This window comes from Helianthus annuus, chromosome 3 (assembly GCF_002127325.2).
Source record: "Helianthus annuus cultivar XRQ/B chromosome 3, HanXRQr2.0-SUNRISE, whole genome shotgun sequence".
In the NCBI taxonomy this organism is placed as follows: Eukaryota; Viridiplantae; Streptophyta; class Magnoliopsida; order Asterales; family Asteraceae; genus Helianthus; species Helianthus annuus.
The window spans coordinates 173,511,799-173,583,737 of NC_035435.2; the positions used below are offsets into that span (position 1 = coordinate 173,511,799).

The 71,939-nt window shown below is 34.9% G+C and overlaps 6 protein-coding genes and 1 long non-coding RNA gene across 9 annotated transcripts in view; 4 read left to right on the top strand and 3 right to left on the bottom strand.

Annotated features, from left to right (window-relative positions):
• The first annotated feature begins 10,587 nt into the window (after positions 1-10,587).
• On the top strand, positions 10,588-18,350 carry LOC110930962 (TNF receptor-associated factor homolog 1a). The gene is made up of 9 exons (XM_022174348.2): positions 10,588-10,745; positions 13,809-13,891; positions 14,959-15,070; positions 15,236-15,393; positions 15,464-15,590; positions 15,672-15,830; positions 16,544-16,889; positions 17,843-17,937; positions 18,091-18,350. The coding sequence occupies exons 2-9, from the start codon at positions 13,828-13,830 to the stop codon at positions 18,233-18,235; spliced, it is 1,206 nt and encodes a 401-aa protein (XP_022030040.1). The 5' UTR covers positions 10,588-10,745; positions 13,809-13,827; the 3' UTR covers positions 18,236-18,350.
• A 2,518-nt stretch (positions 18,351-20,868) lies between these two features.
• Positions 20,869-22,539, top strand: LOC110932638 (TNF receptor-associated factor homolog 1a-like). The gene is made up of 4 exons (XM_035988282.1): positions 20,869-20,977; positions 21,487-21,598; positions 21,695-21,783; positions 22,412-22,539. The coding sequence occupies exons 1-4, from the start codon at positions 20,869-20,871 to the stop codon at positions 22,537-22,539; spliced, it is 438 nt and encodes a 145-aa protein (XP_035844175.1).
• LOC118479361 (TNF receptor-associated factor homolog 1a-like) lies at positions 22,227-24,955 on the top strand. Its single transcript, XM_035987790.1, has 5 exons — positions 22,227-22,480; positions 22,562-22,691; positions 24,005-24,275; positions 24,362-24,462; positions 24,568-24,955. The coding sequence occupies exons 2-5, from the start codon at positions 22,615-22,617 to the stop codon at positions 24,644-24,646; spliced, it is 528 nt and encodes a 175-aa protein (XP_035843683.1). The 5' UTR covers positions 22,227-22,480; positions 22,562-22,614; the 3' UTR covers positions 24,647-24,955.
• An 8,253-nt stretch (positions 24,956-33,208) lies between these two features.
• Positions 33,209-42,822, top strand: LOC110930963 (TNF receptor-associated factor homolog 1b). 2 transcript variants are annotated; one of them, XM_022174349.2, is made up of 13 exons: positions 33,209-33,363; positions 33,936-34,143; positions 34,693-34,804; positions 34,966-35,054; positions 35,605-35,673; positions 35,765-35,894; positions 36,312-36,470; positions 37,077-37,425; positions 39,197-39,309; positions 39,405-39,552; positions 40,178-40,605; positions 40,700-40,814; positions 41,448-42,822. In XM_022174349.2, the coding sequence occupies exons 2-13, from the start codon at positions 33,966-33,968 to the stop codon at positions 42,639-42,641; spliced, it is 3,084 nt and encodes a 1,027-aa protein (XP_022030041.1). In that variant the 5' UTR covers positions 33,209-33,363; positions 33,936-33,965; the 3' UTR covers positions 42,642-42,822. The 2 variants fall into 2 exon arrangements, with proteins under 2 accessions (XP_022030041.1, XP_022030042.1); XM_022174350.2 differs by having other exon boundaries at positions 39,408-39,552.
• Positions 42,823-54,448: 11,626 nt separating this feature from the next.
• Positions 54,449-58,457, bottom strand: LOC110930964 (syntaxin-related protein KNOLLE). Its single transcript, XM_022174352.2, has 3 exons — positions 58,085-58,457; positions 56,888-57,231; positions 54,449-55,087 (listed from the first exon to the last, which is right to left on the bottom strand). The coding sequence occupies exons 1-3, from the start codon at positions 58,356-58,358 to the stop codon at positions 54,758-54,760; spliced, it is 948 nt and encodes a 315-aa protein (XP_022030044.1). The 5' UTR covers positions 58,359-58,457; the 3' UTR covers positions 54,449-54,757.
• A 4,017-nt stretch (positions 58,458-62,474) lies between these two features.
• LOC110930965 overlaps positions 62,475-71,939 on the bottom strand; it is a 10,513-nt gene continuing 1,048 nt past the window's right edge. The window contains exons 2-5 of one of the 2 annotated variants that reach the window (XM_022174354.2): positions 63,875-64,534; positions 63,662-63,777; positions 62,863-62,981; positions 62,475-62,775 (exon numbers count right to left, since the gene is read on the bottom strand). In XM_022174354.2, the coding sequence (XP_022030046.1) occupies positions 62,671-62,775; positions 62,863-62,981; positions 63,662-63,777; positions 63,875-64,534 (1,000 nt within the window). In that variant the 3' untranslated portion in view covers positions 62,475-62,670. Of the gene's footprint in view, positions 62,776-62,862; positions 62,982-63,661; positions 63,778-63,874; positions 64,765-71,939 lie in introns of those variants that run through there. The other variant, XM_022174353.2, reaches the window with a different exon arrangement.
• Positions 67,075-71,939, bottom strand: part of LOC110930966 — a 5,815-nt gene continuing 950 nt past the window's right edge. The window contains exons 1-4 of the long non-coding RNA XR_004888970.1: positions 71,011-71,939; positions 68,833-68,903; positions 67,764-67,819; positions 67,075-67,167 (exon numbers count right to left, since the gene is read on the bottom strand). The exon at positions 71,011-71,939 is cut by the window's right edge and continues 950 nt beyond it. This is a non-coding gene — a long non-coding RNA (uncharacterized LOC110930966). The remainder of the gene's footprint in view (positions 67,168-67,763; positions 67,820-68,832; positions 68,904-71,010) is intronic.

The following is a 71,939-nucleotide window of genomic DNA, read 5'->3' on the forward strand; positions in this document are numbered from 1 at the left end:
CCCACCTGGTCTTCAGTCGATTTAAGTTTATATCACCGTGCACACTTTAAGATGATTGTGAGCCTACCGATACATCTTATATAGAGCTGCTTATCGTTTTTCATTTTAGGTTTAAAGAGGTTTGGACAGACCACTGATGTACTATCATATTCTCTTTTGCTCGCCAGGAAACTCATTTTTGTTTTTCTATTGTTTTTGTGTTCTTAAATTTTTCGATGTTTTTGTATTTTTCAAATTTTGGATTTACTCCCCCTAAAATCAACAAACTAAGATAAAATTTAAAAGACACAAAGATATTTACAAAAATGATTTTTCGATATTGGTTTTACTCTTGCTTGACCTTAATGTCGTTTACTAATAATAAAAAGTCAAATCTTGATTTGTCAAATGCTTTGGTAAAAAGGTCGGCACGTTGGTCATCGGTGTGGACCTTAACAACATCGATTAGCCTTTTATCAAAGCAATCACGTATGAAGTGATATTTGATTTCGATGTGTTTGGTCTTTGAATGCTGCACAGGATTTCTAGTGATCTGTAAGGCAGCAGAATTATCAACGTAAATAGGAGAAGTTAGGAATTCAAAACCGTAGTCGCGCAATTGTTGTTGGATCCACAGGACTTGGGAGCAACAACTTGAGGCAACAATGTATTCAGCTTCGCATGTTGATGTAGCGACACACGTCTGCTTCTTGCACTGCCATGTGACTAGGCGATTTCCCAAAAACTGACATCCAGCCGTTGTGGATTTGCCGTCGATTTTGCATCCGCCAAAATCAGAATCACTGAAAGCGATCAAATCAAAGTTATTATCCCTAGGGTACCATAGACCGGTGTCAGGGCAACCCTTCAAATAACGAAAAATCCTTTTTACAGCTGCAAGATGTGAGGCCTTCGGGTTGACTTGATATCTGGCAAGCAGGCACGCTGGGTACATTATATCTGGTCTTGATGTTGTGAGGTACATAAGAGATCTGATCATCGCGCGGTAGTATGAGGGGCTAACAACTTCACCCTTCAAGTCTGGATTAATTCCGTGATTTTGCTGCAATGGGGTACCGATGGGCGTTGCATCAGACATCTGGAATCGGCTCAAGATGTCACCAACATATTTAGTCTGATGGATGAATATCCCAGACTCAGTTTGTTGCACTTGTAGGCCCAAAAAGAAAGTCATTTCCCCCATAGCACTCATCTCGAATTTATCCTGCATAATACGCTCGAAATTCCTACACAAAACATCATTAGTAGAACCAAATATAATATCATCAACGTATACCTGTACCAGTAGAAGATCTCCATCTTGTTCTTTGATGAAAAGAGTACAATCGATAAGACCTTTGCGAAATCCATTCTCCAGCAGATAATTAGATAAGGTTGTGTACCAAGCTCGCGGTGCTTGATGTAGACCATAGAGAGCTTTGTTGAGCAACCAAACCCGATCAGGGTGAATAGGATCTTCAAAACCTGGAGGTTGTTCGACGTATACCTCTTCTTCAACCACACCATGTAAGAATGCACTTTTGACGTCCATCTGGTAAACCTTGAATCCTTTGAATGAGGCATAGGCCAGAAAGATCCGAATTGCTTCCAGACGTGCAACTGGTGCATAAACTTCGTTGTAGTCGATCCATTCTATCTGACGAAAACCTTGAACGACTAATCTTGCTTTGTTTCGGATAACTACTCCACAGTCATCCTTTTTGCATTTATACACCCAACGGGTACCAATCTTCTTGTAGTTCTCAGGTTTCTCAACTAGCTTCAAGACACCTAGCTTCTGGAATTGTTGCAGTTCTTCCTGCACTGCTTCAACCCAAGAATTATCTTTCAAAGCTTCTTTAATAGATTTGGTTCTTCTTGTGAAACATAACACGCAAAGGACCAATCATTTTGTTGACCAGATTCTCGAATCGCCGCATACAAGCCTGCATTGTTGTTGTTTCGCAACATGTTTCTTGTTTGAATGCCACTCTGTACATTTCCGATGATGTTTTGTTGAGGATGGGTATTGTGAATCCTTGTTTCTGGATCATCTTGAACTGGAATATTTTTACTTAGATTGTTGAGATTGAGATCAACAACCAATTCAATACCCGGAATTAACGAAGATGATGATGCAGTAGCTTCAGCTGTTCTAGGGGCGTCCACTGGAGGTGTAGCCTCTGAAGTATGATGAACGGCTGTTGTTGGAGCTTCTTGATCTGCATCGAGAAATTCCTCATCCTCTGAAGATTCGTTCAATTCGGTAGCATTGTGAAAATCCTCATTGTCGGCGTCCACTGGAGGTGTAGCCTCTGAAGTACCATGAACAGCTGTTGTTGGAGCTTCTTGATCTGCATCGAGAAATTCCTCATCCTCTGAAGATTCGTTCAATTCGGTAGCATCGTGAAAATCCTCATTGTCGAGAGCATTATTGTTCACTGAAGATGGTTCTTGATTGACAATAATTGGACGAACCAACGGTGAATCTGTTGCGTTGTCACTCTCGAAAAACATCCTTGCCGCAGCATTTTCTTCAACTGCTTCAACATTGATCGAATTGAAAAAGTCATCGTACTCAAACATCCAAGGCTGACCAGGACATTTGACTGGCAATGTGTGCCTTTGTACTCTGACCTCAGACCATTCCTCGACCCTTTTAGTCTCTAGATTCCAGACTCTTAAGTTCGGGGTGGCATACCCAACAAAGTATCCTTCAATTGCTTTTGCCCCAAACTTTCCATTAGGATCAATTATTGTGCACGGAGCTCCAAACGGTTCAAGATATGACAAATCTGGTTTCCGTTTGTGAAGAAGCTCAAAGCAGGTCTTGTTGTGCCTTTTGACTGTAAGGACTCGGTTCAACGTGTAACATGCAGAGGCCACAGCTTCAGTCCAGAAGGGAATCGGCAACTGTGACTCTACTAACATTATCCTAGCAGTCTCGATCAATGTACGGTTTTTACGTTCAGCGACGCCATTCTGTTGAGGAATGTAAGCCGCACTAAATTCGTGAAGAATACCTTTTGAAGTGCAAAACTCCGCCATGGCATGATTTTTAAACTCAGTACCATTGTCGCTACGTATCCGTCTAACCTTCAACTTATACAAATTCTTAATCTGAATGATTAAGTTTTTGATAATACCGAAAGTTTCGCTCTTGTGTGCCATGAAAGCCACCCAAGAAAATCTTGAATAATCATCAGTTATCACGAGACAATATTGATCATTCCGGATGCTTTTATGCTTGACAGGACCGAACAAATCCATGTGCAAACGTTCGAGCGGAACGGCCACTGTGTTGATCTTCTTAGTCGGGTGTCGCTTCTTCGTTTGTTTTCCTTTCTGGCACGAAACACAGACGTCTTGAAGATGGAAGTTTTTAAGAGGAACACCATTCACCAATTCATTTGCCACCAAATGATTCATTTTGCGTAAGTGAATGTGACCCATTCGTCTGTGCCAAGAGATTGAGTCTTTTTCTGTGGCTTTGGAAACGAAACAGGTTGCTTGTGCAGACGTTGTAATAGCTTGGCTCATATCAAGGACATACAAATCATTTATCCTTGGAGCAGATAAGAGAATCCATTCTTTTGGAATTTTGAAGCCGGGTTTCAGCACATAACATCCATTTGCATCAAAGTGTACTGAAAACTGTTTATCACAGATTTGTGAAACGCTGAGAAGATTGTGATCAAGTTGTTGTACAAAGTTGATCTTGTCAAAGCTTACAACCCCGTTAGATATCATTCCTTCACCAGTAATATATCCGCCTTTATCTCCAGCAAAAGCAACATAACCTCCTCTAATAGATTCGACGTCGTAGAGAAGCTTCATGTCGCCTGTCATGTGCCTGGATGCCCCACTATCAACAATCCAATGACTACTGATAGTTCCTCCTGGAACACCCTGCACATGAACTCACATGATTAGTTGGAGATGGGGACCCAAGCCATTGTGGTCTTGGGTCTTCCATTTTCATCGACAACAATTACTTCCACTTTTCGATGGTTAGGAAATTGTGATGGCCCCCCTGAATTTGTGGTCATTTTAGGTTTCCATGTCTGTTGAGTTTTACCAGTTTGATTGTTTGAAAATTTAACTTCGTGATTGTTTGAAGTTTTTGAAAACTTTGAACTTTCTGGTTTAACTGAAACAGATTGTTTTTGAACCACATCAGTTTTAAGTGCTTTCTCAATCACCTTGACTTGTTGGCGTCTCTGTTTCTTTTCCCTTTCTCTTACAAGGCGGGGATCTTGTTTTAAAGAAACAAATCGCTTTTGGTAATTTCGTTCACGGGGATCATCAACTTTGGCTTTTAATTTATGAAGATACGGACAATTTCGAATTATATGCCCAATTTCACCACATTCAAAACATGATCTTCGTTCAACAAACCCCGAAGCAACATGTGATTGTCTTGTCGATGATGAACTTTGTGATCCCGAGGTACTTGGTTTTGAACTGTTTGGTTCATTTCTTTTCAACACTTTTGCTTGTTTAACAAAATCTAAGTTTGATTTGTTTTCAAATGTTTCAATTTTGTCCGTTCCCTTTGATTTCACAAAGTTCACCTTCTTGTCCTTTTTCTGAGTCTGTTTCCTTTGACCTTGAGTAGGTAATTTACCTTTTGGTTTGGTATGATTTTGCTGCTTTTTCACTGTCGGTAATTTCTGATTGCCATATTGTTTTCGAACTTCGGCCTTTGGAATCGGAGGGCACTGTGTTACCACAACATGTGAACCCGACTTTCCCAAAAACTTACTTGTTGAATTTTTAAAAACTTTACTGATTAAAGATTGATTTACATTCTTAATCGGAAAATCTTTGTCAGAATAAATTTTATCATCACCAACAAGAGTGTACAGCAAATTCACACTCTCAGACTCTTTTGCAGACGTGGACTCGGTCGGAACAGTCTTAGCGGGTTTTGCGAGAGGATCACATAGAATATGATTCTCAAGAGGTATGTCCTCTTCTTTGATTACCGCATTAGACTTTGCTGAGTCAGTATCATCGGATTCATCATCAGAAGAATCAGCATCCTCAATAATGACTGGAGGATCCTGATTCTGTTCAGCAGAAGACACACTTGCGTCTGCTGATACATCCGAATCTGATGATACTTCCTTCTTGTATCCAAGTCCGGTCGCAAATTCCTCAATGTCTAAAGGAACAGATGGTTTAAAGTAAGTTCTATCCTCCTCATCAGGCATGGCATCATAATTGTGTCTAACATGTGGTGGACATTTCTTATATCCAATGCATGTGACATCCTTTTTCTCTTTCTGAACATCAATGATGTGATCCAACACATAGCTAGAGCTTAAATAACTGTCTAACTTTAGCTGGATCGCCTCACTTTCAGTTTTAACACAAGCCATCTCTTTTTGCATTATCTCAAGGCGATTGATATACAAATTTATGTCAGTTTGTTTTCTTGAAACCATTTTTGTCAGCTCAGTTTTATCTTTCTTTAACTTTTCAATCACTGATTTAAATTCCTTTTCATGGTTTTCATAAAACATGTTGGCTTCTGTGCATTTAGAAAGATCTACTGTCAACTTTTGGTTGTGGATGAATGTCACATCATACTTGTTTTGCAAAGCCTCATGTTTGCTTTGCAAATCACTCCACTTAGCATCCAAAGAAACATGTTTGTTTTGCAAGTCAAACAAATTAGCTTTTAAAGCATCATGTTTGCCTTGTAACTCAGACATATTTGCATCCAAATCAGCACATTTAATACTTAAGCTAGCACAATTATCACAATCAACAACAGTAGGTTCATCGACACATACCTGACTTGATGAACTGCCAACATTAGCCATAAAGGCTGAATGAAGAGAAGAAGAAGAAGAATAAGCAGCTTGATCCACCAATATAGATCTTCTATGATTTCCTGCTGCAGCTTCTCCCAATAGCTCATCAACATCTGCATCAACTGACACACTTGACGTGTCATCCAAATGATCATCGCCTGAAGTCGAGGATTCTTCATCTGAGCTTCTACTGTAACCAGAACTGTCTTCATCTTCAGAAGATTCATCACCATTGGTGGAAGATTCCCCACCACTGGCATGCTTTAGATCCTTGACAACCTCAGCAAAACAAGCTGTTCCATCCGGTACATCATTTCCCAACTGAATTGACCAATCACAACCTTCATCAACTTGTACCACAAGAGCCTGGTTGGCATTTGATGGTCCTGCCTGACTTGGGTTGTTAACAGGTATCAACGTACGCTCGTTATTCCTGTTCTGATTCTGTTGGTTGCCTTGATTGCCTTAATTCCTGAACGGATTCTGGTTCCCACGCTGAGTTGGCTTTGTACATTCTCTCTTGAAGTGACCCCGTTCACCACAATTGAAGCACTTAACAGACTGCTTATCGAACCCATACTTGGTGTTTTTCTTGCTTTCCAAGCTGGTTCTGCCAGTCCTTTCCATGAAATCCTTTGCCCGCCTTACAGCACTTGCGAAAGGCCATTTGATGTCCATCAAATCCATTTCCTCCTTATCGATCTGCCGATAATCTTCTTGTGTCAGATTGATGTTTCCGATCTGACCTTCTATTAACCCACAATACGCGCTCACCAAGGTGTTCAGTAGCTCCATATGTTCCTTTGCTACTTCAACAGTTACTTTCGAGAAGCTTGAAGTGTCAAGCCGTACTGTATTTGGCTTAAATGGCTGACCAGCAGATGATGTGCTCCCATAACAAGCTTGTTGTTGAACAGGAAGTGGATTCCCATATAAATCAGTTGCTACGGTAGATGGCCGATAGGCTTGCTGTTGTTGTTGCAGAAATCGGCCTAGGCGGCCGATTAATCGGCGCCTAGGCGCTAGGCGGTCACTTACTGCCTAATTTTGAGCTAGGCGGTCAATTAATCAGCCATGGTCAAAAATCGGTCAAAATCGGTCCTAGGCGGTCAAAATCGGTCCTAGGCGGTCAAAATCGGATTAATCGGACAATATTAGTCGGTCAAAATCGGTCCTAGGCGGTCCTAGACGGTCCTAGGCGGTCAAAATCGGTCAAAATCGAACCATACTATCTGAAACTTGAAGTATTTATGTGAATTTTGAAGTATTATTTTTATATTATTGGGTATATATATATAATTTTGAAAAAATACACACAAAAATCCCATTCCGATTAATCCCGATTAATCCCTAGGCTGTACCTCACCGCCCGACTAGCGCCTAGCGCCTAGCGCCTTCTACAACATTGGGAGCTGGTTGTAGAGGATTTCCATACAAGTCTGTTGTTGGAGCTGGCTTTACTAGAACTTGTATCGGATTGCCATACAAATCTGTGCTAGTAACAAACACCGTTTGAAGTGGAGCATGTGAAACTGGTCTTGCAGAAGAAGTGCTGGAAGTTCCATAATACATATCAGGATTCTGTGGCACTGGAACCCTTTTCGCCTTTAGGGTTTCTTCCTGATCTTTGTTTTCCAAGAGCTGAACGAAGTCATTGATGTTTGTCGTAGCCAAAACTCCATTGTATTTCAGAATTTCCAATAAACTATTCCATTGAGGTGGCAATGCATCTGCAAACTTTGTGACTACCTCTGCTGGAGTTGTTACTACCCCATAATTACCCAATTCAGTCAGCAAGTGATAAAACCGACTAGTTAAATCTTCCAAGGATTCCTTTTCCATACACGTGAAGCCATCAAACTCTTTCTTGAGTAAGTCGTGTTGCAATTGGCGTGTCGCTTCATTTCCTACACCTCTCGTTTTCAATGCATCCCATAATCGCTTTGTCGTTTTGAAGCTGACAAATTGATGATAGATATCCTTGCTTAACGCCTGAGTTAGAATAGCATATGCCTTCTTTTCTAAATCATATGCCTTTTTCTGATCTTCCGAAAGATCGGCAAATGTAGCAGCAGTTGAAGCGGCAACCTCGAGAGCTTGATCGAAATCTGTGGTAAAACGTAACCACAGTTCCGTATTTTGCCCAAGGACGTATGTATGGAATCTATCTACCCATCCAGGATATTCGTTTATGTGCATCAATTTCGGTGGGCGATTTAGACTTCCAGTCTCGCTTTCGCTTAAGAGAATTCTTTAAATACTTGGAGTTTGATTTGAAACAAACGTCCATTGACCTGTCGAAACTGGATTCACTTGCGAAGAAACGGGTGCGGGAGATTCGGCCCACGATGGCGACAAACCCGTACTTCTATACTTGCTTTCTGCCGTAGACGGATTACCCCACCAATCCGGATTCATTTTGAATACTTAAAACTGATTATCTGATAAAATCACTTGAAACAGGAAGTTAAAACACTTTTACAACTCCTCTGTTAAAAATTTACAACAATCACGACGAAACACATTCCACGAAACACACTCTTGTTTAAAATCGACGAAACTAGATTTGATTTGATAATCGACGAAAACAAATTGTGAACTTAGCGACGAAACTGATTCCCTTTTGCTGTTGACGAAACTGAATTGCTCCTTTGGGCTCCCAATCGACGAAACAGCCCAGTCCAATTTGAGGCCCACTGTATGACGAAACTGATAGACTTAAGGAACCGACGAAACATATCTTGCTTTCTTGGCGACGAAACAGATTGAAGACGAATCGGAACTGTTTCGTCGAGGATTGTTTTTGGCGAATCAAACCTGTTTCGTCGTTGATAGTTTGGCGAAACAAAAATTGTTTCGTCGAGATCTGACTCAGACACGTAGGTGATGGCAGGTAAACTTTTTCAACTCAACCTTATCTTTACTGACACAGCAGACACAACTTTCGGCTACACACCATGCTCAATTTACCAACCAAAGCATGGCTATCAATATTTTAATCAAATCACAATTTTCAAAACATAAACACTTTGACAATTACTTTCCAAAGGATCAAAAGGTTGAAAATATCAAGAACACTTTGAAGATGCTTATGAACATATGAAGAACAACCCAGAAATTTATGAATTTTCCGGTAAACTTATGAGTTTTCCGGTGAACCGTAAATTTCCGAACACAAGTTTTTGCTTGAAACTTCACTAAAAACCTTAATAAACAAGGTTTTCTATGAACTAACAACAAAAACACCAGAAATTTCGAAGTTATAAGCTGATTTTTCAAGAAAAATACAAACTTCAAAAACTCGGAAAACACCAGAAACCACTCGGTTTTAACAAGGAGAAGAGCCAAGGCTCTGATACCACTTGTAGGTCCGGCTAGGGGAGGATCTAGTCGCCTAATCCTTGTGTACAAACCAACCCGGTTGTGCGGAATCCAACCGAGATAGCAAACCGAGATAGAGATGGACAAGAACACGAGATACAAGACATGTATACCGTTTAACACAATCGTATATTCAAACCGACAGAGTTTTGTTACAGAAATATATCATAAGAACTACAACCAAACTCTCGGTTCTCTCTGTTCTCTCACACTTGTGTCCACTCTATGTTGTTTCAGTCTTCAGTCTATTTATAGCCACAGCAACACAGCATTGACGAAACAGACTCGGCGAAACGCTCATCTCGGCGAAACACATACAAAGTCGACGAAATGCATGAGCAGACGACGAAACTCGATCAAGGTCGACGAAACAGACATGTTTCGTCGACATTAACGTTGTTTCGTCGACTTGGGCTTTGGCCCAAAACAGTTGAGGCCCAAGTCTTCTGTTTCGTCTACTTGGTTCAGCCCAAGGACAAAGGTCAAGGTCCTTTGTTGTTTCGGCCCACATTTGTTGTTGTGCACGACGGAGGAATGTCGTGACTTAAACCGAATCACGTCGAGTCGAGTTGCGTCCACAAATCATGTATCAACAAAAACATAATACAAAAAAAAAAAAAAAAAAAAAACTTTCAAAGGTCTACATAAAATTCGGTACCGGTACCCTTTTTTACCTGTACCCGTACCCGTACTAATACCGAGAGTACTGAATACCAAAATCAATATAACTGGGTACCGATACATGTAACAAATACCTAAAATCGATACGGATACGGTACGTGTATTTGGGAAAAAAGCCTATCCCTATATCACCATGTTGACCTTTAACTCATAACATCAGTATTGTCATATCATAAAACGGCTTAAGACACATAGAAGATATACGTAACTACATATATAACTACAGAACTAATTCACTCAAGACAATGTCTATCGATCAGCCGACGGCCTTAGTACTAGATGAATAATGTTTTCATTTTGATATCAAATGAGAACGTGAGATTCATGGTTACCCTGAACATGGTCCAACGGGTCGGGAACAGTAATTTCTCGACCCTTAAGAGTCGTTTCGTCTTTGGTAGGATCAGTTTTGCAACTCAAAAAGAGGTTGCGGCGCAACTTGTTGCCCGTCTACCTGCCATTTGTTTGTAATTTGTTGGTTTGGTACTTTTTATGTGTAATGAAATGAATAGTTGTTTAAAAAATTTAATAATTGATTATTATAAAATTACAATCCAAGTTAACGGTATATAGAATAAAATATTTTCATAATTAATGATTCTTAGTAAAACATTAACATATGTTAAGTTATAATTTCCCACTTTATAAAACATTTATTTATATAAGGTTATGTAATTTAATTAGTTTGTGTGGTGAAAATCAAACACAAGAAACATCAAGGGCAATTCGGTTTGTTTGATTACATCTAGCCATGAGTGTATAAATTTCTTATTAATTCGTTCAGTGTCATAGACATAAACCCTAATTAGTTGACGTATCACGTAATGACGGCAAGGGTTCGAAGTTGATAGTCCCAGTTCTTTCAATTTGCAGAGAATTAAGGTAATATGATCTGCTAGCCTTTGGTTTCTTCTATGAGTCGATCGGTTTGATTATTTCTAACCATTATTTAAAAATCTCAACTAGTGTAAGTGATCATTATTGTACAAATAAAAGCATAAAACGATAAGACAATAGATTGATTTTCATATGTATTTGAGTAGAGGTGGCAAAATGGGTGGGTTGGGTAGGTTTGGGTAATGGGTTAGGATGGGTATGGGTTAGAATGGGTTTGGGTTAAGATGGGTTTATTAAGAGATGGGTTAGAATGGGTTTAGGTCACAATGGGTTTCGGTCATGATAGGCTAAAAATTTAAAAAAAATCAGAAAATTTTTAAAAAAATCTGAAAAATTGAAAAAAAAATTTAAAAATCAGGAAAAATAAAAACAATTCAAAAAAATTAAAAAAAAATCAAAAATTTTATAAAAAAATCAGAAAAATCAAAAAAATCAAAAAAAAAATCTTAAAAATTAAAAAAATAAGAAAAATTAAAAAAAATCAGAAAAATTCAAAAAACTAAAAAAAATCAGAAAATTTCATGACCACACCCACTAAGAGATTTTCAAACACTCTGTATAAACAAGTAACGCAAATAAACCTTCTAGTTCCAAACTGAAATTCATTTTTATCTCATTTAACTATGAAATCACCCAGAATCTATCAAAACAACTAATTTAATCACCATCCCGACTCCTATTTCCATTCAAAACACAAAATTTTACGACCACAACCACTCAGACATTTCATCAAGCATTTGGCGTGCATAAAACAGTCAGCACAAACAGACCCCCCATCTCAACACAAATCGATGATACAGCCACTAGTGAACCGAGAAAAGAAGAAGATGATATAAAAGTTTAACTGCTAGATATTGTGGTGTTGAAGGATCTTATCGAATATCACAAGAAGAATGGGGTTTACCCGTTTGATGATGCAGGTGGATGGAAAGCCAAAATTGAACACTTGAAGAACAAATTCAAGAATCATGATTATAGTTGAGTCGATCCTTCCTGGAGAAAAAGCGGAATTCGTAATGTGGACCATGGTCTTGGGAGATCAAGAAAATTAACGGTGGTGATGGTAATGTGTAAGATGGGTGGTCTGTTAATGAAAATATGCATTCATTTTGTGCTAGAAGTAGTAAGATGGGCTAAGTTTTAGGGTTAGATAGTTAAAACCCATCCTGACCCATGTTAAAATTTAGATAAGTATTTTAAAACCCATCCTAACCCATATTAACTAAATCACCAGCCCATTCTGACTTATTTCCTTTTTTAAAGCGGCCCAAAATAACCCAAAATATCATGGTTGGGTTTTTATTGCCACCCCTATATTTGAGTCATTAGTTTGAGTGTAAATGAGTTTAAAAGTGTTATGATGGAACGGGTCGGCGAAGAAGATGATGGAATTTTTTTAAAGTTAACTAACACAATTATGGAGGAAAAACCAAATTATAAAAAAATTAAACGATTTAAAAGCGTGCAATGTATATATAGTGAAAGTGTAAAATTCAATATTCCTTAACGTGCGATGCCCTGTGCGAGAAAATTATAATGTGAGTAATTATTTTTATAACATGCGTGATCAGGGTTTACCCATGCATGATTTCTGATTTTGTTCATGCGTGATATTGTGTTTTTGTTCATACATGATTAGGTTTGATTTTTGTAACATGCTTGATCTAATATCATAACCTTCTCCTATATATATATATATATATATATATATATATATATATATAGAGAGAGAGAGAGAGAGAGAGAGAAAGTATAATGTACTTCAAGGCTTAACCTACATTAACATACATGACAAAAAATATAACGTGCGTTATTATCATAGAACGTGCGTGATTATAGTCCCATGCGTGATTATGTGGTCCCATGCGTGATTATGTGTGATTATGTGGTCCCATGCGTGATTATGTGGTCCCATGCGTGATTATACCCTGATCCAACGGTTATCATTGTCTCCTACGTGATGTATGATAAGGCTTTTTGTATGTTAACCTTACTCTATATATATATTTATATAGAGTAAGGTTAACATACAAAAAGCCTTATCATACATCACGTAGGAGACAATGGTAACCGTTGGATCAGAGGTATAATCACGCATGGGACCACATAATCACGCACGGGACCACATAATCACGCATGGGACTATAATCACGCACGTTCTATGATAATAACGCACGTTATATTTTTTGTCATGTATGTTAATGTAGGTTAAGCCTTGAAGTACATTATACTTTCTCTCTATATATATATATATGGAGCCGCTAGAATGAGAACCACCTCGAGTTGTAAGAACCGCGAGAACTACACCCCACGGAGCGCCGTTCGCCATGATTTTTTTTTTACAAGTAGATGTGTATATTATAAACACAGCCGTAAAAAATCATGGCGAACGGCGCTCCGTGGGGTGTAGTTTTTTACACCACAAGTTTGGTGAAAAAAAAAGAAAAAAGAAAAAAAATTAAAAAACACCAAACTTGTGGTGTAAAAAACTACACCCCACGGAGCGCCGTTCGCCATGATTTTTTACGGCTGTGTTTATAATACACACATCTACTTGTAAAAAAAAATCATGGCGAACGGCGCTCCGTGGGGTGTAGTTCTCGCGGTTCTTACAACTCGGGGTAGTTCTCATTCTAGCAGCCCCCTATATATCATCTTATTGTTCATCAATGTTTGTCTTTAAATTTAAATGTATAATGTATAATTTTGAGCAATCAAAGTTTCAGAAATCCTATTTTGGTCACTATAACTTTCTAAGTGAATGAATGTGAGGACTGTTATTTTGTTTCAGTTTTTGCATGTTATACACTAAAACTACAATTTAAATTATAGATTTTGCTGTTTGAATTTTTAGGTATTGACGTATAATAATCTAGTAACTAATAACTATGATATGTGGTAACGGATGAGTTGAATTGTTGTCAACTTTTTTTGTTTGAAATTTTATGGCATCATTAATGTCATGATCTGATGTTCTGATGGCTGAGTTTGATGATTATTGTTTGTTGTTGAAATGTCGGATCTAAGCGAAATCGGAATTGTGTTTAGGGAGCTGTGAAGTGGGAAAATGGCGAATGGAACTACTTCAACTTCGCCGCTGTACGGGGACACAGATGATGACGACGATTGTGGTATGCCTCTTTTTAGTTTTATTTGTACTTTCAATCTAGAGCTAAAGGTATAGTTTACATATGTATAAAAAGTTAGAATCTTTGAAAGGGAACTTTCAATCTAGAGTTAAAGGTATAGTTTACATAATGCATAAAAAGTTAGAATCTTTGAAAGGAATTTAGTTCATGTGTGATGAACTGTTGTTGAAGTAACTTTTATAGTATGCAGGTTTATAGTATGCAGGGGTAGTATAGTCATTTTCTTCCTTTGATTTGTTAGTATGTTATGGTGTCCCCTATGTGAGTTCACCATTGTACAAGTTGCCATCTTTCTTGTATTCCTTTTGCTCCCTTTATTATAGGATGCCTTCACAATTATCATTTGAGTGAATTGAATACATTTTACATACCTTCTTGAATGTTTTTCGAGTGACAAGCTACAAAAATGTTTATTTGTTCTTTATCATACTGATATTATTAACGTAGGGGTATTCATCGAATCGAATAACGAATTTTCGAATTATTTGAATTGAATTTTTCGAATTTTTATATTTTTTACCTGAATTCGTATTCGATTTGATTAGTATTTTGAAACTCGAATTCGAATAAATTCGATTTAATTCAAATTCACCCTAAACAATAAATTATTTTACTTTCATTTCTTAAAAGTACTACAAACTAATTATATTCAACATAAATATAATAATCTGCTAAATTAATTAATTATCAATATGTCGAAACACCAAAAATTAGAAGATTGGTTGGTTACTGGCAACGATTTAAGTTAGAAAAAAATTTAGAAATAAGTAGTAAGGGTTATTTGTCAGTAGATTTCGTAATGTCATGAGTAATAAACTTATCACTTATGGAGGTAGTTCATACTTCGGCCAAGTTTAGAAGTTATATGTGTGTGTGTATATATATATATATATATATTGAATTTGAATTTCGAATCGGACTGAAAAACATAAATTCGTATTCGATTACTGGACTCGAATACGAATCAACTCGAATTCGAACCTTTTTAATCAAATTTCAAATTTTTCGAATCCGAATCGAATTCTGAACACCCCTATATTAACATACAGGGATAAAACCAGCTAACTTGTATGGCAAGTATACATGGAAAATAGACAGATTCTCACAACTCAACAAGAGAGAAATTCGTAGCAATGCGTTTGAGGTTGGCGGCTACAAATGGTATGTTTTCCTTTTTTTTTGTCCGTCTTCTATATGTTGCGATATTTGTTATCTTTTGTTCGACATGCTGATGGTATCCTATTATATGCGCATATCATGGGCTATTTAGGACACAATTAACCGCGCATTTCCATCTTTATTTAAACTTTCTTCTATGTCTTGTAGGTACATCCTGATCTACCCTCAGGGGTGTGATGTGTGCAATTTTCTGTCATTATTTCTCTGCGTCGCGGATCACGACAAGCTTCTTCCAGGATGGAGTCATTTTGCTCAATTCACTATAGCTGTGGTGAATATAGACCCCAAGAAATCGAAATATTCTGGTTGGTTTTTTTTCCTTGTGATTATTGTCGTCATCATTGTTGTTGTGTTTGATTAAACGTACGTTTGCAGATACGTTACATCGCTTCTGGAAGAAAGAGCATGACTGGGGATGGAAAAAGTTCATGGAATCCAAAATGGTAGACGGCTTTATTCAAGCCGACACGATCATATTTAAAGTTCAGGTCCAAGTTATCAGGTTTCTAGCTTCTTCATTCTCAAGCAGTCAAGCTTTCTAACATTTATGAAAAATACTAACATGTGCTAAATGGTTTTATAGGGAGAGAGTGGATCGCCCTTTTCGTTGCCTTGACCGTCAATATAGGAGAGAACTCGTAAGGGTATATTTGACAAATGTGGAACAAATATGTAGACGTTATGTGGAACAGATAAAAGGAAGGCTTAGGAAGTTGATAAAAGATAAAGCTAGATGGTCAAGGTATTCAGTTTGCTACATTTTTTAGTTAATGTCAGTTTGATTACATAAGATTCCAGTAATAATATTTTTAAGGCAAATTGGAAAATAATAATCCAATCTTTCTGAAATTGGCCGATAATAATCCCAAGTTAGTTATTAGCCAATAATAATCCGACATCGTCCATTTTTTTTGTAAAATAGTCCGCCGTTAAAATAAGCTTAACGGAGTTAAGTGTTTTTCCGAATTACAAACCGATGTTTTAGGGCTTTTGATCTGAACGAGGATACGAGTCGACTGATGTAAAACTTACCTCGAAATTGTGTTCGAAATGGCTTGAATTTTGTTAATTGGAAGTTAAACACCCGAATTGAAGCACCATTTTCGTGGGTTGGGGGTAGTATTTCGAGGTAAGTTTTACATCAATCGACTTGTATCCTCGTTCTGATCAAAAGCCCTAAAACATCGGTTTGTAATTCAGAAAAACACTTAACTCCGTTAAGTTATTTTAACGGCGGACTATTTTACAAAAAAATTGGACGAGGTCGGATTATTATTGGCTAATAACTGACTTGGGATTATTATCGGCCAATTTCAGAAAGATGAGATTATTATTTTCCAATTTGCCTATTTTTAATAGAATTGCTTTAGGAGGTTTTATGCATTAACACTTTGGGCAACTTGCGACCGCCTATTTGTTTCCTTTTACGTAACATTATTTTTGCATACGTTTCAGCTTCTGTAATTTCTGGTCGGGAATTGGTATAAATTCTAGACGTCGAATGTCAAGGGAGAAATCTGATTCAATATTGAAAACAATTGTGAAGCAATTTTTTATAGATAAGGAAGTGACATCAACTTTGGTAATGGACTCATTACATAGTGGATTAAAGGCTCTTGAAGATGAGACCAAAAATAACAAAGGAAAAGGAAAATGTGACGTCGAAGAAGTGGCGATAACGCCCGTTGTCCAGATGGAAGGTGACACTTTTGTTCTGGTTGATGATGTATTGCTATTGCTTGAGAGGGCTGCCATTGAACAACCTTTGCCCCCAAAACACGTTCCCCAAAACGCTACCGAGGTTAGCATCATTGTGCCATAGACTAGGATGAGCTCGGTACCAGTACCAGTTACCAAATATGGGTACTGGTACCGAAAACATTAGGTACAGTATCAGTATTTAAGGGTAAAATTCAGTAAAAATACCGAAAGTACCAGTACGAAAACGTCAAAAAGTGGGTAGCGAATTGGTAACGAAAATAATTCGGTACGAGTATTCGGTACCGGTACCCGATCCCAAATGCTCACCCCTACCATAGACTCAACTAAAAGCTATGAACGGTTCGGGTTGTACTCTATTATGGTTTATCCTCTGTTGTTAAAAGCGATCGCCTGGTCCGCCTAGGCGACCTGGGCGACCAAACTGCGCTTTTGTCTCCTAGATAAAAAAGGCAACGTGTTTTTATTAAAAAACCCTATCTTTTAAAAACAAGATTATATTTACAGCTAATTTAAAATCCTTTAGAATCATATCTCAGCAATTCTGTATATATATTTTTTTCTCAGGCCCTCACTTTTTTTGCGCTTCTCGCCTAGGCGACAGGCGAACCCTATGCGCCTAGAGTGCGCCTAGCGCATTTGATAACTATGGTTTTATCTCAAATGGGTCAATTTATAAAGTTCAGCTAAAATATGAATTCCCAATGCATTTTTAGCTCATACAACCTTGTGAATGGTTTTATGTTCAAAGATTATATTATTTTTGTAATAATCTTAGTGTTCTATTCGTATTAACACGTTTATTTCAAAAATAAGAAATCCGACAGAAAATGTTTGTGGCTTGTAATAATCTTGGTGTTCTATTCGTATTAACACGTTTATGTCAAAAATAAGAAATCCGACAAAAAATGCTTGTGGCTTAAGTCTCAACCTATCGTGACCCATATTTAAAATGGACCTGTTTTAACCCGAACATACTTGATCTTACCCATTGTAATTATTATTGATTATCTCAAGTTTTTTTTACCGTGGTAGGATGTTTTCGGTGAGTCTTGCGAGAGAGATGAAAGGCGTCTCACGGAACTGGGACGTAGGCTCATCGAAATCTTTGTTCTAGCCAATATTTTCAGGTAAGTCTAAATACATAATACTTAGACTATTATTTTTTATCATGCATTTTAAAAACTAGTATTTGATCATGTTAAACTTGTTATTTTCTTGTGGGTGTAATCTCCTCTAATATTATTATTATTAGTATATTTACTACTGGTTTAATACTGCAGTAAGATAGAAGGAGCATACGAGGAAGCGCAGTCGTTAAAGAGGCAAGAAGAACTTATTCGTGAAGAGGAAGCATGGATGGCTGAAAGTGAACAGAAAGCAAAACGTGCATCCGAGAAAGAAAAGAAATCAAAGAAAAAACACTAGATTTTTTATGATGATATGAACAATAATAGATCATATTTAATCTGGTTTCATGCGGTTTTTGTAACTATCTTTTGGATTTTGGTCATTATATGTATATTTTGAATTTTAAACTCTACAGGTGAAATGGGAAAGAAACAACCGGAAAGATATAAATAAGGGGAATTTACCAAATTAGCCAAGAATAAATTTTGACCACCAAATTAGCCATTTGATGTCTCCTTGGAGCAGGGCATCACGGATTCAAATGTGCGGGATGCCTCTTTCAAGACCTCTCATGCCTCTTTAAATATGGAAGTGACACGTGTCTCAATGATTAGGTAGACTCCTCCAATGCCCCTCAGCAGACTCATCCAATGCCTCAGCAAACTCTTCCAATGCCCCTCAGCAGACTCTTCCAATGCCTCAGGTATGAGTTAAAATTTTATGTGGGACCTACCACCCACTTCATCTTCGCCACCGCCACCGCCACCACCACTTCATCTTCAAGATCCTTCATGAGCTCCAACAGGGAAGATGCCTCTTTCAAAGGAAGACATGATGATTGATCTGTGTTCACCAAGTCAACAGGGGATAGAAAGAAATGAATCTGAAGGAAGATTAGTAGTATATTTTATGGTGGTGGTGGTGGTGGTGGCGGCGGCAGCGGTGGTGGTGGTGGCGGTGGCGGTGGTGGTGGCGGTGGCGGTGGTGAAGATGAAGTGGGTGGTAGGTCCCACATAAAATTTTAACTCATGCCTAGGCATTGGAAGAGTCTGTTGAGGGGCATTGGAAGAGTCTGCTGAGGCATTGGATGAGTCTGTTAAGGGGCATTGGAGGAGTCTACCTAATCATTGAGACACGTGTCACTTCCACATTGAAAGAGGCATCCCGCACATTTGAATCCGTGATGCCCTGCTCCAAGGAGGCATCAAATGGCTAATTTGGTGGTCAAAGTTTATTCTTGGCTAATTTGGTAATTTTCCCTATAAATAACGCATATTATTGGTATAATGACACGTTTTTTTCTTTGCATTCTAAACAAAAGAGGCTGCTAATAATGGGGTGATGAAACAGTGGTTAACCGGAGGGTTAAGTCACTAGTCTCGTCAAGTAGGGTTAATCCATTCTTTCCGAGATCAATGGCTGGGTTGTCCTCTAACCTGTCTCCTGCACAAGGAAACACACCGTGACTCGTAACAAGGAGGATGGGGTGGGGGGTGCTCCTTGTTGCCACTCTCCGGCATGAGAATCAGTATTTGCTTAAGGGCAAAGTGTGTGTTTGAGTAGTATGTGAGAGAGACAGATTAGCGTTACCTCAAACCTGGTCCGGGATGGGTATTTATAGCCGAAGAGCGAAGGAGGGTGATTGAGTGGCTAGACCGACAGCGCGTAACCTTTTATAGGTGTGTCAGAAGCCCAAGTCACGGAAGCGTTGGACGCTAATTCCCGAGGTGATGTCACGTCCTGCTGCGGCTGCCAGTTTGTCTGCCAGCTTTTCATGCAAGTGGGCTGGGCTGCTGACCACTGTCAGTGCCCGGACAGACCACTTGCCTGTTTTGTCATTGAAGTCAAAGTGGCAGTGCCACTTGTTGGACTACAGGATGCGGTTTTGGGCCGCGTTGCTATGTGTGATAACCGTGATGGATACCGCATCACTTGTGATGACGAAAACCCATTTTCATACATGGGGGGACTAAAATACCCTCTAACTAATGATTTTGGGCGACTAATCGGACTGATAATCAAGTATTTAAGTCGGTATTATCACTAACATTTTAATTATTTCAAAATTATAAATTTAACCGATGATCAGGTGTTTTAATCATGTTCATGTATGTTTTTGCATCATTGAAGGCTGAAACACAACAGAAAGATACAAATTTAAATATGTAATTTAAATGCTTGATCAGACAGCCAGGATTCATTCAAAATCAGTTTTTACTTAATGGGAACATTAGTATTTATAATGTCAAATACAAAATTAAAATAAAAATGTCAAATAAACTGATGAATCATTCAGGGAACCTTTCATGATTCGTTCGACAGAATACTCGTTTAGGTTCGTTATGCTATCGCACCTTAGGTTTCGGATGCACTAGTTATGTTGCTTTTACACGTTCCAGCTTAATACGAAACTCACTACAGAAACATAAGAAGACTTGGTGATACAAAATTATAACGTTTACATTTATTTCAAAACGGAACCTATTTTTCTACTATAATCAATATAATCGTATTGGTACTGTAACGAACCTAACCATTACCGCTGCCAAGCGTTAGTTACAATGAAGATAACTATTTCTTTTTGGAACAAATAAAGAATTTAAAATTTAAGAAAGAAATTGTCAACCGAAATAACCGAAGATGATTAAGTAGGGTATGTAGTGCCAAACTCCATCGTTGGTTCCAAAGGCTCAAAAAGTTTTTTATAACCCCACTAAGGATTTGGTGTTCCAGTTGGGTTCAAGTTTAAGCTTCGATTGAGGTAAGAGTTCTATTTTGTTCTAATCCCGTGTGTAGTATAAATTGTAAATGATTCCACAACGTATATCCAAATGTTCTCTATTAGGTTTATTGAAGATTTTATAAATTTTCTGATGGAATAGTATATCTTATTGAATTCTAAACTTATGATTTAATTCAAGAGTGATAAAATGGCGGAAAGTTCAAGCGACGAATCCAAGGTTAGCAGATCAATAGAGGGAATATCAAAAGGAGTTGCTTCTATGTTGTCCCCTTCTTCTAGAACAGATAACAATTGTGGTATGTATCTTCCTTTATATCATTGGTTGTGGCAATTATTATATGTTACACAAGTTACTTGAAGCCTGTTATTATAAGTAGAAAGTTCATGCTAACACCCTAGGCAAATCCCACAGCCGATACACACTAGAGATGTTGGGTATATAGGAAATGCATAGCCTCAAATACCACCAATGCGTTTTGGGTGTGTTGCATATGGAAGAGAGACGAATATACAGTTAAGCGTACTTGTTTTGAAATAGCTTCGTAAGCTCATAATGTTAAGCATACTTGTTTTGAAATACCACCAATGTGTTTTGGGTGTGTTACATCATACATGTGGATGAGAGAACTTCACAGTTTAACACAGTTAAGCGTACTCATTTTGAAATAAACCTATAAGCTTATTACGGGCAAAATGCACAATATTGGTTGGTATAAAGGGTCAGATGTTACATATCAAGTTTTATAGTAAAAAGTTAGCATATCATACAAAATACCAATGATTTAGATCGTGTTTGAGTATGCAGGACGAGAACCTTCTGAACTATATGGAATGCATGAGTGGACGATAACCATGTTTTCACTAATTAACAAGAGAGAACTTCGTAGTAACACTTTTGAGATTGGCGGATACAAATGGTATGTTTTTCTCGTTTAGATTTGTGAGTTCTGTTAAATATATATACATCTGTTGTTTAATAATGTATATAAGCATTATCTTGCAATGGCTTTTAGGTACCTCCTCATCTTCCCAAAAGGGTGTGATGTATCTGATCATTTATCAATATTTCTTTGTGTTGATAACCATGAAAAGCTTCCTAGAGGTATGGTCAAACAATGGTCTTCTTTCTTTATCTTTCATTATCCAAACCATTTTTTTTTGCAAATTTTTTTTGTCATATAAATATATTTAATATATACATTACCAGGGCAAATTACATAAGGATAGCAGGTAGACGAGCAACAAATTGCGCCGCCATCCCCTTCTGAATAGAAAACCCTAATCTACTGAAAACAAAGTCTCGCCCCTGAGGGGTCGAAAAGTTGTTGTGGACCACATGTTGAACTCTAGCCAAGAACCGAACTGTCTCCGCCGCCAAGGAGCCGAACGTGTCAAACACCATGGGAACAAAGGCATGCTCAGTGGCGGAGCTTGACTAAAAGTTTTTTTTTTTTTTTTTTTTTTGGGGGGGGGGGTCGAAAAGTCATGGGACCCAATTTATATATTGTATAAATATTTAGGCAAAATAATTGGGGGGCGATCCTTTATAATTTTAAAATTTTCGGACGAAAAATCGGAAATTTTACACTTCTAACCGAAAACATTCGGGGGGCAGGTGCACCCCCGGGTTTCTTCTAACCTCCGTCCCTGGGCATGCTGATTATCCTCACAAGCTTTCGCCCAACCATGGAAATCTTGAAATAATTTCCAATGTTTTTCTTTCAATGCAGAATGGTGTCATTTTGCACAATTCACAATAGCTTTGGTGAATAAAGACCCCAAGAAATCAAAATATTCTGGTTCTTTTTTCATCTTTTGTTGTTGTTATCACTTATCAATCACCACTATAATATTGTGATATACTTAATGTATATATGCAGACACGTTACATCGTTTCTGGAAGAAGGAGCACGATTGGGGGTGGAAAAAATATATGGAGTTATCGAGATTGTCGGATGGATATGCTGATTATGACACCCTCGTTATAAAAGCGCAAGTCCAAGTTATCAGGTCTGATTCTTATTTCTTAGGCTATGGCGATATTATCTTTTTTGCATGATGCTCCTTTTTGTCATGCTTATGATTATGGAGCATTGGCGTCGCCTGTTCGCCATGCCATGGACTCAGTGTGATACAATAATTAATGGTGTAGACACTTCAGTAGCCTTGAACTCATGTGTTCAAGCACGTTTCTGGGTAGATAAAATCTCCAAACATTTAGCTCGTCACAAACTGCTAACATGTGCTAATTGATTTGTAGGAAGAGAAGAGATCGGCCATTCCGATGCCTTGACCATTAATATAGAAGAGAACTTCTAAGACCACCCGTAGTGGGGCGTTTCTTTTAAAAAAAATTGAAAAAAAACGCCCCAAAACGCCCCCCACCCCATTACACCCGGCGTTTTGGGGCGTTATTTTCAAATAAAATGGAAGTGGGCGTGATATCTAAAACGCTGAAGTTTACTTAATGTGGCCAATGGGAGTCTGACAACCCTACTTTTTACATGTGCTTGTGTTTGACCAGCCAATCCATTTGTTTCCTTTTTTTTTTTTTTAAATGATTGAATGGGGGTTATTGGCATAATGCCCCACTACGCCAGTTTTGCTATAATGCCCCAACGCTGACTAGGACACCACGTGTCGGATAATGCCCCATGGTGGGGGCATTATAACCCACTACCACTACACATGGTCTAAGGGTGTATTTTTCAAAAGTAGAGGATATGTGTGGCCGCTTGATGAAACAGAAAAGAGGAATATTTGGAAAGTTGATAGAAGATAAGGTTAGATGGTCAAGGTATGTGATTCCTAGTTGGATATTTGGAGGTAGCAAAATGAGCAGGTCACGCGGGTTGGGTAACTATTCAAAACATAGCTGTTTTTGGTACAAGATGCGTCGACTCCAAAAACACATTTTTAGCAATTCCTGACCAGGGTCCAACAGGTCATCCACAACAATTGCGCACCTTCAGGGGGACGGGGTTTTGTCTTTGGTAGATTAGGATTTGCAATTCAGAAAGGGGTGGCGGCGCTGCTTGTTGCCCGTCTACCTTCTGTTTTGATGTAACTTGGCAAGTATGAATGAAAACAACATAATTAACGTATAAAATATGATTATAAAACTAACTTCTTGAAAACGGTAATCTAGGATGTAATAAGCATAGTTTTATAGTGCTACCGTTGAGAACACTTTGGACGACGTTTCACCCATCTGACCCATTTCCTTTCTAGCATAGTTTTATAGTGCTACCGTTTGAAAAAAAAAATATTTAGGAAAAAAAATTCATGGGGTCGCGACTTTAAACTTAGATTCCATGTTTCAGCTTCTGTAGATTCTGGTCGGGCATCGATCAAAAATCGCGGGACAACATGTCAAGGGAGAAATCGGATTCAATATTACCAAAAGTTGTAAAGCATTTCTTTATAGAAAAAGAGGTGACTTCAACTTTGATGATGGAGTCCTTATGCATGGGACTAACAGCCCTTAAAGAACCATCAATGCCCATTGTCCGTATGGAAGAAGGCTCGTTCGTTCTGGTTGATGATTTATTGCTATTGCTTGAGAGGGAAGCCATTGAACCATTGACTCCAAAGGTTGTAAATCACAGACCCTGTAAACTGTGCTAAAATGGTGACTCGTGGTCTAGTCAATAGTCTCATGGTCTGTTTTGTCGTGCTAGGATGGCTACTCGGGTGAGTTTTCTATCGAGAATGTTGAAAAATGCCTCACTAAATTGGGACGTCGAACCATTGAAATATATGTTTTAGCGCATATACTCAGGTAACGTTGTTATACTAGTTCGATTTTCTTTTTCTTTTTTCAGTTAATATTTGTTTTTTTTTTTTTTGTTTTGCAAGTATTCTTATTGCCAATTTGGTGCAACAGTAAAACAGAAGTTGCATACCAGGAGACTGTTCCATATGCTTTGAATTTGCAAGAAGAGGTCATACAGGAGCAGGATTGAAAGGAAGGAAGCTTAGCTATAATTCATATAACTGAAATGATTTTATGATGCAATTAATCTTCTATGGATAATGGATATGGTATGCTGATGCCTTACATTGTATGTTGATACATACTATAGTTACGATAATAATCTATATATACATACTCGCCAAAATATTAAGAGTATGTGTTAGGGGTCGTGAGCGATGGCCACATCAGCAGCAAGGGGCGAGAGAGGGGCACGAAAAGGGCCCTGCCCAAGGAGGTTGGGGCTAACCGCGCGCATGGGCTTGATTTTTTGTAAGTATCTAATCTAATCTAACTTATAATAAAAGACTCCAAATATGTCACATGTCATTCTCTCCTTCAATCTCATAAATTTTATTTATATTTGTTTAATAAATTTCTTTTAATATTAATTTTACTTAATAACCAATATATGGATATCACCTATTTTTATCTTTATATTTATCTAAAATTAATAAATAACTTCAATTTTGCAATTTAGTCCCTTTGTTCTTTTTACTTTTAACCCAAAGTTTTTCATCTTTTGCAATTTAATCCCAACTCTTTTTTATTTTCAATTTTGGTCCACTATACTTTTCATCTTTCCCAAGTTTTTCGTTTCTTTCTAAATTTTGTGAGTTAACGCACCGCAACGTGCGTGTGGGGTTCAACATTTTTTCGTATATTTTTTTCCCGTTTGACTGGCCTGTCGCGTCACATCTATTTTTCTGCGTTTGACAAGTTCGTCAAACACCCGAGTCTTGGATGGACTTAGTTATTTTTTTCTTTGTTTTACGTTTCGGTTTAATTTCTCAGCAACGAGCGTGCGTGATTCAAAGATTTTACGTCTGCTTTTCGCTCGGCGTTATTTTTTCCCGTTTTTATTTATTTTGTTTTTACGAGCTTTTCCGGTGTTGGTGGTAGCTGACAATGGTATAGTATTGCTACTACGTAACACAGTTTTATGACAACCGCTGTAACACAGGGACTTAATACTAGTTAAATAATATAATAATTAATCATATCTAGCAACCTCAACCCAATACCACATTTTACTAAAGGCCCAATAACCAACCTAAGTTACAACACAATTTTCATTTTTTGCAAAAAAAAAAAAAAAAAAAAAAAAAAAAAAAAAAAAAAACCACCTAAGTTTGGTCCCTGAAACTTGCTTAGAACTCATATATCCTTGAATCAACAATAAACATTGGATCTTAGCACCTAGTCACCTACTCATGTTATGGAGACTATGTAGATGGCTTTTTACTTGTTTATGTTCGTGTGATGTAGACCTTTTCTTTTTGTTAACGTTGGTGTGACGTAGATCTTTTTTTTTTTTTTTTTTTTTGACTGAAACACTATCACTTTATATATAAATTAGATCATCTTATATGGTATATTTTTACCATTTCAGCATTTTTGCATATTTTGATTTTGAATGTCAATTTATTGTGACTCATTTAAGGGGAAACTAGTTATTAAACTACTGGGATTATAGATAAGTTTATACCTAAGTAATTAATTAGTATTGGTGTGATTAGTGTAAAAAGTGGTGGTTTTATGAGAAGTGTAAGAATGATCTTGTAGTTAATGGTTGAGATCAAAAGGGGCTTACAATTAGGGGTGTAAACGAGCCGAGCTACTCGCGAGCTACTCGAGCTCGACTCGAAAAAAAGCTCGAACGAGCCGAGGTTAAACGAGCTCGAGCTCGAGCCCGAGCCTAAAAACAAGCTCGTTTAGTAAACGAGCCCGAGCTTCGCTTATCGAGCTCGAGCCGGCTCGCGAGCCTAAACGAGCTTTCTGTTTATATATTTTTTATTAATATATTAAACATATATTTATATAATAATAATTACCATTTATATAAATATAAAAAAATAACTAAATTATATGTATAATAATAATTATAATTAATATAAATGAATTAATAAATATTATTCGAGTCGAGCCCGAGCCGAGCTCGAGCTTGGAAAATTACCTTCGAGCCGAGTTCGAGCTTTTAAAATAAAGTTCGAATCGAGCCGAGCTCGAGCTTTCATATGCTAAATGAGCTCGAGCTCGGCTCATTTGCACCCCTACTTACAATATAAATTATGTTTTATTTTTTTACTAATTTGGATAGATTAGGGGTAATACTGTCTTTTTATATTGTATTGTTTAAATAAAGAAATTGTCATCAACTTTAATTCACGTGTAACTTTCACACATCTTTTGTGAATGTCAATAACTTTCTATACATAATGTTTTTTTAAAAAAAAAAAATTACACCATAATAACGAGCTTTTTTTATCTTTAATATGAGTATCATATTGCTATATTTATATAGAGAAAAAAAATATGTATAACATGATATGAAGCCTATTATAATGAAGGTATAAAACACTATACGAAGAACATATATTGAATGAAGGTGTTAAACACCATACGAATAACAACTACTGGAATGCAGGTGTAAAATACCATGAATGCATGTGTAAAACACCATACGAAGAACATACAACGAACACATACCGGAATGCAGGTTTAAAACACCATACGAAGATCTACTGGTATTGCAGGTGTAAAACACCACACATAATGTGCAATGCAATCATTCCAGATGTTAAGACACCATGACTGTATTACGATTCAAGTCGTGTGTTTTTAAAATTTGAATAGTGTTTTATACTTTCAAAATAATCAAAATCATTCCAGGTGTTAAAACAGTATGACTATATTGGATTCAAGTTGTGGTGTTTTTTGGAATTTGTATGGTGCTTTATACATGTGAATTAAAAAATATGAACTGATGATTCAAAAAATAGGAAATGTAATTTTCTTCGATTTCTATGAATCAGATGATAATGATTCATAAAATCTCAGAGTTCGTATATAAAACTGAATTCGTAAATCTTTGTAAAAAAATAACATTATATCACTAATCTAAAATAACTCATTGGAGGTTATAAAGATTATTTTATCAATTAATTGAACTTTGAAGTAAATTACATTATTCCCTTTTTAATTAATTAAATTGAAGACACATATGTCAACACCATATTATTTTCTACACTTCTCACATTATTAACCTTTTTACAGGATCCTTAATCTAATTAGTATACCAAATAAATAAGTAATTTTTTAACGACAAATTTGGATCACTGACGGACCACTAAGGTATCATCGTGCCACCCGATCATATCCATCTCCACTAGCCAATAATGTCTATACACCAATTTAGGAGAAAACTAGGGATGTGAATTTCTGACACGACCCGAAAACACAACACGAACCTAACACGAAATTCGCGGATTTAGGTTTAATCTAAATGGGTTCGGGTTAGTTTCAGGTTGAACCCACGAACCCGTTTAGCTAAACGGGTCGGGTTCGGGTCAACGAGTAGACCCGTTTAACCCATTTATATTATATTTTATTTTTTATAATATTTTTTATGTCATAAATCAATTTGGGTGTGTATTTTATGCATAATTATAACTTAAAAAGAGAGATTGACATAATGTTTTATAATTAAATGCAATTTTATATATAGATATTTGTGTTTTTTTGTAGTAAAATTTTAATTTTAACATTTAATTTGCGAAAAAAATGTATATATGTGTGGGCGTTGGGGGGTAAAAGTGAAAGTGCACTAATTTTAACGTTATTTTACTAATTTCGTGAAAATAACATTAAAAGAGAGAGATGGTTAATCATGCATCATCTCATCATCTGGTGGCGCTGATAGCCGAAAGACAAGGGGGTACATGCACTTATCGGCAGCTGTCTCAATTGCTGAGTGTTATGTGCCTTATGACCAAGGCTTGATGCAAAACTACTATTGAGCCGTGGGTCTCACTAGAAGCAGCCTCTCTATTCCTACGGGATAGAGGTAAAGTTGTCTACATCTTACCCTCCTTAGACCCTACCTTAGCTTTGCTATTGATGTGATTTACTGAGTATGATGTGATGATGAATTTGAGAAATAAAAGTTTAAAAATTCAAAATTCGGGTTGAACGGGTTAGGTTCGGGTCAACCCGCTAATATTCGGGTCGTGTTCGGGTTTATATGTATGACAAGATTTTCGGGTTCGGGTTTGCCTAAAATTTTCGGGTTCGGGTCAAACCCGCCAACTTGTGAACCCGACCCGTTTGGCACCCCTAGAGAAAACCCAATAAATCTAGGAAAAAACCCTTTGTGGGAATCGAATTCATGACTTAATGATCATAAGCCTTATCCCACCCCTAAAATATCACTACACTTTAATTGCATGGGCTAATAAATATAAGTAATTAATTACTCAAAAATCTCAAATGGGGATCATTTTTATACGGATAGAATGCATACAACAATAGATCGATTTTCATGTATAGAAGAGGTGGGGTGAAGAAGACAGTCCATGCTCGGCCCATTAAACTGGACATAATTTGATAATAACATAATATAATGGGTGGGGATTTGGTCCAATTGGCAAAGTCAATGAAATTAAGGTGTTGCTTCCTTTCAGAGGTAAAAGATCTGAACCCTGCCGAAAGCGGATTTGGATATAATGATCAATTTTCTATAGATATATATAATACTTATTAAATAAAAGGCTCATGAGTTGGCTCAAACTCAATACGTGAAGCTCGAGCTTGTTTAATAAACGAATCTCGATAAAAGGTTGAGCATGTTAAAGCTAGACTCAATTCGAGTTCTTAGGGGAAGGGATGCAACCATATGGTACAATGGAACCTTCCAAACTTGGAGTGTTTACCCTAAAACACTCAATTTGATGGCACTATTATCCTAAAACTTTGTTTTGTTTTTATTTAAAAATAAATTAAACACTAAATTAAACTTTTATTAAAATAAAAAGACACATGAAATTCAACTAAAAACATAAAAAGTACGATAAGTTAAATAAAAATAAATCAACACCTATCAGTCTTCCTCAGTTTCCCAATAACATTTCCAACCATATCTCTGAGCTAATTTACGTTTTCGTTGTAGAACTACTTGTAACATTTTACCGCCCACTTGGTCGTGCAATTTCGTAAATGCAAACAAGTCGTGGTCAAATGAGGGGGAGTGGAGGGTAAAATAAGACCTATAAAGTTCGAGAAGATAAGCAGGCTGCTTTGATTATCGCAGATTTGCTTTTGAACACAAACCAAGAGAAACATGACCTATTTTAGTAGTTATAATATCTTCCAACCTTCTCAATTAGCATTTTCAAATGTCATGTCGCATAACATTTCTTCACATTCGATATAGACAACTTCAATTGCAGAATATGTTATGTATGTGGCAGCCCCCTTTCTTCGTCTTATGCTTTGATTGTCATCCACTTTCTACAACTTTGAGAAATAGGAGTTATTGTGGTACACGATGGTTGGCGCTTAGCTGCTATGTTCTTAAGCTTATAGACAAAGGTTATCGGAACTATTTTGGATAGCAAACGAAAGAAGGATTTGCATTGGTGGTGGAGGTGCTTCTCTAATGATGGGGAGGTGTTAAATGATCAGATGGGGTTTTGTTGGTTTATTTGAAGTTTATTAACAATTAAATAGATTTAAAGTAAGGATTTAATAAGAGCAGAATACCCTTACATGTTTTTGCATGTAAGGGGAGTTAACAAGGAAAACTAACCCAATATGTCTTAAAGATTAATTCTCGCAATCAATACTGAGGAAAAAAGTTGGTTTGGGTGCTTTTTAGACTGAAAGGTATAGTTTGCAATCTATACTATATAATAAAAGAAACCAACTTTGGGACACATGTCATTCATTGAAGCCATCTATTTTTTAGTTTTCTCATCTTTATCTCCTACTTAATTATAGATAATTAATATTAATTAAAAGATTATTATAAAATTAAATTTAAACAATTCGTATAGGAGATAATATAATCTTTTGAAATATTTATTAGATTTTAAAATTATTTATCTTGACATTAACAAAAGACGTACACTAAATATAATTAATATAATGTAAAGAGTTAAATGTCATTTTAGTCCCTGTGGTTAGCCATTTTGTCAGTTTAGTCCAAAGGTTTTATAATACACATGGTTTATAAAGATATAATAAGATCATGCGTAGTGGTAAGAGTGAATAATGCCCCCACCCTTGGGCGTTTTCCGCCATGTGGCAGTACAGTCAGCAAGGGGCATTATTGGGCGTTTTTTCTAAAATGGGTGTAGTGGGGATGTGGACATTATGTTAAAAGGTGTAGAGAATTAAATAAAAATAAAAAAAACCAACAAAAAAAACTATCGGGCAAGAAAAGGAAAGATAAATGTGATTGGTGCTTCAAATTTGGGCAAAGCGTTATTTAAAAAACGCCTAGGAGGGAAAATTGATCAATAACGCCCAATAATGCCCAGGGGGTGGGGAGGGGGCGTGATTGGCGTGTTTTGTGGCAAATTTTGAAAAAATAATGCCCACTACGCATGGTCTAAGATATAACTTTTTATTGATGGTATATAAAATTACATGTGCTCAACCCATACAATACATGAGTTTCTTAAAAATGTAACTTTTTTCATTATTTAATATATAAAATTAAATTTACTCAACCCGTACAATACTTAGGGTTCTTAAAGATATAACTTTTTATTATCTAATATATAAAATTACATTTATTCAACCCATGTAATAAATGAGATTTTTAAAGATATATATTTTTTATTTGGTATATAAAATTACATTTATAAATTTTATATAAATATCATTGGTTTTGTATTTTTTTTCTAAACGACAAATTTCTTTACACATGACGTCTTTAGGACTTGAACCCAAGACCTCCCCTCTCCAAGTGTTTAAAGTTTTGTCTTTATAAATTGACTGTGTTCCTTATGTTTAAGTATTATTTATATATTTTCTAATTGATAGGTGTAGCACACTGGTACTTAAACATGTTATTTATATATTTCCTAACTAAATTCATAAAAGATAGCCGGCTTATAGCCTAGCGCTATCATGACGTCTAATAAACGTGTTTTTACAAATTATCTACAAAGCTGCATAAAATATTGTTTCTACAAATTTTGTACAAAACTGCATAAAATACTTTTATTATTATTGTTATCATCATTATTTTGCGTCATATGTTATAATTTAGTGAGCCAAGATTTAATTGCCCCTATTATTTTACTCTGTTTCGGATTTTATTATTATTCAATTTTAAAATTTTTATTAAAAAAATCAATAATATCTTATCACAAAAACCATTTTATCATATTTTAATCTTCATTATTAACTATACTTATTTTATTTAACCCGTGTAATACACGGGGTTCTAACCTAGTTTAAGCATATATAAAGATTGATTTCTATAATTTTATCATAATTAATGTGTAACTAATAAAATTTTGTGCAACTTACATTTAATAACTAATTTTTTTTCTCGATTCGAAACAAATTTATTTTTTATTTTTGGTTGCAAAAATAATAAATGATCGAGGTGTACAAAATACAAGTTGAAAAAGATAACAACCATGGTAGTTCATGATTCAATAACGAGAGTATGATATATGATCAAACCAGAGACCGATTATTTGCAAAAATGGAGATCGTTGGCTTGCTGGCACGTGTTGTACATAATTCGGTTTTGGTCAAACGATTCCAATCGATATCTGTAATGTTTCAACTATTGGGTATGGGTTAGTGACCGATTGACTTGCTATTGCATATTATGTGGATCTATAACGCTATATATAACCTGTTTTTTTTAGATTGCTAAACCTTTTTCTCATTTAAAACATATCATCAAGCAATAGCACTCAACATGCAATATCACCAATGATAAGATTGAGTGAAATCCTCTGTTGATTATGTTTCTTGTTTCAATTGAGACAAAATCAACCTAGGAACTCATATGCTATTGTATCTATAACTCTATAAAAAAGTAACATTTAAAAAAAAATTATCCATAATTCCACCCTCCTTTAAAAACAACACTTTATGTATAGAACACATAAATGCAACATTTAGTTGGTCATTACATAACATATATTTACAAATATATGTAGCTAACATAACATAAAGTAAAAAAAGGTATAATACCTTAAACAAATAAACATACTCCATCTTCTATCTTTCCAAATAAAACTACTTTACTTCCATACACATTTTTCTCATTCATAAAATTCAACCTCATTCATTACGCTTTGTTCTTTCTTTTCACCCCTCTCTCACACAGATCATGTTAATTAGCTCTAACACGAAATCCAAAGCACTCCACACTCACGCCCATAGCTCCTCTCACGATCACACTCTTTTGAGACGATATATAACAACCGACTCACATCCACGACTTCCACCTCACCCAAAGCGTGAGACCATAACACATAACACATTACCTATGATCTAAAATGGAAAGTAGATTTGAGATAAAACCTTAAAAAGAACATTATTATTTGACATAAAAACATGACATGATGCTGTCATCATCATCATACTCGGTAAATCTAATCAATAGCAAAACTAAGGTAGAATCTAAGAGGGTAAGATGTAAACAGCCTTACCTTTATCTCTAGGAGTAGAGCGACTGCTTTCAGTGAGACCTCAGCTCGACATGATATATGTATATAAATAGTATATACATACATAAAGGATATTTTATTATATTTGCCCTTTTACTCTGCTGCTCCTTGTACCTCAAATCTCTAACTTTCTCTCTCTGTTTTGTGTATCTATCTCTCTATCTCTCTTCGCCTCTTTCTTAGACCTAAAATCAGCTTTCCCACAATCGCCATTAACAACTCTTTTCAGGTTCTTCCTTTTCTCCTCGCATCATTCGATCCGTCAAACTTATTATTAATCAATCCTTTCTTATTATTATTATTCCTGCTTCCTAATTAATCTCCGGATTTGCTCTTATTAATTAGGGTTTCTGATTCCTTTAATTCCTTTGCATGTAATTTAATGATCTTTTCGATTTATATTCCTATTCCGATTACAAGTCAATCGGAGTTTAATTAATTTGTAGAATTAGAGGTTTTTGTTAATTGCGTAGATGTACAATTAAGTTATAGTTTTATCCACTTGTGTGTTTAACTGTTTAATTCAACTCTGTTTGATTTTTTAGGTTTTTTTGTTTTAGAAATTAGGGTTTATATAAGAGTTTAATTTAGCTCTTCAATCTTCATATCAATTTGAAATTGAAATTGATGAAGTTATGAAGCTTAATTACATATGGTGATGGATGATTTGAATTGAATTGAATTGAATTGAATTGTACTGAAGTTTTTGTTTGAATTGTATGGTATGATTTTATAATTTTATGTTCACTTTATAATTGTTATTAAATTAGGGTTGGGTTTGATGATTGTTGGTGTGTGTAGGTGGAATTTGAGTGGTGTGAAGTGTGAAGAATGGCGGGGAGTTCGAGTGAGGAGTCTGGGGTTGGTCGATCGTTAGACGGGTTGTCGAATGGGCAGCAGCGGTCCGGTGAGGCTTTGGCGGAGTGGCGGTCGTCTGAACAGGTGGAGAATGGGATTACGTCAACGTCGCCGCCGTATTGGGATACTGAGGATGACGATGATGACTGCGGTATGCTTGTTTTTCGTTTTAGTTTTGGTTTTATTCTAGATTTAAAGGTAGAGTTGTGTGTAAAAAGTTGGAATCTTTGAAAGCATTTTTTTATTCATGTGTGTTTGAGAAGTAACTCTTGTCAGGAGTTTATTGCGAATAACGACAAATAGCGATAAGGTAGCTATACGCTACATAGCGAATAGCGATAAATAGCGGGCGGCTATTTTATAAATAGCGATACAATAGAATTTTTTTTTTAATTTTATATGTATATTTAACAAAAAACCTAAGGGGCTGTTTGTTTACCTCTTAATAAGCCTCTTAATTGTTCAGACCTCTTACTGGTTCAGCACTTAATGGTTTAGACTGTTTGTTTCACGAGCAGATGTATGAATGGTTCAGACATTTGCCTCTGAATGGTTAAGAATGTGTTATTTGCATTTTTTTTATTCATGTGTGTAAAAAGTTTTATTAGTCACGTTGATTGTTAAACATTTTACTCGAATTGTAATGACGAATTAATATTTTTGTCCTTCCGCTTACCTTCCGAGTTTTATTAACATGCAGGGCTAAAGCCTTCCGACTTATACGGAAAGTATACATGGAAAATAGACAAATTCTCTCAGATTAACAAGAGAGAGCTTCGTAGCAATGCGTTTGAGGTTGGCGGCTACAAATGGTATGTTTTCTTTTTTTTTTTATCGGTTGTAAATTGCAATATATGTTATCTTTTGTTCCGAATGCTGATGGTATCTTGTTATACGTGCATATCATGAACATTTCAGGACACAATTGTCTCTGCATTCCATATTTATATAAGCTTTCTTCTATGTCTTGTAGGTACATCCTGATCTACCCTCAGGGGTGTGATGTCTGCAATCACCTGTCGTTATTTCTCTGCGTTGCAAATCACGACAAGCTTCTTCCAGGTATGATCGAAAATTTTTGTAAGGTTACTTTCAATTCGTTTGGCTTTATATCTATGTAGTTAATATCAACCGATATATCAGTGATATATCGGTTATCGGTCCTCTGCCGAGATAGCGGTACAAAATATTGGTCAGAATATCGGTACCAATAATATCAGCGATATTGTCCGATATTTGACCAATATAGGACCGATATTTGATCGATAAATCACCGATTTTCCCGATATCAGTACCATTCTTCTTATTTCTACCGTTCATTTTCTTCTTATTGCTGCTATTAGTGTTTTAAGTCTTAATTGTAAGTTGGTATTGTTAAATGTTAGTGTTTTAAGTCTTAGTCAGTTCTTACTTATTACAATTGTTAGTGTTAAATTGCTATATATATAAACTTAGCATGAAATTAAAATTACCGATATCCCATCGATATCCGACCGCGATAACCGATATCTCAAATATCGGCCCTTAACCGATATCCGATATTTTACTGCATTAACTACTTAGCTTTATATGTGCTTAATACAATTGACGTTATGCCCTTATATTGGTGCAGGATGGAGTCATTTTGCTCAATTCACAATAGCTGTGGTGAATAAAGACCCCAAGAAATCAAAATATTCTGGTTCGGTTTCCTTTTTTTTTTCCTTCTTGTGATTATTATTGTCATGAGCTTATGATTATTTTTTTAATCAATGAAACATATTTTTTTGCAGATACGTTACATCGCTTCTGGAAGAAAGAGCATGACTGGGGATGGAAAAAGTTCATGGAATTATCCAAAGTGTTAGACGGGTTTATCGATGCCGACACGCTCATAATAAAAGCTCAAGTCCAAGTTATCAGGTTTTTAGCTACTTTAATGATCTAACGTAAATTCATTCATAATGTATCTTATTTTGTCGATATCTATTTTGATCGGTGCGTGTTCGAGCAATTAATGTTTGATACTTTGATTTCTTACGGGAATAGAATAATAGCTGGTCTAACAAATTCGGCGTAAAACGGTTAGATTATTTAAGACTAGTTGTACTTGAATAGGATATATTAACTCAATATAGCCATATTAAGTTATTGCACTCGTGTGATAATAATAATAATACTACATACACTAGTACCCTAAAAGTTACCTAATTATACCATTATTATTTTATAATGAATTACTTGCTAATAATTTTTTCTTTATTTTTTTAACCATCGTTTTCTTAACTCTCTTTTGGATTGAGAACATCTATGATGAAAATGTGCTAAATGGTTTTGTAGGGAGAGAGCGGATCGTCCTTTTCGATGCCTTGATCGTCATTATAGGAGAGAACTTGTAAGGGTATATTTGTCAAATGTGGAACAAATATGCCGCCGTTATGTGGAAGAAAAGCGAGGAAGGCTCGGGAAGTTGATAGAAGATAAAGTTCGATGGTCAAGGTATGTAATTTCTAGTTACTTTCTGATCGGATTTGTTTAGGACAGATCAGTTTGTTACATTTTTAGTTACTTTCTAAATTTGATTACGAAAGTTATATCATTTCTGACGTTACAGTAATACATATTATTTTGAGTAAAATGCCATTTTCGACCCTGAGGTTTGGCTTGTTTTGTGACTTTCATCCAAAGGTTTGTTTTTCCGCATCTGGATCCAAAAGGTTTTAAATCTTGCCTTTTTCGTCCGGCTCATTAACTCCACCCGTTTTTCTTCGTGAAGTCAGGGGTATTTCCGTCTTTTTTGCTCACTTAAAGGGCAATTCGGTCTTTGTACATAATGTAAAAAGACCGAATATCCCTGAAAAAGACTGAATTGCCCTGTAAGTTAACAGAAAAGACGAAACTGCCCCTCACTTAACCGAAAAAAATGGGTGGAGTTAACGAGCCAGATGAAAATCGCAAGATTTCAAACCTTTGGGATCCCGATGCGGAAAAATAATCATTTGGACGAAAGTCGCAAAACTGGCCAAACCTCAGGGACGAAATTGGCATTTGCCTTTCCTTGGATGGGAAGAGATTGTACAATAATTTTTTTTTCACATGTTTCAGCTTCTGTAATTTCTGGTCGGGAATTGATCAAAATTCAAGGCGCCGAATGTCAAGGGAGAAATGCGATTCGATATTGAAAATCGTCGTGAAGCACTTTTTTATAGAAAAGGAAGTCACGTCAACTTTGGTAATGGACTCGTTACACAGTGGATTAAAGGCTCTTGAAGATCAGACCAGAAATAATAAAATAAAAGGAAAATGTGACGCAGAAGAAATGCCGATAACGCCCGTTGTCCAGATGGAAAGTGACACATTTATTCTGGTTGATGATGTTTTGCTATTGCTTGAGAGGGCTGCCGTTGAACCTTTGCCCCCGAAAGACGAAAAAGGTCCTCAAAACCGTACCAAGGTTAGCATCACTATGCCATAGGCTCAACTAAAAGCTATGAACGGTTTTACGGTTCGGTTTGTGCTGTGTAGTGTTGTTCTATCTCGAATGGATCAATTTAAAAAATCTAGCTAAAATAGGAATGCTTCCTGTGCATTTTTAATTCCTACAAGCTCACGTTTAAATATTTATATTAGAGTAAACTACACGGATGGTCCCTGTGGTTACCCACAATTTTGGATTTGGTCCCTAGCTTTTCAAAAGTACACAGGTGGTCAATGTGGTTTGCATTTTGTAACACATATGGTTCCCATCTAACGAATTTAAAGGTTTTAGTAGGTCCAAGTTAGAGACTAAATGCGTCACCAAGTGCAAGCCACTGGGATCATCCATGTACTTTTGGCAAAGTTGCGGACTAAATGAGTTACAAAGTGCAAACCACAGGAACCATCAGTGTACTTTTGGAAAGCTAGGGACCAAATCCAAAATTTTGGTCAAACATAGGGACCATTTGTGTATTTTACTCTTTATATTATTTTTTATAATGATCTTGTTTTTTCTATTCATATTAACACATTATTTAGATTAATTACATGGATGGTCCCTGTGGTTTATCAAAATTTTGGGTTTGGTCCCGAACTTTTCAAAAGTACACAAATGGTCCCTATTGTTTGCACTTTGTAACGCTTTCATCCCCAGCTTTTTCCAAAAGTACATGGATGGTGTCTGTGGTTTGCACTTTATAACGCATTTAGTCTCTAACTTGAACATGCTAAAACCTTTTTGTTGGCTGGGGACTAAAGGCGTTACAAAGTGCAAACCACAGAGACCATCCATGTGCTTTTGGAAAGCTAGGGACCAAATCCAATATTTTAGTAAACCACAGGGACCTTCCATGTACTTTATCCATTATTTTATTACGTCAAAAATAAGAAATCCAACGAATGACCCGTTTTAACCCGAACATACTTAATCTTGCCACTCGTAGTTAGGGCTGTAAACGAACCGAACGTTCAGCGAACAGTTCGTGAACCGTTCGGCAGGAAGTTCGTTTATGTTCGTTCGTTTAATAAACGAACGGACACGAACAAGGAATTTCGTTCGATTAGTTAAATGAACGAACATGAACAAAGGTCTCGTTCGTTCAATTGTGTTCGTGAACGTTCGGTAACGTGTTCGTGAATGTTCGGTAAGGTGTTCGTGAACGTGTTCGCGAACATTCGTTCATTTGCGTTCGTTTATGTTCGCATGTTTGTGTTTTAATGAAAGATTTTTGTACGTCCATATATTTTATCTATTATTAAACTTATATTTATTTTATTACCCTAAGAATTAAACTTGGAAAACCATGTTCACCTTGTTTATGCACCATTTCCCTTTTATGTCTTATTATTTACATCGACGAATACGATCGACCTCCGTTCCACAATAAGGAATTCAAGTTCTAGTGCTACTCTCTGGGCCATCCACCTTTATCCTTCGTCGCATTCGTTTATTTGTGTTCATGAACCGTTCGTGAACACACTCATTTCCTTAATGAACGAACACGAACATAAAATCCCGTTCGGTAACTGTTCATGAACCGTTCGTGAACACATTTATTTCCTTAACGAACGAACACGAACAAGGCCTTGTTCGTGTTCGTTCGGTTCGTTTACAGCCCTACTTGTAGTTCTTGTTTTTGTCCCAACAGAAGGGTTATAACTTATAAGCTCGTGTTTCATCGTCTTTTTGTATTATATATTCAGTAATTAATATTGTTTATCATACGTTCTTTTTTATCGTGACGTAGGATGGTGGATCGGGGGATGATTTTAGTAAGGATTCTATTGAACGTGACGAAAGGCGTCTCACCGAGTTGGGACGTAGGACCATTGAAATCTTTGTTCTAGCCCACATCTTCAGGTAATTGTGTAGTAAATCTTCGTTAAACTTGTTACGCTTTGTGAGTGCGATTTTCTCCGTATATAATTACTGTTCTTACTACTGATTTAATACAGCAGTAAAATAGAAGTAGCTTACCAAGAAGCTATTTCGTTAAAGAGGCAAGAAGAACTCATTCGCGAAGAAGAGGAAGCGTGGATGGCTGAAAGTGAACAAAAAGCAAAACGCGCGTCTGACAGAGAAAAGAAATCAAAGAAAAAACAGGTACTTGATGAGTAATTAAGGAATGAACATGCTCATTAACGGTTCACGAACGCTTGCCGAACAAGATTTCTTGTCCGTGATTTGTTCATTAAAGAAATAAACATGTTCGGAACTGTTCATGAACACTTATCGAAAGTAGACGAACGCAAACGAACGTTATATATATTCATTTAAAAATACAATCTACGTTTTTTCATCATAAAGAAGATTACGAACACCAAAAATAAATAAATTATTAACACAAAAATTAAGAAGTTTGTCAAGCTTTAACACAAACTGAAATTGAGGAAGCGTAGGTATAACTATGGTTTCAAATTTTAAAAATTAAAGTCAATAAAATAAAAATATATGACAAAACCTTTAAATGAACGTACACAAATGAACATAAATGAAAACATTACGGAACGTTCACGAACATTAACAAACGAACGTATCCTCTGTTCATGTTCGTTTAACTTATCAAACGAAATTTCTTGTTCGTGTTTGTTCATATATTTAAACGAACCAACATAAACAAACTTCCCGCCAAACGGTTGACGAACTGATCGCTAAACGTTCGGTTCGTGTTTCTTCTTTAAATTACAATCATTATATGTATATTTTGATTTTCTTTTTTATTATCCAGGCGAAACAGAAAAGAAACAACCGGAAATCAAAGGATAAAGGACGGGATGAAAAACCAAGTGTCGTAATAGAACAAACCCTTCAAAAGCAAAGCCCGATTGAGGATGATGCGCATTCGTTAAAAAAGCCCGACCCACTTGAGGACGGTTCTGATGTTTCCGATTCAGTGGATTGCGCAACGGAATCACTTCTTCGTCCAGATTCAGATGATAGAGATTCAAGCCCGGTCAACTGGGATACCGATACTTCCGAACATCTTCATCCATCCACAGAAACCTGTAGCAGCGGTGTTCTTGGTGAACAAAATGGCGCGATAAAATGTGTCTCAGTAATGGATGACAGCTCATCAACGTGTTCAACCGATTCAATCCCGTCAGGTGTGATTAACGGGCCGCAAATGAATCAGAAAACGCAAAGTTCACCTAGCAGGTTTTTTTTTTTTTTTTTTTTTTTAAATACCTTTTTTCATTGTTTTCGGTGTATGTATATACATATGTTTTCATTTCTTTTTGATATTGTGTAGAGGGAAAGTCAAACGCGGAAAGGATACCGGTCAACAGCATGTGGAGTGCGATGGGGTTGCAGTCTCATTGCAGGATAACATGAAGTGGCTTGAACAAGACGTCGTCAAGAAAGTGGTATGATACGATCTTTAGAGTAAAGTACACAGATGGTCCCTATGGTTAACCAAAAATTTGGATTTAGTCCCTAGTTTTTCAAAAGTACATGGATGGTCCCTGTGGTTTGCACTTCGTAACGCTTTTAGTCACTAAAAGTTGGAGACTAAATGCGTTACGAAGTGCAAACCACAGTGACCATCCATGTACTTTTGGCAAAAGTTGGGGACTAAATGCGTTACAAGGTGCAAACTACACGGACTATTTGTGTATTTAAAAAGGCTAGGGACTAAATCCAAAATTTTGGTTAACCACAAGGACCATCCGAACCATTGGGTGTCAGCCCAATGGCCACCAGCCCGCATTCTAACCCGGAGGTGGCGGGTTCGAGTCTTGCTCGTTCCCAATGCCCCTACGGTAGCGGATTTACCCCCAGACTCAGGCTTGCTGGGTGGCGGTCTGCGAGGTGGGATCACCTCGGCGGTTGGGAGGACCGTGGAATATCCCCCCCCCCCCCCCCCACAAGGACCATCCGTGTACTTAACTCTGATCTTTATTACAATGTTAATTACACGGTTGGTCAACTATTTCGTTCGAGAATGTACGTTGTTCCTTTTTATTTTATTATATGATTTTTTTTTTAATTTATGATAGGAAGAAGTTGTCCAACTGCAAAAGAAGCTAAGCATCAAGGATGATATCGAACCCGAGAGACATTCAAAAGATAAAGTAACCGTTTCCGTTACATCTTCTTCACCCAAAAGCCCGTCAAAAGCGTCCCCACGCACCGTTAAAACACCGGACTTGAAAACGACCGCCCAAAACATCGATAAACCAGTGGGCCCACAAAGCTCAACCGGGACCCAAAAACCACCTGAAAAGCCTTCAACGGTCAACCAAGCAGCTAACCCGGCTCAGAAACAAGTGTTGACTAGTTCATTGACTAAGCCGGTGCCACCGATGTCTAGGCCATTGAGTGCACCGTTAGTTGAAGGGTCCAGATCGAATGCCGCAAGTACGACCCCGGTTATCTCAACGGTTCAATCCGGCCCGTTATTGTTTCGTTCCGCGAGTGCGGCTGGGTATCTCGGCCCTGACCCGTCGCCCATGGGTCAAAGTTACGGTCCACCGTCGTACCGTAACGCTATGATGGGGAGTCCTGTTTCCGCAACTTCATCTTCTTTTAGTCAAACCCATTCTCACTCGTACACTCAGCCTGTGTTTCTACCTCAGACCCCTGAACGGATCGAGTCGACCGGTTCCGTAAGACCAAGTTTCTCATTCGGTATGATGAATCACGATCTTGTACTGAACGGGCCCCAGTGGATGGATTCCGTATCACAACCACAAGGCATGTTAGCGGATGAATTCCCGCACCTTGATATCATCAACGATTTACTCGACGACGAGTACGCAATGCCGATTGCATCAACTATGGGCCCAGGCCTGCCATTTCACAACGGTCATAACGGGCCTCGCCATCTTAGTCACCTGTTCACTTTCCCTGGGGATATGAACGGTTCACTTGACCAGGTTGGTCCGTCAACAAGTTCTTGTAGGTTTGACCGAAGTCGTAGTTTCCATGAAGAGTTGCAACACAGTTATAATGGCGGGTTTGACTTTCCAAGGGACATGATTTCACCGCAACCGAACTTGCAACCTTACGTGAACGGGCAGATTGATGGTTTGGTTCCGAACCGATGGCAGATTGGCGGGTCGGATCTTTCTTACGACTTGAGAAATATGGATGGTGACGGGTACGCCGCGTATCACATGGCGCCTGATTACTCGAATCTGCCGATGGGTGTCAATGGTTATACGTTATACCGACCGTCAAATGGGCAGTGAGTAGGCTGCAAACGAAATTAGTATAATGTATGAAAGAAGGGAATGATGATAAGAAAACTTTTTTATTTTGAAAGAAATGTTTTTTTTTTTTTCGATATTTTTTTCTGTTTGTTCGTGAATTGAGATTTGAAATCTAACTTTGTTAGCAATGTTTACTAGATTCCGGTTTTCATATTGGCAACTTGATTTGTGATAGCTATAAATATTTCAACACAGGGCCAGATCCTTGGTTTATGTACGATCACAGCCGCCCTAAAGCGTGACCTTTGCGCTTTTAGATCAAATCCAGATCTAGTGGTTCGGTTTTGGTTAAAAACTGATTTTGGTTAGATGTGTATGTCTAGACTGTTAAGTCAGATTCAATCGAACAAAATCGTTCAGTACTTTGGTGTACATTTAACGAATGTTTTTTCCCTGTAGTTTGTACTTTCTTTTATATAGATACTAGATTATAACCCCGTATATTACACGGGGTTGAATAAATAAATTTTATATACTAAATAATAAAACAATATATTTTTAAAACTTTATTTATTGCACGGGTTGAATAAATATAATTTTATATATTAAACAATAAAAAGTTATATTTATAACAACCATATTGTAAGGGTTGAATAAATGTAATTTTCTATAACAAATAAAAAAGTTATATCTTTAAAATCACGTGTGTTACACGAGTTGAATAAATGTAATATTGTTTACCATATAATAAAATAATACATCTTTAAAAAACCTCATTTATTACACGGGTTGAATAAATGTAATTTTATATATCAAATAATAAAAAAATACATCTTTAAAAATACGCGCATTACACGGTTTGAATAAATGTAATTTTCTGTACTAAATAATAAAAAATATATATCCTTAAAAAACCCTGTGTATTGTACGAATTGAATAAATCTAATTTTATATACCAAATAATAAAAAGTTATATCTTAAAAACCTCATGTGTTACATGGGTCGAGTAAATGTAATTTTGTATAGTGAAAATAAAAATATTTAATATATTAATACAAAGTTTGGTTTTCATTGATAAATAATGTTAGTTAATTTTATTTTAAATAAATGAATTTTATATACTAAATAATAAAAAATATATTTTTAAAAACCTCTCTTATTGCACGGATTGAATAAATATCATTTTTATATATTAAGTAATAAAAAGTATATTAAATAATGAATAAAGTTACATTTTAAGAAAATCATGTGTTATATGAGCACATGTGTGCGCTTGTTTAGTAACGTGGGATATAACGTGAAGTGGGTTAATGATTCTAGATATCGACACATGTTTGTATTGGGTTAATTCATTTGTTTCACGTCAACTGAATTCATTTGTTTCTTTATAATATCCTCCTTATACAAAAAGTATGACAATTCCTTTTATCACAAGAACATGATTTGAATTAAAGTTTCTTTGTAAAGTAGGTAATAAGAAGGAGATTAAACTAAATCATAATTATTCATAAGATATTAAATTAATAATATTTAGTAGGAGGGTTAGTTATAATTAAGTAGAAGAGATTAAATTAAAATAATAATTATCTATAAGAGATGGTCTAATATGATGACAAGTGTTCCTAAAGTGGTTTCTTTTATTATATAGTATAGATTATTAGATAAAATCAAAATCTATCATAAAACAAAAAATATAAGGGTGAGAGGGATGGTTACCTCTTGAGGGTAACTTATCGCCAATGATTTCTTGACATGTCAACTTTCCTCTCGCCCTTAATCACAAAGGGTAGCTCACCCAAACCTTTTTTAAAAAAGATAAATTGGATTTAAACAATCTCAATTTTCTCAATTTGGCTGATAATAATCCTAACTCAGTTATTTGCCGATAATAAACCGAACTGGTCCACTTTTCGCCGATAATAGTCTGCGTTAGAAATAGCTTAACGGAGTTAAGGTTTTTTTCGAATTACAAACCGATGTTTTAGGGCTTTTGATTAAAACGAGGATATGAGTTGATTGATGTAAAATGTACCTCGAAATACCGCCCAACACGACGAAAACGATGCTTCAATTTAGGTGTTTAAACTTCCAATTTTACAAAAATCAAGCCGTTTGGAACACCGTTTTGAGGTAAGTTTTAATCGACTCGTATCCTCGTTCAAATCACAATCCTAAAACATCGGTTTGTAATTCGGAAAAAAATTTAACTCCGTTAAGCTATTTTTAACGGCGGACTATTATCGGCCAAAAGTGGACCAATTCGGATTATTATCGGCAAATAACTAAGTTGAGATTATTATCGGCCAAATTGAGAAAATTTGGATTATTTAAATCCAATTTGGCTTTAAAAAAAAAAAATGTATGATTGGTTGGAAGAGAGTGGGGCCCACTATACACCCCTCTCTCCTCTTCCCTCCTCTCCCTTGTGATGAAAAATCACCGAATTCACAGTCACCGTGCGGTGACTTGGTTGATGGCGGCGATGTGCCCGCTAGGCAAACTACTTTACCGCATCATTCCCCGCACCCATCCCTTTCACCATACGTGACAAGTGTGCAAAGTTTCACAGCCATGTGAAAGAGGTGGTATATTGAAGTGCCAATTCAATAGTCAACATAGTACACCTAATGGAAATAAATAAATAACCAGATCCATTGAAAATCTCCATAATTCATTGACTTGCAAACAAAGTAATAATGTTCACACTTGTTATAAACCCGGAAATTTGATACGAACTGAATACGAGATAAGTTTTCGTTGGGTGACACGAACGACCAACCAGATATTTTATATCCACTCTAAAATTACAAATCTACACAAAAATAAATAAATAAATATATATGTATATAACGTAAACTATAAACCTTAATGTTCATTTTTTGTACATTTTAATTTGTCATAAAAAATTCATTCGATTTAAGTTATAAGTTATGGCATAAAACATTATTATTAATAACAAGTATAAATTAAACGGGTCAACGTCAGTGGCGGAGCTTGACTAAAAGTTTCGAGGGGGCGTAAAGTGATGAGACCCAAATTTTTTTTCCTGTCGTTATGTTTCTGGTCGGGTCGGGTCGGCTATCGATTCGGGTCAGGTCAAATAATAATAGTTCCAAATAAAATTAAAAAATTTCATTCATTCAAAGGACTCGTTCTTACACATAAAAACTTGCGATTAAGTTTATTGTGTGGTGGGTAATCTATGGTTAAACAAATAAGAGTTAAAATATATTTACAAAACTACCCATCACTTATATACAAAGTGGTAACAAACTTTACTTTAATTTATATATTGTATAAATATTTAGGAAAAATAATTGAGGGGAGGCGATCCTATATAATTTTTAAAATTTTCGGGCGAAAAATCGGAACCTATACACTTCTAACCGAAACATTGGGATGGGCGGGTGCACCCCCGGGCACCAACTAACCTTCGCCTCTGGTCAACGTGACTAGCTAAATATATTTAAGATTTGACCGTAGAAACAAACTTGACCTCAGACTAATCCTAAAACCGTGAATTCGGTATTGGTTACTTATGCTTCATTTGAAGTCACACCTAACCTACATTTGTATCGATATCTCTTGATGTAGAGGCTTGCTACAAAAAGTCAGCAAACAGAAAATATTACCATACGCAAGAAAGACCAATTTGGGAGTAGGTTGGATGTTGGGTAGGCATAAACTTCGTATTTTAATAAAAAAAAAAGATAATAACTAATTATGTAGTCAATAAAAAAGATAATAACTAATTGTGTAGTCAATAAAAAGGATAATAACTAATTATGTAGTCAATAAAAAAGATGATAACTAATTATGTAGTCAATAAAAAAGATAATAACTAATTATGTAGTCAATATAGAAGTTGCACTACATTTAACTCTTCAATCCCCCACAAAAATTGTTAACATACAATTAAAGAACCCTACCGATTTTTTTTAAGGTGGAATTTTATTAAAACCAACTAACAAGACGCTAGAACAAACAAAACAACAGAAGGAAAGAAAAACAAAACATACAACTACAACTCCAAACTAGATAAAAGAAGACGCTAGAACAAACAAAACAACAGAAGGAAAGAAAAACAAAACATACAACTACAACTCCAAACTAGATAAAAGAAAAATCCCTCCAATGATCTTTCATCTAACGAGACAACTTTTGATCGGCTCTTAATCCAAAGAAACCTGACTTCCTGAAAACACAATTACCAGTCGCCTTTTTGTGATTAACACAGTATTTTTCTGCGCTTTTCAGACCGTCCAACAAGTTAGGAGCATAACCGCAGGGCCGTTCGTAACCAAAGTGTCACGACAACATCCAAAGGTCACTCTTGGATTCTTAGGGGCCTACGTTTTTAGAGACCCTAAGCGAACTATGAAGAGGGGGCTCTAATTTCACTGATAAAATCTCACTAATCCTGACGCCATGGGTCTCCTCCAACCCCGACTTTCGTCTAGTGATAGCCGATAGTCTAGAAATTGAAAGCAGGTTGCGATGGGAAGTGAGAACAATGATCGCGGTTGTATTTAGGGGCTTTAGGCCGCTAAATATTGATGATTAGGTCGATGTTTGTCGTATTGTAATAGTTAGAAATCAAGGCGAAATGAGTTTTGAAACTTGGCTTTTTTTTGCTAAACAATATTTATTTGGGGTTCCTTCAATGAAAATCCAGTTTAATTTAAAAATAAATGTATTTATTATTTGGGCCTAATATATATACTATATAAAAAAACTTTCTAAAAACTTGGAGGCCCTTATTTTTTGGTAGCCCTAGGTCTGTGCCTGGGTTGCAAAGCTTGTAGAGCCGGCCCTGCATAACCGATTGCACCATCCTCCTGTAGGTTTTGCGGGCTCTAACGCTTTCGTGGAAACACAAAACATCCCGAATGGAGAACGCAAAAAAAGACCCATGAAGTTTTGTTGGATCATTTTGATGGAGAATAAACGCTTCAATTTGTTGAACCAAATGACTATGTCAAAAGTTGTGAAATTTGTTAATTATTTTAAAAACGAAGTGTAGATTAATTAATAAATATATAAGATGGCAAAGAAAGGGATGTTTAATCCACTAAAGTCGTGTTAAAAATGTCCTCTTTCGATTTGGGACTAATTCAATGGTCAAAAACTATTTTAATAAAATTATTAATATATTAATCAAGTCAATAGTCAAAAAAATTTAACGGTTTAAACTAAGAAACTACCTACCTAATTCCACATTGGGGTTCTTTATATAAACATGCAAGCAAGCTCACACATATGTTGATTTACAAGATAAAAACTAAATGAAGCCATTAATCATTGTATGTGTGTTCTTCGCGGTGATTCTTTTGTTCTACGTGAACCCCATCGAAGGTAGCCGAGTTTTACATCTGAAGAATGGTGATTTTATCGACTTAAGGAGTCCCAACATGTTTGTTTTTCAGTCACTTCCTAGAGGGCCTGTTCCCCCTTCGGGTCCATCAGGGTGCACTTACATCCCTGGAAGCGGTGGACCGCATTGTCCATAAGGATCTAGCTAGTAATGATGCCATGGCTCGCGAGACATGCCAAGAAGGTGCGATCTAGGTGATTACTTGAATGACCATAGGGTTCGTTCTGATTGATTTTCATGTCGTCGAAAATAACTTGATGATATCTTGAATTCGGTTATCCATCAATCGTTTATTCTTTCATTGTACCAACTATAGTATGATGGTATTTGGGGGATGTTACAATTGTACAAAGATTTTCTTTTAATTCTTTAATACATGGTTTTTGTATTTATTTTCACTATAATTTTATAGGTGTAATTACTTATACTTGAAGAAACTTGCGCACATTTATGTTCTTTGAGATGTTGTAAACTCAAATTATGCATTTATGTTGTGGCACTAACGTTAGCTTCACTTTTGACTATAAGTTTGTGCGAAGTTATTTTTTTATAATCTATTGTATAATACATATTAGAGGGATAAAACTGGAATTTGACATCAATCTAATAAACTCTATATAATAAACTTTTATAACTAAGATGTCATTTAAAAAGCTCCATTTAATTATACGTATTTAATTTTTTTGAACGACCAACAAATCAATCCCGAGCACTTTCGAGACACTCACTAGACAAACAGAGTACTCCGAGAGTAACCCGAGTCGTCCACCATCAATTCCGGGGAAAACCCAGTAACCCACCCGCCCGAAGGCACGACAGTAAATTACCAGTAAACTCGTTTGGCTCAAGGATCGAACCCAGGTTTCCCTGGGTCTCCTATCACTGCCCACTAATCCTCACTCTTTTTTTGCACCAATTGGGAATTGAACTTGAGTCTTCAAAAAAGAAGACAAATACTCCTACCACTTGAGCTAAAGATTATTGGCCATTATATATATTTAATCAAAGTCCAAAGGTAAATTTTACAATTTTATGAATATTTAAGATGGCATTTAATTTTTCTATAAAAGATCAAAAGCAACTCTATGAATTTCTTAAAATCAAGTTCAATGTTATGTTTTTATCAAAAGGTTTGTTAGGAAAAAAACATTATTGGCTTTGATTTTGTTAAAAAGTAAAGGTGCAAATTATGGTCTTTAGGTTAGAATGGTAATCACGTATGTTTTGATGCTTTTTTATAACCATGAGAATTACATCGTTTTTTTTTTCTTAAATCGGTTATGGTTTTTTAAGAAGAATTAAACTAGTTTTGGCCAAATCGGTTTGGGCTAGAAACTGAGTTGGGGAAAAAAATATACCAAACCTCTTAGATATGATTAGGGTTTGGGGAAACTAAAACATTATTTGTTTTCTTTTTTGATTTTCGTAATATTTTATTTTTAGGTTTTCTAGTGTTATATTTGTTTACCTTTTCTATTAACATATCATAAAATACCATACTATCAGTATTATTCTTTAATATTTTAAAAAAATCTGAATATTTTCATAACAGAGTCGTACTTTCTACGAACGAAGTTGTACATAACGTAAATATCGCTGACTTTCATTATTTCCCGACAAAGAAAAAGAATGCCTAGGTTATGTAAATTGGTGTATATATAAAAATAATTCACTTATGTAAATTTGTGCAGATATAGTAAAGTTACATGATTTCTATCTAATATAATAATATTTTATAAGGGATTAGACGGCACAGTGATTGATTATTAGGTAAAACCGTAAAAAGATATTAGTTAGGGTTTATGCTTACACTTAATTGTACATATCTTAATCAGGAATTTATACCAATTTTCTACACGTATAGCTAGTAAAGCTTGGCAGCTCCACTTGAGACCAAAAGTATTTCCTCAAAGAAGTCAATATCAACCCGCATACCAAATACGAAGATTCAAAGAAATCAGCCATATAGAAAGAAAACCTAATTATACATGTATCTATAGAAAATTTAGCAATATATAGTTCTTTAGGCAATGATATGTGTAAGGCCATCAACTATGGCGCAACGCCCCTGCCATGTGGCAAGGGGCATGGCGTGAGAGGGCAAGGCACACCGGAGAATGGGGCAGGGTGAGGGGAAAACGACGTGGAGGGATGTGGGATGGTGGCACTAACTTTTTTAACCAGTTAAAATTTTCTATTTATTTTAATGTTTTAATTTATATAATATAGATATTATTTTAATGGGTATTGGTTAATTAAGGGGCGTGAAACCGTAGCAGGGGTTAGTAAAAGAAAGAGAGTGAAGGAAAGTAGGGTGGTGATGTGTTTGTAAGGTGACAGTTACTTTATGACGTGACAGTGATGTGAAGTGAAAGAGCGTAAAACGATAGAAGATGGCCTAACTTTGACTAAGTTGTGAAGACTGCCAAACTAAGCAATATTTATTAGTTTTCATAGAATGCAAAATATATATGCTTTTTCCAAAAAACTAAAACACTAAATAATTAGAAATTAGAATGTTTATGAAACAAACAAAAGGAAGACACGTACGCTATTTATGGAGGAGAAGAGACAAAAAATTAAGATCTACAATCCATTGAAATATAATTTAAGGATGGGCTAAACATATCTCTTTTTTCTTTTTTTTTACTTGTTATACCCCTTGTAAAAGTCATATCATAATTTTACAATTCCATCCTTAGAAAAATCATTACTTTTCAAGAGTTTATATATATATATATATATATAAAAGATTCTTGTATCGACAACAAGTCGATTTAAGTATTATCGGAACATAAAATAAAATTTCAACTTAGTTATGGTAAAAAGTAAATGAAATTAATTACGTAAAATTATTTTAATAATAAAAAACACGTCAAACAACAATTCATTGGTAACTAGTGGGATTCACTCGCGCTTTGCGGCGGATTTCCGATCAGTGTCGGTTTGGTTTATTAGAGTATCAGCACCATACCGGAACTCGACATAGCAATTGACATGTGTTTATATCCATTGAAAACCATAAAACGAATATACGTACCCATACCAGTGTTGTTCGGTTGGCATAGGTTACATTACCGATAATTCGGTATGAGACCGATACTCGATACAACTTACGATACCGAAAAATACTTTATAGAGAATACAAATCTGTGCTCAATGAATTTTATATCGTCACGTCGAGAAAAACCATAAAAGCGAATACCGAATCGGTACCAATATCGTTTGGTTGGTATAAGTTCGGTTTGACTATAGAAAATCAACTATTTTAAGCTTTTCAAATAAAACTTTTATCAAATCATAGGTAATAATAAGCACATTGCGATAGTATATTCAAAATATTACAAAACCGTATATCATATTAATAAATAAGCGAAAAGGACAATCGAGGGAAAACCACAAAAACAAATACAATTCCAGTACTGGTGTTTTGTTAGTATATGTAGAAAGCCATAAAAACGAATATGATACCGATATTGATTTTATTTGATTGTTATATGTTTGATTTGTAATAAAAATACTAAAAAAAAGCTATATCATTAAAAAATTCACTAAACCATACCATTAAAAAATTCACTACTATACATATACATAAAGTGAATAAAAGGAAAACAAAATAGAAATTGTTCATCTCCCTTTGTAATAATCAACTAACGGCCGTTCAATCATTGACGTTAATTTACTATTCATCAGTCATGTTATAGATTAATATAGTTATACAATTTCATCTAGTGTCGACTTTTTGTGTCTAACATAGTAACATACAATAATTTGTGATTTTCCGCTTACCAATGATATACAAAAGTCGGGTATTGATAGTTTGTTATAAGTTTTCATGGAAGTGTAAACTTAAATATACTTTTATGTAATTAATCTTTTCTTAGAAAAACAGAACCAATGAATTAACGGCACAAATAAAATTACATAATCTGTTATTTTTAAAATTAACATATACTGAAACTATAGACTACCCGTAATGATTAATGCCTTCTATGGAGCATTTTAATATTTTATGTCATATCAAAATCATAACGTCCTTCAAGCATTGTTTTCCAAATATTTTTCTCTTAATTTGGCGTTATACTAGAAACGCTCCTCCCACTTCATACCCCTAAAAGCCCAGAAGGCGGTGTGGAAGGTATTATCGAGTCCCTTCACGCTCCTATAATGCCAATTAGTTATGCTCTTACAAGGAGGATTCAAAGCTTTAATTCCTATAAATAAATATATTTATCACTTGGCCGGCCATAATTGATTTTAACTTCTTGGATTTTCTTCATTGTTTTCTTAAAATACAAAATAATTTAATAAAAAAATACTATACACAACAACACAACAAAAGGATACATAAATGCTATATTTTGAAGAAGCATATGACCCTCTTTCCCTATAAATTTTAATTCACTTTTCAATTTCATAACAGTTCTTATTTTCAACCGTAAGTAATATTTTCAACCAACGGTGAGTATTATTAATTACCTTCTATTTTTCTAGAAGCAAACTCTAGTTAAAATTTAGAGTTAATTACTGTTTTTGTCCATGTGGTTTGTCAAAAATCACTATTTCAGTCCATTAGTTTAAAATTTACGATTTCAGTCCCTGTGGTTTCACTTTCGTAACCATTTCAGTCCCTGTGGTTTCACTTTCGTAACCATTTCAATCCATTTATTCTGTTAGTACAGGGACTGAAATGGTTACGAAAGTGAAACCACAGGGACTGAAATCACAATTTTTAAACTAATTGACTGAAATAGTGATTTTTGACAAACCACAGGGACGAAAACAGTAATTAACTCTAAATTTTGTTTAAATCATTATTCTAGGATGACATAAAGTGTACAAACTTTTATATTGTTTTACAAGTAAATACTAGTGTATAAATTGCATTGTGTTACTAGCAACAATAATGGAGAAAAAAAAACCCTGCTAACAAGCAACTCAATATTATTTACTAACAAATTACATGCCAACCACTTTATGATGCTTTGAATTGTAGTTAAGGGCAAGAACTCATGGGCTGAACTAGTTGGGACACCTGGGCAATCGGCTATCGTTATAATTGAGAGACAAAATGAAAACGTTGAAGCATTTATCGTTGAGGAAGGGAGCGTTGTGAGCTCAGATGTTCGATGTGTCAGGGTTAGGGTCTTTGTTGATAAGAACAATATTGTTAAAGAAATGCCTAAGACTATCCACTATCACAACCCAACCCAACCCAACCCAACCCAACCCAACCCAATCTTTCATTAAAGTACTAATTTCTCTCTCTTCCACCTATACAACCCAACCCAATTCAATTTTTCACCCACAATCACAACCCAACCTAAACTAATATTTTATTAAATAAAAATGATTTATAGTTATTGTTTACAAGGAAAAAGACAAAAAAAACAATTAAATATTAATATAAATGGTTGCAACCTTGGGTTGTATACACAACCTGGTTGTGAGAAATAATGAATTATTAAATTAAAAAATTGCTTGTTTTTTTTATCTTATTATCCACATGGCAACCGTTTGGGAAGTCTGGTCACCATAGTGGATAGTCTAAAGTCGGTTAATCGCCTGTAGATCTTACATCTTGTTTTGTTTGGTGTATAACCAAGTTTCAGATTGACTAGTCAAAATTCTCGAACTTTAGTCTAATTAAAATGTTAATCGCCGTTTATTACATCTCGTTTTGTTGCTTGTTACGGCATTGGAGTTTGACACCACCTGATTTAGCCCCTCATGGTGGTTAACACATTAATGGAAGAAAGGGAAAGTTGGGTGGCGCCTTGATGCGTTTTGGTTTAACAGGCGTGATGGTGGTGAGGTTTTGGCGCCTCCTTTCTCACGCCCACAACACATAGTCTTATAATTTTGATCAAATGGGTAGAATCCGAAATATTGGTGATATCATGAAAAAATGATAAAAAAAATTCTTGATGAGAAATCAACCTTTTTTGTATAGGAAAATTTTAAAATAGGTATTGCCAAATTTTGAGAATTCAAAACTATTAGCCTTTACTTAAAATTAAATAACAAAATAAACACATGATTTAATCGAAACATGTTTTTACAATTAAACAAAAATCAATTAAAATCACGAAATTTAGGGAAAACAATCGAAGTGAAAATCACTCTTCAGATGTGACAATTTGGATCCAAACGTCGGACAAAACGGGCCATGTCTTTGCAGCACCTCGTCGTTTCTTTTTACAATTTTGTGTCTTTTTTACAATTTTACAAAACGCCCCCAAGTCACTTACAAGAATTTAAACTCAAATCACTTTTGTGATGAAAATAAATTCAAATTTTCTTATTATTTTTCTTCTCATAGAGTTTCAAAAATAAAATAAAATTGCCCAATAAACATTAACCAATACTTTCAAAACTAAAATAAAATACCATCCAACATGCTTTCAAAACTAAAGTTGAATAGGAGTTCTCAAATAGCCAACCAAAATGAATCTACAACACCAACCAACCAAAACAAAACAAAAACAAATATATTCATATAAAAAAATCAATTAAAAATTGATTATATTTCACATAGCAAAAACACCATAAACATAGAGAAATTACTAGCCTTGCTCCTCATTAGTGGCGGAACCAGAACGATTTAGTTAGGGGGTCATCATAAAAGCTCATATTCTATACTAGTTCAAATTAGGGAGTCCATCTCTAAGTTTGTTCTTCAAAAACTCAAAATTTATAAATAAAAATTCAAAAAGTTCCGATGAGCGGAGGGTCAACGGACCCCCTTGACCCCCTCTGGTTCCGCCCCTGCTCTCAAGAATCAAGATTTGGTAACACTGGTGACTACTGGGATGACAACCACAAGGATGATAATCAGCAACAATATGATCCCAATACACATACACTTTCTGCTTTGCTTTTGGTACCCTTTTGCACTCTTGAGCTTTTTTGTACCATCATTCACATATTGACCTGCATTCATCACATGATGCTCAATATCATCCATCTTCTCACCCTGAGCCTCCACCATCACTGCCATATCTAAGAACACCTGGTGGAGCTCCAGCAGGCTTGTTTCGATCTCCTTGGCGGCGTCATGGCGGTCTTGTATCTCCACCACCGTCTCCAACACCCTTCCCCTCCCATGCTCCTGTTTATAAATCCAACCAAAGTGGATTAGTTTTTGCAAACAAATAACATTCTGGACACTTGAATACTTCTCACAATGTACACAACTCGCGGGTTGTGTTTAGTATAAACGGGTTCAGTTCAGTTTCGAGTTGAAGTTACAAAAACGTGTAGCTTAACGGTGTCTGTGTCGACCTGGATTGCGCCGGTTAACCGATTTACTTATTTTTTTTTTTATAAAGAGTAAACTGCCATTTTGGTCCCTGTGGTTTGGTCAATTTTGCCACTTTAGTCCAAAACTCAAACTTTTTGCATCTGGATCCATGTGGTTTCAGTTTTATTGCCATTTTGGTCCAAAAATGAAATCAGGTCATATTTGTCTTATAAAATCCTGTTATTTTGTCATTTTCCACAGGGGCAAAATGATCATTTCTTTTTTATAAATAAATACTATATTTTATAAGACAAATATGACCTGATTTGCCTCTGAGGAAAATGACAAAATTGCAGGATTTTATAAGACAAGTATGACCTGATTTCATTTTTGGACCAAAATGGCAATAAAACTGAAACCACAGGGACTCAAATACAAAAGGTTTGAGTTTTGGACCAAAATGGCAGTTTACTCTTTTATAAATGTGTCAACCAGAATTACCTTTTTTTCAAACAAATAACATTCATAAGCTAAAAAAACTCACCGGTTGGGTTTCGTATAAAGGGGTCGGGTTAGTTTTAGGTCAAACCTACAACACTCGTTTAGCTAAACGGGTAGTGTTCGTATCAACCTGGTTACGACAGAACCTAGCAAAACTAATAGGGTGGGTGGGGTCAAATCTGCACAACTTACTTTGCGGGTTGACCCGGGTAACCAATTTTTTTAAAGGTGCTTTATAAAAGAGTAAATTGCCATTTTAGTCCCTGAGTTTTTGTCCAAATTGTCATTTTAGTCCAAATAGTTTTTTTTTTCTCCTCTGAGTCCCTGACTTTTCCTTGTTCTTGCCATTTTGATCACATTGTCTAACTTAGTATAAAACCAGGTTATAATCAGGGGTATTTTTGGCATTAAATTATTATGAGGTTTATAAATTATGTTGTAAACTACCCCTGGTTATAACCAGATTTTTGGACTGAGTTATTTGGACTAAAAAGGCAATTTGGACCAAACCTCAAGGACTAAAATGACAATTTACTCTTTATGAAATAACTTAACTTATAATTTATTTTTTACACCAAATTTTATAACTTTTGAAACAAATTGATACATTTTAAATATAAGTGCTAAAAAACTACAATATAGTTATGTAAATTCAGTATTTTTAAAATATTATTATTTTTTACCATAAAATTCTTTTATCGGGTTAGACAGGTCATGTTCGTATCAACACATGAATATACCCCTGGTTAGACGTGTCGTGTTTGGCATTAAATTATTATGAGGTTTATAAATTATGTTGTAAACTACCCCTGGTTATCACAGTTATGCCAAAAATACCCCTGGTTATAACCAGATTTGTAGACCGAGTTATTTGAACTAAAAAGGCAATTTGGACAAAACCTCAGGGACTAAAATGACAATTTACTCTTTATGAAATAACTTAACTTATATGTTATTCTTTACACCAAATTTTATAGCTTTTGAAACAAATTGATACATTTTAAATATAAGTGCTAAAAAACTACAATATAGTTATGTAAATTCAAAATTTTTAAAATATTGATATTTTTTACAATAAAATCTTTTTTATCGGGTTAGACAGGTCATATTCGTATCAACACATGAATATACACGTGTTGTGTTTGGGTTCATGTCAGTCGTTCATACCTGAATTGCTTTTGACAAAAACTCTTCACCACCTTGACCATCAGTCCCACTGTTAATAATCTTCTCAATCACTTCTTCATTCGCCTCTTCTCCGGTGACCGTAAAATACCTCCGGCCAACCGTCTCCTTATACTCACTCATCATCCTCTGCCTCAACTCCTGAAACTCCATCATCAGCCCCTTAAGCTTCTTCCTCAACCCATTTGCCACCGCGGTCCGAGTCCTATCCACCGGGGTCCCTAACTTACACCCGGACAGCCTCCGGCTCTCTGCATTCGCCCGGTCCATCTCCTCCAACCGCTGTTTTATCGTCTTTGCCTTCTTCAAAACCGCCACGATATCGCCTGATGCAGGTTACGAAAGCAATCAAATGGCTAGAAACTCAAAGATTAACAATTAATATCAATATCATATAACTAAATTTTTTTTTAAAATGACATAAAAGTTCGAAACAATATTTATACTAGACCCTAACAACTTTAGATATAATTATACAAACACTAATAAATAAAAGATAAAAATAAAATAAAACTTAAAACTTAATTTAATATTAATCAAACTAAAAATTTGACTAAAAGTTCATGGGAAAAACAATATTTATACTAGAACCTAACAATTTTAGATATAAACACTAATAAATAAAAGATAAAAATAAAATAAAAACACTAATAAATAAAAGATAAAAATAAAATAAAAACACTAATAAATAAGAGATAAAAATAAAATAAAACTTTGAAACTCAAATTAATATTAATCAAGCTAGAAAAATTGACATAAAAGTTCACTGGAAATACAATATTTATACTAGACGCTAACATTAAGAGATAAATAATAATAATAATAATAATAATAATAATAATAATAATAATAAAAATTCACCGAAAAATAATAAACAAACTAAAAAAATTGATATAAAAATTCACCGAAAAACAATCTTTATACTAGAAGCTATCAATAACAGATAAACAATAATAAATAAAAGTAAAAGTAATTTTTTTAATTTCACCAAAAAAAATTTTCATAATTAATATTATTAAACTAGAAAAGCTAACAAAAACATAATTTTTTTTAAAAAAAATTCACAATTAATATTATCAAACTAGAAAAAGTTGACATAAAAATTCACCGTGAAACAAATTCTTTTGCTAGAAAGTAATTAATTTAGAAATAAACATAAAATAAATTCTGCATCAATACCGTTAATACGACGTCGGTTTGACTTCAACTGGTCAGGGTTATGGAGCGATTTTGACTCCTGGTTAGTCAACTGGAGTTGAGTTAGGGTTTCACGGATGAAATTCATCTCATCTTTCACAAGCTCTGCTTCACGAAGGAACGATGTGAGGTTGTGATCGGCTTGTACGGTTTGCATTTGAATGTCGTGGTCTGGACCGGCTTCGAGATCGAGTTTTTCGATTGATTTCTTGAGGTCTATGTAGCTGGTGAAGGATTTTGTCATTAAATCGTTCATGGTGAAAGCTGAGATTGAAATTTGGTAATAATCAGATGTTTGATGGAGAGAAAGATGGAAAGTAGGTGTTTGATTGAAGATGAATTGGGGATTTAGGGTTTTATGAATTGAGTGAGGTATCCGTTGGGTAACGGCTATATACCGATTTGAAAAAGTGATTTTTTTGCTTTATTGATAAGATGTTTATTGTTAAAGTTGTACCGAATAAATTATCTTGAATAATTTTTTTAATGTTGATGTTAGAAACTGAAATATTTTAATTTTGGTAAGTTTTTAGTATATTAAATTCGTGACTGATACTAGGAAGCAAATGGATTATTTATATTGTTTTTATTATACTTACAATAAACTGTAGAAATCAACCTTTATGTTATATCTAAACAGCACTTCGTACTTTTCATTATAAATCGGCAAAAATCAACCTTTATGTTCCTGTTTTGTTACACTCTATAACCTTTACACCTAACCACGCCAAAAAAGTCAGTTAAATGGCCTCACATACTATGCACGTGAGGGCATTTAAGTCTTTTCCCTAACCTGTCTTTAAGGTTCCCTTTTAAATCAAAACCCTAGCTTATAATAAACTTCCCTTCTTCTTCCTTTCTTTGTTCATAAAATCGCCTCCTTCCATCATGGCGCAGATATATTGCAAATGTGGTGGGGAGGGCCTAATTCTAACATCAACAACTCGAAGAAATCCAGGCAGAAAGCATTCCTTGGATGGGTGGATCGAAATCCGGCTCAAATGAATGCAATACAAGAAATGGACGCTTCAAAACAAGAACTTGAAGCTTTGAATGAAATCCTGGTGGACAAATTGAAAGCTAAAGAAGATGAATCAGATCGTATGAAGACTTATTTAGTTTATAGTTGGTTATTTTTTGGTCTTGTTGTAATTTTTAGGTTAGCTTTTGTTTAGGATGTGGTATTTTAGCAGGGGTATGATGTTTGTTGAACTTAACTTAATATGTTGTTTGTTGAAATTAACTAAAGTCTTTTGTAATGTGACATGGTGCTGTCTTATGTAATGAAATGAATTGAAATGTAATCCAACTGTAGTACCGAAATGAATTGAAGTATTTTGACATGGTCATGAATGTTGTGCAGACTTGGGTGGTCCAAACAGTATGCAAAGATTATGGTAATGATCATGAGTGTTTTTATATGGTAATGGTCACGAGTGTTTTGCAAACTTGGTGGTACAAAGAATATTATGTGCAGACCATCTAATGACCAAATGACCAAACTTGTATGACCAACAAATGACCATACTTGTATGACTAACCATTGACCAAATGACCAACATTTCTGCAGCAAACAAATGACCAAACTTTTGACAGCAAACACATGACCTATGTAATAAAGATTGCATTATAACAAAATGACCTGCATTATGACACAAATGACAAACGGTTTTACATTGTAAACACTGCATTCAAACAAAACATAGACTCCATCAAAAAACATTACATAAGTTCAAAACATTACATATTAAACATCAGTACCATATCCCGAAAACCTTGAAACAACCCAACAAACATAAATAAACCAACAAATCAGGCCTTCTTCTTTCCCCTACCCTGCTTCTTTTCAACCTTCACCTTTTGGACATTTTTACCCTCACCACCTTTTTTCACTGTTTTTGTCTTGACACCCTCTTTTGTTGAACAGGTGGCAGACCTGTACAGGTCCTGTAGTTGTGGCCTTTTCCTTTACACCTACCACAAGATCCTTGCAGGTTTTTCTTGGATAACTTGTCTGCCCTCTGCACATCCGCTTTCTCAACCACTAATCTCTTTCTTTTCTTTTTTGGTATGCCAACTGGCTTGTGATATTTTGGTGTTGTGATTGTAGTGGGAACCTGTGATTTGTTCCATAGACACATGCCATTGATGGGAAACACTTTGAAGGAGTAAACTTGTTTCTAGGTATCAAGATGGTATACTGGATGCACTCAGGACTCTGGAATCCCATCTTTCTGACCATCACTTTGCATATTCCATATGGTAGCAACAACATGGGAACATGGAATTCCAGTGATCTCCCATCTCCTACATGTGCAAGTTTTCTATGCTATGTCTACCACACATTTCCATTTCCCTGGTCCTTCAACACCATACGGATCCCCTCCATTCCAGCTAACCCTGCAACCTGTAGCATTTTTCTAGATTTCATCAAACAGTTCTGTAGCAAATGGTGTGACAAGCCCATCAGTCTTGTCAATAACTTGCAGCACATTGACTATTCTCCTCATGTCGTACTCCCTAATGTATTCTAAGATTGTGATATTTGGTTTATCTCTACCATTTAGGATCTTGGAGTTAAAGACCTCACACGTGTTATCGAGTAATAAAGTATTCGAGATCAATTTACGGTGAAATCATAGGTCGGTAATGAAAATTTATGTTTCAATCCCATATAGATGTTGTTTGTTTTTTAAGAGGAAAAATGTCTGTATAGTCTGCGGACCACATCTGCAGATATTTGTACAAAAAGAGGTGGACCAAACATCTACACTCTGCAAGAAGAAGGTTGTTTGTTTTTTAACGTATATAGACTTCTAAAATAAATTGGTGGTGGTGTGCGGACGGTAGTGGCGGGTGGTGGTGGACGGTGGACGGTGGGTGGTTGTGGTGGACGATGGGTGGTTGTGGTGGACGATGGGTGGTGGACGGTGGTGGTGGTGGTGATGGACGGTGGTGGGTGGTGGTGTTTAACCCTCTACAGACCTTAGAAGATCTTAAAAGTGGTTGAGCCAAGTCTGCATCAAGAAGAGCTCGCGCGGACCCTTTTTTAATGAAACGTCTTTGAAAAAACAAACAGTATGCAGATAACAATGTTTGCGCGTGGCCTGCACGACGCAGACAGAAGAGACTGCGCAAATCTTTTTTAAAAAAACAAACATTGTCATAATTTTTACATGTGATTTTATATAACCTATAAAAAAGGCTATGTCGGGGGTAGCCTTTTTTTAATTTTTTTTTTCTTTTTTTTTTTTGTCTTTTCTCAACATTTGACTTTTCTTTTTTTGTTTTTCCTTTTTTTCTTAATTTACGTTTTCGGCCTTTATGCTTTGTGTGTTGTTTCTTAAATACCAAGTTCTTTTGTAATTTACAGTTATCGTCAACGTTTAAACTTTACGCTTTTACCCCTTGCACAGTTTTTTTCTTTCTTTTTTCTTTCTTTTTTGTGGTTTTGTTTTTTTACTTATAACCTTTAATTTTCAGCATTGACTGTTACAACCTCCTAACTTTATAAATACTTTTTAATCAACTTTTACGTCTTTATTTTTATTCACGTGTCGCTATAAACGTAAGTTGATTAGCATTCACACTGACAACCTTTTTACTTTGTAAAAACTTTTCTAATCGAGTTTCCCACTTGATCTAAGACATGTGTTGACATACTTTTGTATCGGATAAAAATCGGGTCGCCCCGCCGCGATGCGCGGGTGTAACACCCTAGTTCTATTCTAATATGACAATTAATAGTTTAATAATTTAATACTCATAAAGTCATAAGCACTAAAGCTAGACTCGTTACGCAATAGACATTCAAACCAATTTCATAAAACAACCAAAATTAAAAACATAAATAAAATCCAAATACTCAAGATACAATGTTATCTCTTTGCTAAATTTCTCTAGACATACGATGTTACTTCCTCATGATTTTTGGATTTTAAGCCAGACAATGATAATAAGTGTAAATTTTATGATTTTGTGTATATCTAGATGGTATCCCTTATAATACGACATTTTATGATTTTGTTTATATCTAGATCGTATCCCTAATAATACATGCACACATTAATCATTGATTCAAACCATAGTACCATCTAAAAATAACATTAAGCCATAGTCACTTAACATGTTAATCATAAATAAATTATATAAACATACAAGACACTAGTTATAGTCACTTAACATGTTAATCACTAATAAATTGTATAAACATACAAGACACTAGTTATGACTTATGACATGCATAAGCAACCCATGACAAGAACTAAAGACGACATAAATCAAATACACAAACCAAACAAAGTACTGAATTCAAGATTAAATAGAATGGCCTTTTAACCACAATCCATTTCGACCCGAACTCGTTTTGATATCTTATTTCACACTTACCATTGTATAAATCATGATCCAAAACCAACAAACTTCAAATACTTTACATGTATTTTTCTTTCAAATAACTAACCAAACACACACTCTTCTTTATGACCAAACATGCACAATTTCACTCACAATCCAATGTTTTTCGTATCATATTCCTCTGCAATTTATTAACATATTTTTTCCATGAACTACACCCCTAATGTTCTCCTCACAGCCAGCTTGGATTTCAAATCTTTAACAACCGGAATCCTTTGATGTTCCGATGTTTTCTGCCACCATGCTACGAGTTCGTCCTATAAAAACGACGTTCATATCAGTTTGACACCATCAGAGAAATGATTTGTCCTATAATTTATTTTGTTAAAACTAACATCATTTACCTCTACAAAATCACAATTAGAGATGTGTTGACTTTCAACAAAGCATTCAACACCTCCAACTTTGACTCGAATAGATTGCTTCATATCTTTTAATGGAGTTTGAGTTTCCCATTGTAATCCTGCATTGATATATGTCAATGGTTTTGAACAATGTTTTAAAAACCGGTTTTTAAATCAAACCGGATTAGGCAAAAAAAAATTGGTTCAACCTGTTGAACCGGGTTGTACCGAGCGTTTCAACCGGGTTGACTAGATAACTCTAAAATTTCATAAATCAAAACATAAACTCAAAAGTTAATCCAAAAATGCATTATTACATATTAAAAGATGATACAAAAGTAAATCCATAATAAAAAATAATCCAAAAGATAATCGAAAATTATTCAGTTTTCCAACAAGCTCTTTTAAATGAAATTGTACGATATGTTTAAGCTATTTGAGTATTGAATACATCAATTGTTTTCGTTTCATACAATATTAAATAAGAACTTTTGTTACAAATAATCATAATATATAAAAATTTATGTAAGATAAGTAAAATATATAATAAAAATAAGTAACAACCCAAACTAAAATAACCCTGGGCCGGTACCGGTATTACGTTTCAAACCGGTATACCGGATTTTACCGCCGGTACAAACCTTATACCGTTCCACTTATTTACCGGGTGTTCCGTACCGGATTTATATCTGGAAACGGTAATACCGGTATAACCGGCCGGTATTTACCGGTTTTTAAAACATTGGTTTTGATTAATGCCGATATTCTTATTAGTTTCTAAGTAATCATACATTCATACCTGTTATGCAGGCAACATAGTATCTTGATCCCTCAGCTCGTTCTTCCGGTTTTGCAACCCGCAACCGTAGAAAGAACCCATCTAGTTGTGCAACCGACGATTTGGAATTCATCCATCTAACATGACATAACGTAACATAATATTACTATTGACAAAAGTTAATATTTTAAATATCGAGCGAATTAAATGAAAATAAAAGGTTAAGTTTCTTACTTGTGGATATCAGTACGCGATAATCTAAGCCCCCTTATGGTATCAAACATTCCCTTCGGTGCTTCTTTACCTACATTTGTTATGTTGTAAACGACTGATTCTTGGCTACGTCTTTTGGCTATGACCGAGCTGCCAATGGATTTATTCTCAATCCGTGTAATAGTTTCTGGCGAAAAAAGAGACTGAAAAACATTTTGGAATCCCTTTTCTTTGCTTTCAAGACTATGCGTTTCATTACTAACACCGATCCTTTGATCATAAATGTTACGGCTCTTGAATCCTTTCAACATGTTTGAAATCCAGTTCATGAAAGAATGATCGGTTTTAGTTGCGTATTCATCAGCTTGTTTCTTGTTTCTTTTCCTTCCAAGAATTAATTGTTGTTCGACGCTGCGTATTTTCTTTCTTTTAGTCGATAAATTAGCACTTCTGCAACTTTCCATGCTTCCGTGACTCTCAGCCTTGTCTAGACGCCTCGTTTCACTTGGACCTTCTTCCGGCATAATACAAGGTTTGTTGTCGGCGAATTTAATGTTTAAACCTGTTTGTGGTGACCAAACTAGCTCGGCTAATGTACCGGACCCCACAAAGTTCATTATATTTGCCTTTGCATTTGCACCTGCACCGGTATCACTATTCTTCTTCGTCGTCTTCTTCACATTATATATATATATGGAACCCATTAAGTGGGAGTTAACTTTGAAATCCATCTTGACCGTCGGATCATGCTGAGATTAAATCTCAGCCCTTTAAACTCCCAAAAATAACCACTCTAATGGAGGTTATTTGCAGTTTTCTGCAGGTGGTTTTGTTCCAGAAATTTAGGCCCATGATCTCCACTCCTCTTGCAAGTTTCCTCCAGAAATTTAGGCCCATGATCTTGTGCTATATAATGCACCTGCCTGTAACAAGTTCAAACATATTCGATCAAGCATTTCAGCAAAAAAAATGAAGCAAAGCATAACTGAACTCGAACTAGGCGACCAAAAGTGTTCTACCAATGAAAATCAATCTCCCTTACCATCTTTATCGGCCACTACAGCAAAGGTTAGTAAAACCATTTGTTTACAAACCTGCTACTGTCACTATACATACACTAAACTTTTGTATTGATTTTGTTGTTTTAGGAGATCACCGTCAAGAATTTGACTGATGCGGATCAGAATCCGTTCATAAAAAGTGGACCAGAATGTTATCAGGTTTTTATTTTTATTTGATACTCTTAATATAAACTTAGATATTTCTATCATCAACAATTTTGATTGATTTTTTATTTTAGGAAATGAAACTTACCATTCTGGATGATGAGCAGCAGAAAACGTTGTTTCATAATGGACCTGCATGTAATCAGGTTAATACCGTTAATATAAACTTATAACTCTTGATATGTTCATGATCATCAATTTTCATTGATTTCTTATTTCAGGAAATGGGACTTGCTAATTTGGATGATGAGCAGAAAACAATAAAAAAACATGGAGCAGCTTGTGATGAGGTATCTATTTCCAAACTATAAATTTTCAAATTTTTGTTGCTTTGATGGTTGTAAGATGTGTATTGAGTGTTTTTCAAAAAAAAAGTTGTTTTTTTTAAGTTTTAACCCAAAGGTTTTTATGTTTCTCATTTTAAACCTTTTGACATTTTTAGTTTTAACCTAAAGTTTTCCAACTTTTCAATTTAACCCCAAGACTTTCTTATTTTCCTATTATTACTATTATTATTTTTATTATTTTATTATTATTATTATTAAAAAAATTTATTATTATTATTATTATTATTAAAAAAATTTATTATTATTATTATTATTATTATTTATCATTATTACTTTTAACTATTTTTTTTATTATTATTTATTATTACTATTTTTATTATTATTTTTTATTATTATTACAATTTAGAATGGTATTGAGGGTGGCATTCATTAATTTAGAATCGTATTGAGGGTGGCATTCGTTAAGGGTGGCATTCATTAAGTGTTTTAACAAAACAGTCATTACAATATACCTTTTATTATAATTATTATTCCTATTATTACTATTATTATTTTTATTATTTTATTATTTTATTATTATTATTATTATTATTATTATTAAAAAAATTATTATTATTATTATCATTTATCATTATTATTTTTAACTATTTTTTATTATTATTTATTATTACTATTTTTATTATTATTTTTATTATTATTACTATTTTTATTATTATTTTTTATTATTATTACAATTTTTTATTATTATTATTATTATTTATTATTTATTATTTATTATTATTATTTATTATATATATTATTATTATTATTATTATTATTATTTTGCCACCACTAATTCTTTTTTTTATTATTTATTATTATTATTTTTATTATTTTTTATTGTTATTATTAAAAAATTGTTATTATTATTATTATTATTATTTTTTAACTATTATTTTTTATTATTATTTATTATTATTTTTATTATTATTATTATTATTAAAATTTATTATTATTATTAATATTTATTATATATTATTATTATTATTATTATTATTATTATTTTTATTATTTTGCCACGACTAATAAAATCCAATAGATCGATAGCGTATAATTGTCCTTCTATATTGACAGACCCAAAATATAAAAGCACCGGCCTTGCTGAATGTACAGACTCAAAAAGACTACCTGCTAAAATCGGGATCCACTGGCTTGAGTGGCAGTGGCAATAATTTAGGAGTAAGTGAATGGTTGGTCCTCCTCAAGTTGTGTAATATATTGGCAGCAAACCTGGAGGCATAGATGGCTGCACCAAGACATGGGGAGGTACCGGTGGCAGTGTGTGCTACTGCATCCTGGCCTTCTGCCTCCCACAATGTCTACGCCAAGCAGCCTGTATAAAACAAGCTCCCCATGTCCTCCAATGTTGCGAGTAGTACCTGACAAGTTTAACATTCTCTTAGATTGTATATAAATATGATAAGTTAAGTAAAGAAAGATTACCGAAACGTATGCTGGAAGCGCTTGCTGTGTAGTCTCCTGAACTGGGAGGCTACAATCTTGAGGTCATTAGCTTTAAGAGAAAACGCTTCGACATCTGTAATCACTCTCACAGTTGTCGTTGAGAGGGGGAGAGTCGAAGACAGGTTTGGATCCAAAGCCCATGTGAGTAGCTCATCTCCACAAAAGTCACCTGCCTTGAGGTTACTAGAGTTAAAGAAGCCCCTTCTTCCACCATTTGTAGTCACAGTTAGCAAGTCTCCGCGCATTATAAACAGCATCTCATCTACCGGATCTCCCTCTCGCACTATGTAGCTATTCTCTGTGTAAAGACAAATTATTTGTGAGTAAAATACAAAAGTTCGGTTTTAAACACCTTAACTCATTTTTTACCCTACATATAACATTTTAAAAGTAAATATTGGAAATACTTTATTTTTAAAAGAAAATTGTTATTAATCAGGCTTGAATGTAAATTTTTTTTTTTAAGAAAACAACTCATAAATGTGGATGGTTTTTCAAAGTCACAAAATATGTGGAAGCTATTTTTCAGCAATTCAGTTTTTTTTTCACTCTTATGTTTATGATTATTCTTATTAGTTTTATATTATTATCATAAAACACTAACTATCATAATATTATTATTATTATTATTATTATTATTATTAGTATTATTATTATTATTTAATTATTATTATTATTATTATTTATTATTATTATTTTTATTTTTTATTATTAGTATTGTTATTTATTATTATTATTAAAATATTAAAATTTATTATTATTATTATTATTATTTATTATTATTATTATTATTTATTATTTTATTACATTTTTTTATTATTATTATTAATATTTATTATTATTATTTATTATCATGCAATTAAGGAGTGACATCAACATTTATGAGGTACTCACCTGCGAGTAACTGCCCTTCAAAGGACCAAATTGTCCAAAAGATCTCGAGTCTTCATCTACAGCAAATCAGTTTTTTTTCAATTTTATGTTACCCAAAAAATGGCATGTTCTTCATCTACAAAGCATTCTTATTTGCTTATCAAGTTCAAAGCATTCTTAAATATAGTCAGCCACTTTTGAATTTAAATTTAATCTAACTGAAAAAAAAAACTGATTTGCTGAAATATGGCCATTTTTTAGGTAACATAAAACTGAAATATAGCCAGCCACTTTTGAACAACATTACAAATAAAAGCTAATTTATATTAAGTGTACACAAAGCTAATTTATATTAAATTATCTAATATAGAGGTAAACTATTAAATCAAACTTTTATTACTAATAGTTTTAACATCAAATTAATAATATCAACATAACATGATAAATGGTTAAACCTTTGCAGTTTTCTGACCTGATGGGTTGCTCCACATTTTGTGCCCATGATCTCCTACTTTTTAGAGCCCATGATCTCCACTCCAGGTCTAATAGATTTAAATCTAGATAACTTTTTAGATGATCTTTTGTTATTCTTGATTGATTGAGTTTGACTTATTTATTTAGGCTAATTTTAATTATGATGATTTAACCTTTTTCCCCCAACTCATTTACTACAGGTGGATGATATATTTTTAATAAAGAACATGAAGTATATAAGTATTTTTAATCCTTTAAAAAAATATAAGTATTTTTAATAGAGAAAATGAAGTATATAAGTAAAATATATTTTTATCCTAAACCGGAATATTGTTGAATGAATAGCTTAATAACTTGATAAACTAAATAAAGATGTGTTCTTATGACGGTTCTTAAATTTGAATAAATCGACACGAAGTTTTCCAGACATTAGATGTGGTTTAATTATATCGCACCTCTACAAATGTGGCACTATTACTCATGACTTTCTCGGTACGCCTTGTACTCAGGTGTTGTTGCCTATATTCATGTAAGGATAATATATAAAGGGCAATTGGGAAATTACACTAAACCTACAGGTGCAAAACATGATATAAAACTGAAAAAGAATACTCACAAAGTTTATGTTGAGAGAAGACATGAACATTCAAACCCTTGACCTTTGATGTCAGACCGGCCAAATTAAACCTGGCAAACACGAAAGTAACTTCATTAAACAATAGAGTGCTAAATCATGGTGTAAAGTAGAGAGAACACCCCTCAACGCAATCAAGGTTATGTTGAGCGAATAGACCTACCCTTTGACTTTTGAGGTCATCAAGATCAGGGCCGGCCCAGAGGGTGTGCAGAGTGTGCCACCGCTCTGGGCCCCCAAAATTTGGGGCCCAATACTTTTTTTTTCATTCGGTTTACGCTTAATAGCGCTTTGAGTCCGCATATATTCACCCTATTTTGACCGACCCATATCTTGCCCCTTATTCAAAATTCATGTATTCACCATTGGTTCAAGCTTAATTTGCATGTAGAGAGAAGTGTAAGGGAAACATGAGAAAAAATAACAATCTTTTGTTTTTTGTTTATATCTTTTGATGGTATCGTTTGATTTATAAAAAAAACGAGTTAACGTTAACCCGCGCGTTGCGGCAGAATATTGATTATCATTCTCTTTAGCATCACTGTATAAGATTATCAGATACGAAAATCTTTTATTTAATACGAAACATTCGTTTAATTTTCTTTATCCCAGCATACAATACCACATTAAAGAGTTTTACTTCAACCTTATTTTATAATAATCTCCTAATTTTCAGTTCATATCAATGATACAATAAACGGGATTATGAATCAAAGAAAATTTTTAACTAAAATGCATTAAATAAAGTTAAGTCAAAAGAAGATTTAGTGGACGTTGAAGACACACAATTAAAAGACTTCACCTGTTTGCATTACTATTACACAAACCCAAATATCACATATGAAAACAAAAGCCCCTACAACATCATATCCTTTTTCACCAATTCAACATATGTATTATATTATTCTTTTACTTGAACAATACAACAATAAATATTCAAATATCATACCTACGTTTACAAAATCCCATCAAATCAAGTATCAACATATATATTTGTAATTATTTAAATGATATTATCCAGCCCTAACGAAGTCTATAAAAAATGATTGTTCAAGTTACATTTTATATCAAAATTGTTCAATTGTTAGTTAATTTTTATTATTTTTTATTGAGATAAATATATAATTACTTAAAAATAATAGCGCTTTGAGTCCGCATATATTCACCCTATTTTGACCGACCCATATCTTGCCCCTTATTCAAAATTCATGTATTCACCATTGGTTCAAGCTTAATTTGCATGTAGAGAGAAGTGTAAGGGAAACATGAGAAAAAATAACAATCTTTTGTTTTTTGTTTATATCTTTTGATGGTATCGTTTGATTTATAAAAAAAAATAGGCCCTTACAGATAAATAACATGATCTAGGGCCCGAAAAAAATTTTAAGTTTTTTTTTATGTACATATTTTAAAAAATTTGTATGTTTTTAAATGAAAAATCTTAAAGGGCCTATATTTATGAACCGAAAACGTTAAAGCTCAACTGTTTTTACCAATCAAATTCAAAAGACCAACTGTTTTAGTGTGTAATGGATTAACGACTTGGGCAAAATCAATAAACAAACATAATGGATTAATGAATAGGTCCCAAAATTTTTATCACGCACAGGGCCAAAAATTCTTTCGTGATTTTTGAAGACGGCCCTGATCAAGATTATCAGTAAACTTTTAACATCAACACAAAGTCTTTAAATTGTGAAAATTAAATTTAACTCAAAAAGCAACCTGCTTTCCTTTGAGAAAACAAAATACCCTTTGACTTTTGAGGTCAAATGCATCACATTTTGACATTACCAGAGATCAAGATCCTTTAAATCAAGAAAATACAAGACTTTATAACTTTTAGCAGCACAGATAAACAATTAATTTGAATAAGAATTAACCATCTAACTCTACAGATTATCAAGAAGTACATGAACCCAAAACTTATATCATATTAGTATCATTTTAATATACATGTTTATAGACCATGTCCCAAATCATACTATTTCACGATGCATATATACACAGACAGAATATATACACATACATATATTACAAATTCTCAAAAAATCAACAAACAAAAACTTTCAAGGGTTAGCATGGTGATAGGCGTTTGATTAGATATTAGGGTATTGAGAAAACAAAAGATCTTCCAAGTAACTTAACAACAAGAATTACCTCAACTTGATGTTGCAATGATTGGATTATTTCATCAAGAACACCACCATGTTTTACCGGTGAACTTGTCGGAAGGAATTAAAGTCGCCGCGTATGTGCTCCGATCTCCGATCTCTCCCGTTCTCCGATCTCTCTCTCTCTCTCTCTCTCTCTCTCTCTCTCTCTGGACAGGGCAGCGTATGTGCGGCGAGTTAAGATGAAGACGGAGCTTGGGGTTGTGTGGCGACATGCGAGCAAGCACGGGACGCCGGTAGCCGGCCGTAACCGGTACCGGTCGCCGATGATCGGACAGAGAAACCAGAGGGCTGAAAGATGATGTCGGCTGCTGAATGTGTCTCTATGGTTTTAGGGTTTTTATTATAACACACTCACTTATATATTTAGGTTGAATAAATGGGTTGGGCCAAGTGTAAATCAAACTCATTTTGTTAGGTTAGAGATTATGAGCCCAATTATTATTATTTCTATTTCCATTTTTTATGTGCCAACAAAACGAGTTGGGTAAAATCAAATATATTAGAATTTAGTAAAGTACATGTCGGGTAAAACCGGGGTTAAGTACATGTCGGGTAAAACCGAGTCCAACAAAACGAGTTGGGTAAAATCAAATATATTAGAATTTAGTAAGGTTATAGAGACCTATTAATAATATCCTATAATTTTGAAGGCCTACTTATAAAATAAAATTACACAAACATGTGACATTGACTGAGAATTTTGATATACATTATAGGGATATTGGATTTAAATAATCTTAACTTTCACCAATTGACCAATAACAATGATTTTTACCGTACCACTCCCGACTTTCAACTTACCCAATAATAAATTGACCTTAATTTGAATTATGTATAGCATCCCAAAGGCACAATAAATATAATATTCTTAAAGGGATTAAATTATGTTTTTATAATAAAATAATATGTTAA

Bases quoted from the DNA above. Each gene is read 5' to 3' on its own strand.
- LOC110930962 (XM_022174348.2), top strand. From the start codon at position 13,828: ATGGCGAATGGAACTACTTCAACTTCGCCGCTGTACGGGGACACAGAT. The intron at 15,071-15,235 runs GTATGTTTTCCT...TATGTCTTGTAG, and splicing joins GAGGTTGGCGGCTACAAATG to GTACATCCTGATCTACCCTC. The intron at 15,591-15,671 runs GTTTCTAGCTTC...ATGGTTTTATAG, and splicing joins GTTCAGGTCCAAGTTATCAG to GGAGAGAGTGGATCGCCCTT.
- LOC110932638 (XM_035988282.1), top strand. From the start codon at position 20,869: ATGGCGGAAAGTTCAAGCGACGAATCCAAGGTTAGCAGATCAATAGAG. The intron at 20,978-21,486 runs GTATGTATCTTC...TTGAGTATGCAG, and splicing joins TAGAACAGATAACAATTGTG to GACGAGAACCTTCTGAACTA. The intron at 21,599-21,694 runs GTATGTTTTTCT...AATGGCTTTTAG, and splicing joins GAGATTGGCGGATACAAATG to GTACCTCCTCATCTTCCCAA.
- LOC118479361 (XM_035987790.1), top strand. From the start codon at position 22,615: ATGGAGTTATCGAGATTGTCGGATGGATATGCTGATTATGACACCCTC. The intron at 22,692-24,004 runs GTCTGATTCTTA...TCCATGTTTCAG, and splicing joins GCGCAAGTCCAAGTTATCAG to CTTCTGTAGATTCTGGTCGG. The intron at 24,463-24,567 runs GTAACGTTGTTA...TTGGTGCAACAG, and splicing joins GTTTTAGCGCATATACTCAG to TAAAACAGAAGTTGCATACC.
- LOC110930963 (XM_022174349.2), top strand. From the start codon at position 33,966: ATGGCGGGGAGTTCGAGTGAGGAGTCTGGGGTTGGTCGATCGTTAGAC. The intron at 35,895-36,311 runs GTTTTTAGCTAC...ATGGTTTTGTAG, and splicing joins GCTCAAGTCCAAGTTATCAG to GGAGAGAGCGGATCGTCCTT. The intron at 40,606-40,699 runs GTTTTTTTTTTT...GATATTGTGTAG, and splicing joins ACGCAAAGTTCACCTAGCAG to AGGGAAAGTCAAACGCGGAA.
- LOC110930964 (XM_022174352.2), bottom strand. From the start codon at position 58,358: ATGAACGATTTAATGACAAAATCCTTCACCAGCTACATAGACCTCAAG. The intron at 57,232-58,084 runs GTATTGATGCAG...AACCTGCATCAG, and splicing joins AAACCGACGTCGTATTAACG to GCGATATCGTGGCGGTTTTG. The intron at 55,088-56,887 runs GTATGAACGACT...ATTTATAAACAG, and splicing joins TTTTGTCAAAAGCAATTCAG to GAGCATGGGAGGGGAAGGGT.